This window comes from Humulus lupulus, chromosome X (genome assembly GCF_963169125.1).
Source record: "Humulus lupulus chromosome X, drHumLupu1.1, whole genome shotgun sequence".
NCBI lineage: Eukaryota > Viridiplantae > Streptophyta > Magnoliopsida > Rosales > Cannabaceae > Humulus > Humulus lupulus.
The window spans coordinates 40,737,941-40,810,029 of NC_084802.1; the positions used below are offsets into that span (position 1 = coordinate 40,737,941).

The 72,089-nt window shown below is 38.0% G+C and overlaps 1 protein-coding gene and 1 non-coding gene across 2 annotated transcripts; both read right to left on the reverse strand.

Annotated features, from left to right (window-relative positions):
- Nucleotides 1–29,127: 29,127 nt before the first annotated feature.
- Nucleotides 29,128–47,048, reverse strand: LOC133805744 (actin cytoskeleton-regulatory complex protein PAN1-like). The gene is made up of 3 exons (XM_062243905.1): nucleotides 46,380–47,048; nucleotides 29,788–29,998; nucleotides 29,128–29,588 (listed from the first exon to the last, which is right to left on the reverse strand). The coding sequence occupies exons 1-3, from the start codon at nucleotides 47,046–47,048 to the stop codon at nucleotides 29,128–29,130; spliced, it is 1,341 nt and encodes a 446-aa protein (XP_062099889.1).
- A 22,513-nt stretch (nucleotides 47,049–69,561) lies between these two features.
- LOC133807800 (small nucleolar RNA R71) lies at nucleotides 69,562–69,668 on the reverse strand. The gene has a single exon (XR_009879692.1). It is a non-coding gene; the product is annotated as a small nucleolar RNA R71 (small nucleolar RNA).
- Between the last annotated feature and the right edge of the window lie 2,421 nt (nucleotides 69,669–72,089).

Consider the following 72,089-nt stretch of genomic DNA (forward strand, 5'->3'; position numbering starts at 1 on the left):
CAAACCCCGTGGGAAAATCTCAAGAAGGGAAAAAAGTGCCTTTGGGAAAATATAAGCTTGGTTATAACTAAATAAACATCATTCCAAAATTTATTGTTAATATGGTCGTAGATGCTCAACGTTCCAAGCTCGTGGGACCCGTTCTCCTTTCAATTGAGCTAGTTTATAGACTCCAGGTCGAATGAAGGATTCAATTTTTAAAGTCCTTCCCAATTAGGTCTGAGCACGCCTGCACAAGGATCTCGTGTGGCCAAAAATACGCGCCTCAGCACCATGTATCCTAACCCAAAATGTCTTTCTTGAACCCTTTTATTGAAACATCTTGTAGCCCTTTGTTGGTATGCAACATTTTTAAGCTGGGCTTCATCTTGCTTTCCCTCAATTAGATCTAGGGATTCCTCGAGCTGGGATTGGTTTGAGTCTTGGTCATATGCTTCACGTCGTATAGTGGGAATTCCAACCTTAACTGGTAGCATTGTCTCAAAGCCATAGGCTAGGGAGAATGGTGTGTGTCTGGTTGATGTTCGATCGGTTGTCCTATAGGCCCATTTTTTCTTTAGCTTCTTCAAGCCTTTTCTTCATAGAACTCTTCAGAGTCTTGTTTAGGGCCTTGACCAGACTATTTGCTTGGGGATGGGCCACCAAGGAGAAGCTTTTAATAATCCTATTTTTCTCACAGAATTGTGTAAAAAGCTCGCTGTCGAATTAGGTTCCATAGTCTGAAACTATCTTCCTTGGCATCCCATATCTGGAAATGATGTTTTTTACCACAAAGTTTAGAACCTTCTTCGAGGTGATTGTGGCCAGAGGTTCAGCCTCGGTCCATTTGGTGAAGTAGTCCACGACGACTACTGCATATTTGACTCCACCTTTTCCCGTTGGTAGGGATCCAATGAGATCAATTCCCCACACCGCGAATGGACAAGGGGAACTCATTATGGTGAGCTTGGTTGGTGGAGCTCGCGACACCGAGGAAAACCGCTGACATTTATCGCAGCATTTTACGTATTCAAATGAGTCTGCCTTTAATGTTGGCCAAAAATATCCCTGTCTAATTACTTTCTTCGAGAGGTTGTGTCGCCTAGCGTGATCTGCACAAAATTCTTCATGGACTTCCTCTAGGATTTTCTTAGCTTCGGGAGGGGTTACACAGCGTAATAACGTCATGGAATATCCTTGTCTTTACAGTCTCCCCTCCGAGATAGTGTACCTTAGTACTTTGTACATTAGTTTCTGGGCCTCGTTTCTGTCCATGGGAAGGTTCCCATTTTTGAGATAGTTGATTATAGGTGTCATCCATGTAGGCTGCGAATCTATCATGTCAATTTCGACCTTGTCGGGCTCGGTTATGCTAGGTTCCGACAAGAACTCTACTGGTACCACGTTGACTATGCCAACCTCTCTGGTTGTGGCTAGTCGAGCTAGGGCATCTGCGTTCAAGTTCTGTTCTCGCAGAACCTGCTCGATCACGTAGAACTCGAATTGTTCGAATGCCTTTTTGACATTTTCCAGGTTTGCTGCCATCTTAATCCCCCAAGCCTGGTACTCTTCTAACACTTGGTTGAATACTAATTGAGAATCGATATAACAGTGTATGGCTTTAGCTTTTAGCTTGGTAGCTATTCGGAGTCCTACTAGCAGTGCCTCATATTCATCTTCCTTATTTGTAGCCTCGAAGCCGAACCTTAAGGTCGAGTGAAACTTGCTTAATGCGGGGGTTATGATCACAATGCATGCCCCCGATCCCGCCTCATTGGAAGATCCATCGACATTAAGTCTCCACACTCGTGGGCGGGGGTTGTGACTCATTCATCGGTGAGTCTACCAAGGCCTGACCTTTTATCGTCGTTCTCGGGTTGCCTGAGTTTGACTGCCCATTTTAATTGTCTCAAGATGCTTCAGGTTTCGCTAGTATCTGTCTTAGCAGCTGATTGATCAACACATGAATAAGGTGCACTTGAAAGTAAGGTCAACGCTTTCAAGATGCATGGACCAGACATAGTGCTAGTTTTTCCATCAAAATATATCTTGATTCGACTCCTAGCAGTGTAACGACCCAAATTTGCTAATAAGGCTTAGGGCCTTGATTAGCCTGCCTAGAGGGCAATAAGTGATTTATTGTTATTATATGTGAATTTTCATGAGTATATGATTAGAGATGCAGGTTTAGTTGAATTAAATATGCATGTGGGCCCTGTTTGGATATTAGGGGCATGTTTGTAATTTTAGCCCGATGAGGACATAAATGTGATAATTTTTATAGTTGTGATATATTGTGATATATATGTGTAGCATGATCCGAGACAGTCCCTGGGAGCTGTTAGCCAGAAAGTCACAACAGGGTTGAATATCTAACTCGGGACGAGTCGAGGGGTATTTCGGGTATTATATGTTTTATGGGGTTATCGGGTTATGGAAATAAATATTTGGAGATATACTTGAGGTTGGAATGTCCAGGAGGGAAAATTGGGGAAATTTACCATTTTGCCCTCGGGGACGTTTTTGGCACCCCGAGCTTTGAGGTAACCTTAGAAGCTTAAGTTGAATAAAACAAAGTTAAGGAAACATTTAAAACTTAGGAACCGACCCACCCACTCTATCTCTCTCTTATCCTCTTCCTTGGAAGCTTGGAAGTTCTGTTTGTGAAAACTAATTGGAAACTAAGAATCAAGTTAGAACTTTGGGGGCTAGGAGCTTGGAGCTTAGGAGATCAACTCAGAGACTCAATTAAGCAAGGGTAAGCTTTTAAATTAAATGAATTGTGCTTGAATTTTCGATGTTGTGTTAAGAGTTTTGCATGTTGGAGAGATGAAGATTCATCCTTGAGTTTGATGAGGCTTTGAGCTAGAATTCTTGTTAGGTTTTGTTGATGAATCCTTGGTATAACCTCTGGGATGATTAAACTAGGTCGTTAGGTTGATTTTGGAGTAAATTAGATGGGTTTTCATGGAAAAAATAGAGGATTTTTCTGGGTTCGAAGGGTCGGGCCACAACATTGTTCTTGCTGAGCTGCGACCCTCTGAAGCAGAATGGTGGCCTGGAAGAGGGGCGGGCCGCGACATACCCTAGCTAGGGGCGTGGCGCGCCTGCCCTGTTTTGGGGCTACTCTCGGGTTTGGGGGCGGGCCGCGGCATGGCCTCAAGGGGCTGCGGTTCTTTGTGCATTTTTAGGCTTTAAAGTGTGTTTAGACTTGGGAACTCAAAGGTTAAGGCTTGGGATGGATTTTATCACCTGGATTGATAGAATTCATGGTTATGGAGATTAGAATTATGGCTCGAAGTTATTTAATGGATTATAACTTGATGGATAAATATTGTTAATGCGTTGTGACTAGGGTGTTGACGAGGCTTGGATTAGGGATCTGTGCTCGGGACGTCGGTGCTTGGAAAGCTCGAGACACAGGTAAGAAAACTGTTGTAACTGTAGAACTTGTGTGCGGGGCATAACCCAATATGATTGTGTTGCAAGGTGTAGCCCTTTGATTTAGTTTATTCGTGTTAAGTATTTGCTTTATTATGCTATGTGTGCATATATGTGAATGAACGGCAAGAGCCGGGAATGGCGAGGGCCGGGAACAGCAAAGACCGAGAGCGGCAAGGCCGAGAGCGGCGAGGGGCCGAGAACGGCGTTATGCACATGGAGTGCAAGGATGAGTGCAGCAAAGGGCCGGGAGCAGCATTTAGCACACGGAGAGCAAGTTTCCAGGGCGTGACCCTAAAGGATACCTAGGATATCCTTACGGTGTGGACCACGAACCCAGGGCCTGGTAAAGCGCCTGGGACGGCATGGCTGTATGTGTATAGTCTGTTGATGGCTTGTTTATCTGCTAAGTGTTGATATACATATGTTATCTGCTTGTGAGGGTTTTCTTGCTGGGCTTTGGCTCACGGGTGCTATGTGGTGAAGGTGGGGCAAGGGAAAAGTTGACCAACCATGAGTACGAAGAGCGTGAAGCGGCGCGTACATGTTTGGCCTGCCTGGCTGCCACGGCCAGGGGTATTTTGGGAGATTGTTGTACTAAACCTAGAATTTTGTCGTTTAGCCAACCTTAGCTATATTTTTAAGTTGTAAATATTTCTAAACAATATTTTTGGGATCCCAAATGTCAAACGCTTTATAATTTTCAGTAAATGGTTTCTTTTCAAAGTTTATGACTCTGATTATGGTTCAATTACACTTTTTTTTTCTTAAAACCTCAATTAGCGAGTTAATTGCACATTTTAAACTCACTTAGTAATGGCTCTAAGGCAGTAGGGCATTACAACTTGGTATCAGAGCCTTGACCCAGCTTAAAGTGTGGCTGACGGGGACATCGGGCCCATAATGAAGGGTGATTGTGACAGTCAGAATCTCGTGATCCATAAGAGGAAGGACCGGATAAAGCTGTGTAATCCCACACCGCCTGGGGAAGGTCAAGTATGATGATTCTAAGAATGTGTAGGTATGGGACTACACAGTTGAAGATGACTTAAATGGATTGATGGGTACTACCTATATCAACAAGATGCATCTTCTTTTCAGTAGCCCATCACTTGAAAACTCCAAAGTTAAGCGTGCTTGACCTGGAGTAATCTCAAGATGGGTGACCTCCTGGGAAGTTTTCTTAGGAAGCGTGCGAGTGAGGACAAAGCACGTTGGAAAGATTCGTGTTGGTTTGTAGGGCCAGTCGTCATTCCAGGAAGCAGCCATAGTGACGTGGGGTGTTACAAATGGTATCAGAGCGAGCCAAGGTTTATGGTTTCTGGAGAATGACCAAAAATGTACGCTCGCTGTCAGTGACAAGCTCGACTCAGGGTTGGTTTGTAATGATTGACTTATATGTTTAATATGTGCTTAAATGCCATGTTTTCCTACTTATTTCATATTGAGCATGATGAATGAAGTAACATATGCATGATGTCAGGGCATGGCCCGTTGTGTGTTATATGCTATATGTATGTTATGTGGACTATTGTTTATGGTCTACTGGTTTGATTTGGGAGGTGGTTTTGGATGTTGTTATCATGCCTGATGAGCGGCGTCGTTGATTGCAAGCATATTTGTTGAGATGCCTCAACAATCCTCTAGACTCCTTGGCAGTATGGCCGAGGATGACAACCAGGGTCAAGACCCTCCACCTGCCTCATAGAATTGGCAACAGATATTTGTCGAAATGGAAGCAAGACTGCATCGAACAGAAGAAGAACTTCGATAGTTAAGGCAACAGGCCCCTCCACAGGTCATTGGGCTGCCAATTCAGCAGGTTGTGGCGCCAGTGCCGGTTCAACCTGTTGTGGAGAACAGGTGGGATCCTTTATATGAGAGGTTTAGAAAGCAGCATCCTCCCACCTTTGAGGGTAGATCAGACCCACTGCGGGTAGAGCAGTGGATGAATATGATTTCCTCAATTCTGGATTTAATGAGGGTTGAGGGGAACGAGAGGGTAGCATGTGCTAGCTACATGTTCAGAGAGGATGCCCGCATCTGGTGGGATGTGGTAGTTCAAAGAAGGAATGTGACCATTATGACTTCAGAAGAGTTCAGAAACATGTTCAACGAGAAGTATTATAGTGTTGCAGTCCGAGCTGCGAAGGTTGACGAGTTCATCAACCTGACTCAGAATCGATTGACCGTGATTGAGTATGCTTTGAGATTTGACCGATTGGCGAAGTTTGTACCAGATTTAGTGCCGTCGGATGCGACAAGAAGGGACAGATTTGTACGGGGATTGAATGTTATGATCGCCCGTGATGTGAAGATCACCTTGGATCCAGAGACTACTACCTATGCTCAGGTTGTAGACAAGGCCCTTACAAATGAGGGGGCCAAGGATCGTATTTGGAAAGAGAGCGTTGTTAGGCGCGATGCCAGGAGGACAGTGCCTCCTTTTCTTGGATCCAGTCAGGGTGGTGGCTCTAGTGAGCAAAAGAGGAAGGCTCCAGATTCCTTTGTTCCTCCCGGTTCAAATAGGAGGACACGGGGTGGTTCTAGTGGTCGTCAGGGCGGAAGTGACAACTGGAGGAGTTTTCCCGTGTGTCCTCGCTACAGACGACGACATCTGGGTGAGTGCCGGATTAGGGCCTGCTTTTTCTGAGGGAATTCCAATCATCTGAAGAAAGATTACCCACAAGCCAGGAAGGAGGAGTCGAAGCAGGGTGACAGTCTCACTCCTGCCAGGGTGTTTACTTTGACTCAGGCTGAGGCGGAAGCTAGCCCCTCGATTGTGACAGGTCAGATTTCTAGTGCTGGTTCTTCTTATACTGCATTGTTTGATTCGGGAGCTATTCATTCGTTTATGTTTGCTAGAGTGATAGATCAGCCGTGTAGGCCTAGTGTTTTGTATGCTAGGGGTTTCCAGACTTTGTTGCCAACTGGGGAATTGGTAGTCTCTAGGAGATGGATTAGAGCTTTACCAGTAGAGGTAGATGGTAGGGAATTATTTGCTGATCTAATTGAGTTTGCAATGGATGACTTTAACATGATCCTAGGGATGGATTCATTATCGAAGTATGGGGCAACGATTGACTGCAAGCGCAAGATGGTGACTTTTGAACCGGAAGGAGAGGTACCCTTTGTATTTCTGGAACAGCTAGTGGACTGCGAGTACCTATGATTTCAGCACTGAAGGCTAGAGACCTGATGTAGGGAGGTTGCATAGGATTCCTAGCAAATATTGTGGATACCTCTAGGGCTGTGTCTGTTGGACCGAGGGAGACCAATTGGTATGTGAGTTTCCAAATTTATTTCCAGCAGATCTGTTAGGGCTACCGCTGCAGCGGGGGATTGATTTTGTAATAGAGTTGGTACCAGGGGCAGAGCCAGTATCTAGGACACCATATAGAATGGCTTCGACAGAGTTGAAGGAGTTGAAGATTCAGTTGTAGGAGTTACTAGATTTGTGGTTCATCAGACCGAGTTTCTCTCCATGGGGTTCCCCAGTGTTGTTTGTAAAGAAGAAGGATGGATCACTTAGGATGTGTATTGACTAAAGGGAACTGAACAAGTTGGCCATTGAGAATAAGTATCCACTGCCTAGGATTGATGATTTGTTTGAACAGCTGCAAGGAAAGACAATGTTTTGTAAGATAGATCTCCGGTCACGTTACCATCAGTTAAGGATCAAAGAGGAGGACATACCAAAGACGGTTTTCCGCATGAGGTATGGACCCTATGAATTCCTAGTTATGTCCTTCGGATTAAACAATGCCCCAACAACTTTTATGGATATGATGAATAGGGTTTTCAAGGACTATTTGGACAAGTTTGTGATTGTATTTATCGACGACATTCTGGTGTACTCTCAGTCAGAGGCAGAATATGAGCAACATTTACGTTTGGTTTTGCAACGGTTATGTAAGCATAAGTTATATGCTAAGTATAGCAAGTACGAGTTCTGGTTACCGCAAGTTATATTTCTGGGCCATATTGTTAGTAAAGAGGGGATTCTGGTTGACCCAAGTAAGATTGAGGCAGTGAGAGATTGGCCTAGCTCGAGCAATGTTCCTGATGTAAGGAGTTTTCTGGGATTGGCAGGATATTGTCGGTAGTTTGTTGATGGATTCTCCAGGATAGCTATGCCATTGATAGAATTGACAAAGTACGTTTGGACAGACAGATGTGAGAACAGTTTCAAAGAGTTAAAGCGGCGACTGATCACCGCGCCAGTGTTGAGTCTTCCGACAGATAATGAAAAGTTTGTGGATTATTGTGATGCTTTCAGACAGGGTTTAGGGTGTGTGCAGAGGCAAGATGGTAAGGTGATAGCCTATGCATCAAGACAGTTAAAGGAGTATGAGTAGAGATATCCCACACATGATTTGAAGTTGGCAGCGGTGGTATTCGCAATTCAGATTTGGAGACATTATCTATATGGAGAAAAGTGTGAGATATACAATGACCGTAAGAGTTTGAAGTACTTCTTTACTCAGAAGGATCTGAATATGCACCAGAGACAGTGGTTGGAGTTGGTTAAGGATTATGATTGTGACATCCTATACCATCCTGGGAAGGCTAATGTAGCGGCTGATGCATTGAGTCGGAAAGGCCCAGGAGAGTTGTTCAGTTCGAGACAGATATCTGATAAGCTAGCTGAGGAGATGACTAGAGCAGGTATAGAGTTGGTGGTTGTTCGGTTAGCCAACATCACTATTCAGTCTATACTTCTTGAGAGGATCAAGGAAGCGCAGGGGAAGGATTCCCAGTTGAGAGGTCACAGAGAGAACGTCTTAGTCGGAGCAGCTAAGGACTTTTCTATCTCGCAGATGGGGTTATGAAGTACAAGGGTCGGATCTGTGTTCTGATGGATTCTGATGTCCAGCGGGAGATCTTAGATGAATCGCATACCACTCCCTATATCTTACATCCAGGTACGATGAAGATGTACCAGGATTTGAGAGCTTTGTATTGGTGGTCGGGCATGAAGAGGGATGTGGTGGATTATGTGGCCAAGTGCTTAACTTTTCAGTAGGTCTAGGCTCAACATCAAAGGCCAGTAGGGTTGCTGCAGCCTCTAGGGATTCCAGAGTGGAAGTGGGAAGACATTATCATGGACTTCATGGTTGGTTTGCCGAAGACCGTGGGACAGCATGATTCGATGTGGGTGATTGTGGATAAATATACCAAGTTTGCCCACTTTTTACCTGTCATGACGACTTATACTGTGGAGCAGTATGCTGAGTTATATGTGAAGGAAATCGTTCCACTTCATGGGGCTCCAAGGTCGATAGTATCCAACAGGGACCCCACCTTCACCTCCAAGTTTTGGGAGAGTCTGCAGAAGGCTATGGGCACGCAATTACAGTTTAGTACCGCTTATCATCTTCAGACAGATGGATGGTCAGAGAGGACGATTCAGATACTGGAGGACATGTTACGAGCCTGTGTGCTGGATTTTGGGGGATCTTGGAGTAAGTAACTCCCTTTGATTGAGTTCTCGTACAACAACAGTTATCAGGCGACTATCGGAGTGGCTCCGTATGAGATGCTATATGGGAGGAAGTGCATATCACTTATCCATTGGGATGAGACAGGTGAGAGGAGTACTTAGGTCCTAAGATGGTTCAGAGGACCAATGAGGTGGTTGAGAAAATTAGAGCTCGAATGCTCGCCTCCCAGAGTCGCCAGAAGAGTTACTCGGACCTGAAACGCAGGGACGTGGAATTTCAGGTTGGTGACCATGTGTTCCTTAGGGTTTCACCTTTGAGGGGAGTGCAACGATTTGGTGTTCGAGGCAAGCTGAGCCCTAGATTTGTTGGCCCCTTCGAGATTCTGGAGAGGGTTGGAGAGGTAGCTTATAGATTGGCGATGCCTCCAGCCTTATCAGGAGTTTATGATGTGTTTCACGTGTCCATGCTCTGGAAGTATGTGTCTAATTCAACGCATGTTCTGAGTTATGAGAATTTGGAGCTGGACTAGGATTTGTCATATGAAGAGAAGCCGGTTCAGATTCTTGATCGGAAGGAAAATGTCTTGCGGAGCAAGACCATCGCCTTGGTGAAAGTGCTGTGGAGGAACAATAAGGTCGAGGAGGCGACGTGGGAACTTGAATCTGAGATGCAGGAGCGGTATCCCGAGTTGTTCAGGTAATTTCGAGGACGAAATTTCTGTAAAGAGGGGATAGTTGTAACGACCCAAATTTACTAATAAGGCTTAGGGCCTTGATTAGCGTGGCTGGAGGGCAATAAGTGATTTATTGTTATTATATGTGAATTTTCATGAGTATGTGATTAGAGATGCAGGTTTAGTTGAATTAAATATGAATGTGGGCCCCGTTTGGATATTAGGGGCATGTTTGTAATTTTAGCCCGATGAGTGCATGAATGTGATAATTGTTATAATTGTGATATATATGTGTAGCATGATCCGAGACAGTCCCTGGGAGCTGTTAGCCAGAAAGTCACAACGGGGTTGAATATCTGACTCGGGACGAGTCGAGGGGTATTTCGGGTATTAGATGTTTTATGGGGTTATCGGGTTATGGAAATAAATATTTGGAGATATACTTAAGGTTGGAATGTCTAGGAGGGAAAATTAGGGAAATTTACCATTTTGCCCTCGAGACGTTTTTGGCACCCCGAGCTTTGAGGTAACCTTAGAAGCTTAAGTTGAATAAAACAAAGTTAAGGAAACAGTCAGAACTTAGGAACCGACCCACCCACTCTATCTCTCTCTTATCCTCTTCCTTGGAAGCTTGGAGGTTCTCTTTGTGAAAACTAATTGGAAACTAAGAATAAAGTTAGAAATTTGGAGGCTAGGAGCTTGGAGCTTAGGAGATCAACTCAGAGACTCAATTAAGCAAGGGTAAGCTTTTAAATTATTTGAATTGTGCTTGAATTTTTCCTGGTGTGTTAAGAGTTTTGCATGTTGGAGAGATGAAGATTCATCCTTGAGTTTGATGAGGCTTTGAGCTAGAATTCTTGTTAGGTTTTGTTGATGAATCCTTGGTATAACCTCTGGGATGATTAAACTAGGTAGTTAGGTTGATTTGGAGTAAATTGGATGGGTTTTCGTGGCAAAAAAGGAGGATTTTTCTGGGGTCGAAGGGTTGGGCCGCGGCATTGTTCTTTCTGAGCTGCGACCCTCTGAAGTAGAATGGTGGCATGGAAGAGGGGCGAGTCGCGGCGCGCCTGCCTTGTTTTGGGCTGCTCTCGGGTTTTGGGGGTGGGTCGTGGCATGACCTCATGGGGCCATAGCTCTTAGTTCATTTTTGGGCTTTAAAGTGTGTTTAGGCTTGGGAACTCAAAGGTTAAGGCTCGGGATGGATTTTATCACCTGGATTGATAGAATTTAAGGTCCTGGAGATTAGAATTATGGCTCGAAGTTATTTAGTGGATTATAACTTGATGGATAAATATTGTTAATGCGTTGTGACTAGGGTGTTGACGAGGCTCGGATTAGGGATCTGTGCTTGGGATGTCGGTGCTTGGAAAGCTCGGGGCAAAGGTAAGAAAACTGTAGTACCCGTAGAGCTTGTGTGCAGGGGACGACCCGATATGATCGTGTTGTAGGGCGTAGCCCTTTGATTTAGTTTATTCGTGTTAAGTATTTGCTTTATTATGCTATGTGTGCATATATGTGAATGAACGGAAAGAGCCGGGAATGGCAAGGGCCAGGAACGATGAAGGCCGGGAGCGGCGAGGGGCCAAGAACAGCGTTAAGCACATGGAGTGCAAGGTCGAGTGCAGCAAAGGGCCGGGAGCAGCGTTTAGCACGCAGAGTGCGAGTTGTCAGGGTGTGACCCTAAAGGATACCTGGGATATCCTTACGGTGTGGACTGCGAACCCAGGGCCTGGTAAAGCGCCTGGGACGGCATGGTCGTATTTGTATTTCCTGTTGATGGCTTGTTTATATGCTAAGTGTTGATATACATATGTTATCTGCTTGTGAGGGTTTTCTTGCTGGGCTTCGGCTCATGGGTGCTCTGTGGTGCAGGTAGGGGCAAGGGAAAAGTCGACCAACCTTGAGAACGGAGAGTGTGAATTGGCGCGTACATGTTTGGCCTACTTGGCTGCCACGACCAGGGGTATTTTTGGAGATGGTTGTACTAAACCTATAATTTTTTCGTTTAGCCGACCTTAGTTATATTTTTGAGTTGTAAATATTTCTAAACAGTATTTTTGGGATCCCAAATGTCAAACGCTTTATAATTTTCAGTAAATGATTTCTTTTCAAAGTTTATGACTCTGATTATGGTTTAATTACACTTTTGTCTTAAAACCTAGATTAGCGAGGTAATTGCACATTTTAAACTCACTTAGTAACGTCTCTAAGGCAGTAGGGTGTTACAAGCAGTCTTTTACTGATGTAATAGACTGGTCTTTGTACTTTTTTATCCTCCCTAGCGAGCACTGCACTGATTGCATGGTCGGCTGTAGTGAGGTACAAGTACAATGTTTCCCCCGTGACTGGTTTGGATAATATAGGTGGTTCAGCGAGATATTTTTTGAGAGCTTGGAAGGCGATATCGCACTCATCTGACCTCTCTAACTTCTTGCCTCCTCTCAAAAGATTAAAGAATGGCTGGCACTTGTCCGTAGATTTTGAAATGACCCTACTTAACGCCGCCATTTGTCCAATTAGGCTTTCAACATCTTTATGCTTTCGAGGTGAAGGCATATTAATTAAGGCTTTTATCTTATCTAGGTTAGCCTCAATTTCTCAAGCGTTTACTATAAATCCAAGAAACTTCCCCGAGGACAGTCGAATGGTCATTTTTGTGGGTTAAGTCTCATGTTGTATTTATGAAATATTTCAAAGCACTCCGCGAGGTCGTCAACATGGTTATTACAATGTTTGGACTTTACCAGCATGCCATCCACATACACTTCCACGTTAGTCCCTATCTGTGTAGCAAACATCTTATTCACCAGTCTCTGGTATGTGGCCCCAACATTTTTTGGCCCGAACGACATCACATTGTAACAATATAGCCCTTTATCTGTCATGAAGCTCGTGCGCTCTTGGTTGGGTGCATGCATGGCTATCTGGCTATATCCAGAATACGCATCCATGAATGATATGATGTCGTGTAGGTTGCATTGACTAGCTGATCGATTCAAAGCAACGAAAAAAAATCTTTCAGACATTCTTTGTTAAGATTCGAATAATCGATGCAAGTTTGCCACTTGTTTCTTAGTTTCGGGACCAATACTGGGTTGGCCACCGATTCTGGGTATAAGGCATCTCAGATAAACCTATTTGCTTTTAATTTGTTGACCTCCTCTTTCAAGGCTTTCTTCCTCTCGTCGTCGAGAAGTCTTCTCTTTTGCTATTTTGGAGGGAAATTTTTTATTGATGTTCAGTGTGTGGCTTACAACGTTTGGATTGATCCCAACCATATCTGTGTGTGACCAGGCACATACATCCTGATTTTTCCATAGGAAGCGAATTGATTGCTATTATGCTTCCTTTGCGAGGATATTCCCAATCTTTATTACCTTAGTGTTGTCCTTACCATCGAGCTGAATGTCTTCGAGCTCTTCATTGGGACTGAGATCGGCCCTGTCTTCTTCTATTCTGGGGTCAATTTCTTCTTCAACTTGGTAGATTCTTTCTTCAATTTCCTCTATGATTACCAGTGCCTGTGCACTGGTTTGGCCTTTCCCCTCGTGGAGATACTGTAGCATTCTCGAGTTGTTAATTGATCCCATTTCAACATCCCAATACCACTAGGCATTGGGAATTTTACAGCCAAATGCCTAAAAGATGTGACTGCCCCAACCCAATCAGGGCTAGTCTCCCGAGCAGGACATTGTAGGTTCGTAGGGTATCCACTAATATAAATTCCAACATCTTAGTTATCGAGATTGGATAGTCTCCTAAGGTGATTGGGAGCTCAATGGATCTTGTACTATCGATTACCTCCCCTAAGAATTTGTACAGAGTTGTTGCACATGCTTTTAAATCTTGAACAAACCACCCCATTTTTTCCAGCATCTCCTTATAAATGATATTGACCAAGCTTCAGTTATCAATGAGGACTCGGTGGACTCTCCTATTTGCGAGTTGGAACATTATGACCAAGGGGTCACTATGAGGAAATTGGACGTGGGAAGCGTCCTCTTCGGTAAAAGTGATTGGTTAGGTCTTGACGCTCTGTTGTTTTGGAGCTCACGGTTCAGGCACGTTGGGAGATCCATCTCTCATCTTCAGCTCTTCAACGTACCTCTTTTGAGCATTTCGGCTCACCCCTGAAATGTGAGGTCCCCTAGCGATGGTTATTATGTCTTCTCCACCAATTGGGGGAGGCAATTATCCTTCATTGCAGGTGGCGCCGCGGCTCGATGGGTAGGCTGGGCCGGAACTGCCTTTTGATTAGGCGGAGCCTGGGTTTGATTCTGGTTTCAAACATACTATTCAAGGTAGCCTCTCGAGATTAATACCTCGATCTCATCTTTGACTTATGTCCTATTGATTAAGCACAAGCTGGGCCGAAACTACCCTTTGGTTAGGCAAAGGCTGGGTCGGAGCTGCCCTTTGAATAGGCAGAGCTACATTCCTCAGTTGTATGACCTATGTCTCTGTGGAATCTGCAAAACTTATTCGAATCCCTCTTGCTACGTTGATGCCCTATTCCTTCAGGTCTTCTAAATAGGACATGAGTTTCATTTGCAACAAATATGTTCTCATGAGTGTCTGTGAGCTCGATATACATGGTTTATATGGAGATACTCTTATATCCTTTTTTTTTCTTTTTGCCCCCGTCTGCATCAGGGTTATATCCCTCATTCTTATTTCTTTTATAAGAATTGTCTCCTGAGGGTTGAACTGAGGATGTCGTAGCCAAGTTTGTAGCTAAGTTAATGTTGTTCGTTGTAGCTATTAAGGGGGGAGGAGTCAGTTTAAGTGCTAACCTCACCTCTTCTACATTGACAAACCTTTGACCTCGAATGTTGAACTGGGTTATCATTCTCACGGGCTTCCTTTGCATATGGCCCAGAGAGAAGTTCCTGGTAATACACCAGCTCGTACTGCCATGAGGTGACCATTGTCATAAAATCTATGAGCTCGGGCTACTTCAATGTTAAACCTCAACAAGTAACTTTTCAGCGACTCCCTTGGTTGTTGTCTTATGTTTGTCAAGGAGGAAGCCTCGGGCTTGATGCTTTTCACAGCTTGAAATTGCTTCCTGAATTCCTTGGAAAGTTGTTCCCAAATATGTTTATTAATACTTAGTTAAATACCGTTTCAAAATATTAATTAAATATATCAACTGATGATCATATACAAATATATCTTAATCTTGAAGTTACTATGAACTCCTGTTTATGTTATATGAGTTCTTTGATTCACTCGTTAGGGTCTGTCAGAATGGTCAGGCTAGAAACTTTTGATTTGGGAACTCATTAATGTCAATGACTGGGGACATAGTATACAAATATTGAATTTATACCTTCTCAAAAGAGATTGAATAATGGTTCTCTTAAGGGTTGACTTTTGGGACTGAAAGGTTATTGAGCACAAATTCATAATTTAGTTATGAATTAACTTTCACTAGTAAAGTCAATGGTACTTAAGGAAACAAGATATAATTAAAAAGGGTAAACCTGTAATTTTATTTCCAATTAATTATGAACCATTATCAGAGAGTTAATTTGTATGTAATGATTTTATCAATGGACGCTTTATTTTATAAAGTACTCAGTAAATGAAATGCCTATAATTACAAGAGTGCAATATCATATTTATAGTGGAGTAATCATGAGATTAATAAATTAAGATTATTTAATTAAAGAGTTTAATTAATAATCTCAAATTTATTGGAGCTTGGAATTATAGGTCCATAGGTCCCCACAACAGCTCTATAACACTATTCAAGGCAAGAGTTGATATAAAGAGAAAAATGATTGAAAGACATATTTAAGAAGAAATTTGTTCTTCAGGCCAAATATGCAATTATGCGATTGTTTACCCAAAAAAACAACTGCTGATGACGTGGAAAGGATTTCTCCCACATGGTTGACACGTGGCGGAAATGTTGTTCGACTATCGACCAGAAGCACAACACTTCATCAGGCTTAACTATTAGATACGACCAGGCTGGTCATATAACTTGATTTATTTACTTCTAAGATTGCAATCCTATAATAATTGCATTGAATATTTCCTCTTTATTACCTTGATACACGGTTATTAAGGAAAGTTAAGGCCCGTTGGCCCATGTAACCCTCCTTGAGCCTATAAATAAGCATGAAAAAGCTCAAGAAGGGGACTTTTTGATCTCGGAATCTTTTCACTAAGTATTGAGAGAAAGAGAGCTATAGTGTGATTATTAATTATTCCATTGTATTTCTTCCAAGGTTTGTAAAACTCAAGAACGCTAGTTCTTTGATCACGGCTTTGAGATTCAATATTGATAATAGCACTAAGGGACGTAGGTCATTACCATTCTTTGGGGCCGAACCACTATAAATCCTTGGTGTTTTCTTCTTTTCAATTAGATTAAATTCTTAATTGTCATTTTATCTTTTGTCGTACATTTGACTCCGTGTCGTTGGCCAAATCAAGGGTCAACATTCTGGTGCTTTCGTTGAGAGTTTGACGAAAAATTGTAAGAAAATCTAATGGGGAAAACATCCAAGAAGACTGGACAGGCCGCTGGCGCTGGACCATCCCAACCTCCTCCCTCAAATGTGGCTGAGAATGAACCACATTTGGAGTTTGAAGAGGAGGAGTTAGATTTCTAAACGCTGAGGGCAACGCTAGGGGTGTTGCAGGATAAGTTGGCTAATCTGAGGGCCAATCAAGAGAATGTTGTGGAGACAATGGCGCTGCAGCAAAGAGAAATAGAACACCAGTGCCAAGAGCTGAGTGAGCGGCAAGCGGAACTGGATCCTCAACAAAGGGATGCCATGGCCGCTCTTGAAGCAGCCATCCAATTGGCTTGGAGTCAGGCTACGCCAGACACCCAGCTAGATCAGCCATCGAATGTGCCACCTCAAAGAGGTCCCAATCCTAGCCCTCCGCTTCAGCTGGCATGCCCTCAAAGGCCGAAGCAGCCGCCTGTGGCTCAGGATGATGCCCCACCTAGGGATCCTAAGCAGCAGCCTCCATCTCAAGCTGGTCGAGGCAATCCCCAGCGCCCGAGGAAGAATAGGGCCGGGCAACCGCCCCGTAGACCTAGACGCCCAGGGGATGAAAAGCTGAATCTACCAAGCAGGGGACAATGTCCTTCCGCCAACAGAAGGAACATCGAATCAGGCTCTGCGGTCAGGGGTCCCCCATGGCATAGCAATGTCGGGGACCCAACGACCAGCGCAGACCTCCCCCTGACGCTCAGGAGATGCCAGCCCGAAAAGGAAATAACGTGAACAGTCGGTCACGCCGTAGTTAGCCAAAATTTAGAGATGGCCATTGTAACGCCCTGGCTACCCCAGAACAGTTACGGTGAACGGTGGACCGGAAATTTGACTCGTTACCTGAGTCCTTTGGTCAAAAACGTGCTCTAAGTGTAGTTAACAGGTTAAGGTATAAACCAATAAAAAGGAAATGGAGATTTTATTACAAACTGCTCTGCAGAGCTAAACAAAACATTTACAAGTGGTTCTCAGTACAAAATGGTCATTACAGTTTCAAATTTACAATCCCGCCGACCTAAGCGGCAAAAATAGGGTAAACCCCCTAGTTCCTCTGAGAACACCATGACCGTGGCGGTCAAGCGGCCGCATATGTACACACCACCACATCAGCTCTTATCTCAAGGCTAGGTGAGCTTTTCTTTCCCTTTACCTGCACCACATAGCACCCATGAGCCAAGGCCCAGCAAGAAAACATAAAAATTTTCAATAGCATTATCAAATGATTATCATTATAATCATACTAAACATAAAGCTTTCAACAAGAAAATGAACATCACATGATTTTAGCGGGAGAGTGGCTGTTAAGTAAGCCACTAGCCTCCAAGCTCTCTTTTCTAGCAGGAGAGTGGCTGTTGGGTAAGCCACTAGCCTCCAAGCTCTGTTTGTTCATCGACCCTCAGGTTCGGTCAGGCATTAATGCTCCTTGAGTCATTCAATGCTAATAATCGATTAGATCTAATCTCTATTGGCTTGCGTGAACCACGCTAAGTCCATCCTTGACTAATAAGTCAGCGCTAAGTGACCAGTGTCCAGTATCACCGCCGAACCTGACTAATAAGTCACAGCTTCACAGCTGACACTAACACCTTCGCCAATTCTGACTGGCAAGTCAGTGCATCATGACCAGTGCCCAGTACCACTGCCGAACCTGACTAATCAGTCACAACTTCACAGTTGATACTAGCACCTTTGCCAAACCTGACTAATTAGTCAGTGCTATGCACAAGCGAACAACGTACGCTAAGCATCCATATTCAATCCGTGTCCATATTACACAATCAACATGCCTTACAAATATTCATGCATGTCACACTTGGGGTGCAGTTTTCTTACCTCCGGTTCGAGCAAGAACAAATAAAAGAGTGACCCTGAGAACGATCGACTTTTTGGTCCTTTAGCGGTTACCTGGTCATAACCAAATTATGGGATTCCATCAATAAAATGAATAATAAAAGGTTCCCAAACCAAAACCTAACCTCTGGGACCTCAAACACTACCCAAACGGGTAGTAGGTTCAACCCCGAGGCCTTAAACTTGAATCCCCATGCTAAAACTCCTCTTTGGCCAAAAAATGCCTTAAGGGTCGCGGCCCTCCTTGGCCATGCCGCGGCCCGCCCCTCAGACAGAGGCGCCTAAACCCAGCAACCCCCAAGGGTCGCGGCTCACCCCTGCCATGCCGCGGCGCAACACCCAGTTCAGCCAAAAACCCTGTTTTTCTTCCTCTACGATTTCTCTTGGAACCAACCCTTCAAACCCAACTTAAACACCACCCAATCCTCTTTCAAACACCCATTTAAACCCCTAAACAACACTCAAAACTCTCCCTCATCATAACCCAAGACAACCCCCTAAAACCTCCATCAATTCCAACAATCCTCCATAAAAACTCAAGCTGAAACTTATCATTAAAACAGGGCAAAACCAGAAAAACAATTGATAAAACTCACCTCAAACCTGGAATTGAACCCTCTCCAATGGCTGAGCCAATTCTATAGCTTAAGCCCCTTGATTTCCTAGCTTAATTCCACCCCTTGAGCTCAAAATCTCCAAAGGAGAAGCAAAGAAAATGAAGAGAAGGGAAGGTACGGGAAGGATGAAGCAAACTCTGTTTTGGGTTCTGTTTTACAGCCTTCCATACATCATATATATCTATATACCAAAAGACCATAATACCCCTAGGTCTTTAAAAGTCTCTAAAGTCAACTCAAGGGCAATTTTGACATTTTCCACCTACACCGTTAATGATAATTAACGCTTCCCAATTCCCGCTAATCTCAATATTCTCAAACACCAATATTTCACATTCCGTTACCCTTTAATACCCGGTAACACTCTAAACATTAAAAGCACCCCGAGACTCACCCCGAGACTCACCCCGAGCCCCGAGCTTAAGCCCGTTATGACCAAACTGATAATTAACATTCCTTGACCGTCTCATGCCAAATGGCTCGAACAAACCCACATCATAATGTGGTCTCAAATTATATCACCAACATGTGAACAAATAATCAATTTACCCTCAACGGGTCAAATTACCATCACACCCCTGTATAAAGAAATATGGACACATATGCATGCATTTCACATCATATCATAATATAATCAACATATACATGCATTTAATCAATTAATAACATAATTAAGCAAGTACGGCCCTCCCGGCCTACTGTTCACGCCGCTAAATACATCGGAGAATTCGGGGCATTACAACCTCCTTACTGAAATTTCGTCCCCGAAATTTACCTGAACAGCTCGGGATACTGTCTCCGCATATCTGACTCCAGCTCCCAGGTCGCCTCTTCGACCTTGCTGTTCCTCCACAATACCTTAACCAAAGGTATTGTCTTATTCCTGAGTACCTTGTCCTTTCTATCAAGTATCTGAACTGGCTGCTCCTCAAAGGAGAGATCTGGCTCAAGCTCCAGATCTTCATAACTCAGAATATGGCCCACATCAGACACATATCTCCGAAGAGCTGATACATGAAACACATTATGCACGGCAGACAACGCCGGAGGCAAAGCCAATCTGTAAGCCACCTGACCAATCCTCTCCAGGATCTCAAATGGACCTACAAATCTAGGACTCAGCTTGCCTTTCTTCCCAAACCTTCTCACCCCTTTCCATGGCGAGACTCTGAGGAAAACATAGTCTCCTACCTGGAACTCCACGTTCCTGCGCTTGGGATCAGCATAGCTCTTCTGTCTACTCTGAGAAGCAAGCATTCTAGCTCTAATCTTCTCTATAGCCTCACTGGTCCTTTGAACTGCATCAGGACCTAAGTACCTCCTTTCTCCTGTCTCATCCCAATGGATGGGAGATCTGCACTTCCTACCATATAGCATCTCATAAGGTGCTACTCCAATGGTAGACTGGTAACTGTTGTTGTAGGAGAATTCTATCAAAGGCAGGTACTTACTCCAAGAACCACCAAAATCCAGTACGCATGCTCTCAGCATGTCCTCCAAAATCTGGATCGTCCTCTCAGATTGCCCATCTGTTTGAGGATGATAAGCTGTACTGAACTTCAATTTTGTCCCCATGGCTTTCTGCATACTCCCCCAAAACTTGGAAGTAAAAGTGGGGTCCCGATCTGACACGATCGACCTAGGTGCACCATGGAGCCGCACGATCTCTCTCACATAGAGATCTGCATACTGATCAACTGTATATGTAGTCCTCACTGGCAAGAAGTGAGCTGACTTGGTATAGCGATCCACTATCACCCAAACAGAATCATGCTGACCAGTAGTCCTGGGCAAGCCCACCACAAAATCCATCGTGATGTCTTCCCACTTCCACTCAGGAATATCCAGAGGCTGCAGTGACCCTGCCGGCCTCTGATGCTCAGCCTTGACTTGCTGACATGTCAAGCACTTAGCCACATACTCTACTACATCTCTCTTCATCCCCGGCCACCAATATAACGATCTCACATCCTGGTACATATTCGTGGTGCCTGGATGTAAAGAGTAAGGTGTAGTATGAGATTCATCCAGAATCTCTCGCCTCATTGCAGTGTCTAACGGAACACATATCCGCCCTTTGTATCTCAACAAGCCTACCTCAGACATTGTATAGTCCCTGGATGCTCCAGCCAGAACATCCTCTCTAATCCTGATCAGCTGTGGACCACTCAGCTGACCCTCTTTGATCCTCTCTAACAGTGTAGACTGTAGCGTAATGTTAGCCAACTGGCCCACCAGCAACTCTATACCAGCTCTGGTCATATCATCTACTAACTCTCTGGCTATCAGCCTCATACCATGAATCTGCCCCGGACCCTTCCGGCTCAAAGCATCAGCTACCACGTTGGCTTTTCCTGGATGATACAAAATCTCACAATCATAGTCCTTCACTAACTCCAGCCAACGCCTTTGCCTCATATTCAGGTCTTTCTGGGTGAAGAAATATTTCAGGCTCTTGTGGTCTGTAAAGATCTCACATTTCTCTCCATAGAGATAATGCCTCCATATCTTTAAAGCAAAAACCACCGCTGCCAACTCCAGATCATGAGTAGGATACCTCTTTTCATACTCCTTCAGCTGACGAGAAGCATAGGCAATAACCCTCTCTGATTGCATCAAAACACAACCCAAACCCTGATGAGAAGCGTCACAGTAAATCACAAACTTCTCCTGGTCTGTAGGAAGACTCTGAATCGGAGCTGTAATCAACCTCTGCTTTAGTTCCTGGAAGCTGTTCTCACACTTATCTGACCACACAAACTTCTGGCTCTTGCGTGTCAGCTCAGTCAAAGCACTAGCAATCTTTGAGAACCCTTCCACGAACCGTCTGTAATAACCTGCCAATCCAAGGAAACTTCTAACCTCAGAAGCATTCTTTGGCCTTGGCCAATCTCTGACCGCTTCGATCTTTGCTGGATCTACCTTTTCTCATACTCCTTCAGCTGACGAGAAGCATAGGCTATAACTCTCTCTGATTGCATCAAAACACAGCCCAAGCCCTGATGAGAAGCATCACAGTATATCACAAACTTCTCCTGGTCTGTAGGAAGACTCAGAACTGGAGCTGTAATCAATCTCTGTTTCAACTCTTGGAAGCTGTTCTCACATTTGTCTGACCACACAAACTTCTGACCCTTGCGTGTCAACTCAGTCAACGAAGTAGTAATCTTTGAGAACCCCTCCACAAAACGTCTGTAATACCCTGCCAATCCAAGGAAACTTCTAACCTCAGAAGCATTCTTTGGCCTTGGCCAATCTCTGACCGCTTCGATCTTTGCTGGATCTACCTTAATCCCCTCCTCACTGACAATGTGTCCAAGAAAGGATACCTGAGACAACCAGAACTCACACTTCTTAAACTTAGCAAACAATCTGTGTTCTCTTAGTCTCTACAGAACCAACCTCAGATGCTGCTCATGTTCCAATTCAGTCTGAGAATACACCAGAATATCATCGATGAAGACGATCACAAACTGGTCTAAGTAATCCTTGAACACTCTGTTCATCATATCCATGAAAGCGGAAGGAGCATTAGTCAACCCAAATGACATAACCAGAAACTCATAATGCCCATACCTGGTACGAAAAGCAGTCTTCGGTATATCTCCCTCCTTGACCCTCAACTGATGATAACCAGAACGAAGGTCGATCTTAGAGAATACCTTCATACTCTGCAACTGATCGAACAGGTCGTCTATCCTTGGCAAAGGATATCGATTCTTAATTGTCAACTTATTCAGTTCCCTGTAATCTATACACATTCTCAGAGAACCATCTTTCTTCTTTACAAACAGAACTGGCGCACCCCAGGGTGAGAAACTAGGTCTAATGAAACCCATATCTAGCAGCTCTTGCAATTGCACCTTTAACTCTTTCAACTCAGCTGGGGCCATTCTGTACGGTGCTCTAGACACTGGCTCCGTCCCTGGTGCCAGTTCTATAACGAACTCAATCTCTCTGTGTGGTGACAACCCTGGCAAATCCTCTGGAAACACATCCAGAAACTCACATACAAGTCTAGTATCCTCTGGTCTCACTGGCACGACCTGAGTGGTATCAACCACACTGGCTAAGAATCCAATGCATCCTCTCTGCAAAAGATCCCTGGCCCTCAACACAGAAATCATAGGAACACAGGGTCCATGCACAGTACCAACGAATACAAAAGGATCCTCACCTTCAAGCTCAAAGGTGACCATCTTCCTTCTGCAGTCAATAGTTGCCCCATACTTTGCCAACCAATCCATACCCAGTATCATATCAAAGTCAGTCATAACTAACTCTATCAAATCCACTGACAACTCTCTGCCCTCTACTGTCACTGGCAAAGATCTGACCCATCTCCTGGATACCACTATCTCCCCAGTGGGAGATGTTCGTAAAATCTGACCCATCTCCTGCTAGTATAGTATCTTGGGAGATGTTCGTAAAATAATTTTACAGATAATTCTACGCGAGTCGCGTACACCCCACAGAGGCAAACCAGCTGGTCAAGATACGCCAGAAGGAGGGAGAGCCCTTAAAGGAATGTGTCCAACGCTTCATGCGAGCAGCAGCTGGAGCCAAGACAGTTGACGATGAAGGTAAGATGATGGCTCTAATTGCTGGGGTTAGGCACCATTCACCCCTCTGGAGTAGCCTCAGAAATAATGGGGTAAGAAGTACCCAAGAGTTTTTGGATCGGGCTGATCGATATATCAAGCTTGAAGACGCGATTGCCAATGTAGGGAAATCGCCAACAAAAGACAAGGGGCCGAAGGAAGAACCCGCCAAAGCCACCAACGGGTCAGAAAAACCCAATGGCAACGGCAAGGGCAACGGGAATGGTGAAAACGGGCGAACAATGAACCCTCAGCTTCTGAGAGTAAACGCCCCAAAGGCAGTCGATACGAGCCAAGTTTCACTAACTACACGGCCCGTGTCGAAAGCCGAGCTGAAGTCTACCAGTCGACCAGCTCAAGCGTGCCTTACAAACGACCCGCAGCTATAAGGAAAGATATCTCCAAGAGAGATACGATGAAGTTCTGTCATTTTCACAATGACTACGGGCACGACACCAATGAATGTAACTAGTTGAAAGATGAGATTGAGTTCCTGATCAAGCAGGGACATTTAAGAAGATATGTGCGAGCCGCAGGAGGGTCTCAGCGATAGGCTCAAGGTGGCAATGAGCAGGCGCTTGCACGCCAACGCTCGCCACCTCTACAGCCAGCTCTTGTGGCAGGCACTTTACTCACCATCTGCGGAGGCCTACATATTGCAGGAGACAGTGGGAAAGTAAGGGAACGATATGCTCGAACCCTTCGCCACGACCAGGACATCGAGATGATGAGTGTAGAGGATCGAGCACCAAAAAAGGCTCGAACAAAGGAGGAATTGATAACCTTCTCTAAAGACGATGCCCAGCACGTGCGATTCCCACACTCCAATCAGCTGGTCGTAGGCGTACAAATTGCCAACATGATGGTGAAGAGGGTGTTGGTCGACACAGGAAGTTCAGTCAACATCCTATACAAGTCTTCGCTGGAAAGAATGAAGCTGTCCGTCAAGGACCTGGAGCCATGCAACCAAACCATCTATGGTTTTTCTGGTGAAGGGCTCGCCCCAACAGGGTCCATTAGGCTTCCAGTTACAACAGGTACTGCACCTGCTAATAGGACATTACTCACTACTTTCATAGTAGTTGATTGTCCTTCAGCATACAATGCTGTAATTGGGAGACCGATTCTGGTCGACCTACGTGCCGTCACTTCAATATGGCACCTTACCATGAAATTCCCAACAAATGCAGGGATAGGATGCGTATTAGGAAATCATCGAGAAGCAAGGGAGTGCTACAACGCCTCGATCACCAAGGAAAAAAAAGGTGTATCGAGAGATGTTCCCGGAAAAGAGTTGCAAATGGAAATTGATGCTCAGACCCAGTCAAGTGATAATGTCACCAAATAGGGCGTTGCCCAAAGGGAGGATAGAGACTTGGATCCTCGCTTTGGGGATTTTGAGGAAGAAATAGGGCCCATCGAGGACCTTGAAGAGGTCCAACTCGATGAAGAAAATCCAACCAGGGTTGTGAAAGTCGGTAAAAGCTTAAATACAACAACAAAACTAGCACTGGTGAAGTTTTTAAGAAGGAACCAGGAAGTCTTTGCCGGGTCACACAAAGACATGATCGGGATAAGCCCTACAGTCATCAGCCATGTCCTAAACATCGACAAGAGTTTTTCACCAGTGCAGCAGAAAAGAAGGCTGCTCGACAAGGATAGATCAAAGGCCTTAAAAGAAGAAGTCAAAAAGCTAAAGAAGAATGGGTTCATCAGGGTAGCATTTTATCCGTTGTGGGTCTCTAATCCCGTGCTAGTTCCCAAGCCGAATGGAAAATGACGAACATGCGTGGATTTCACAGACCTCAATAAAGCCTGCCCCAAGGATTGTTTCCCACTCCCTAGGATCGACCAACTGGTCGATGCCACTGCAGGGCATGAGATTCTCTCATTTATGGATGCATACTCCAGATATAATCAGATTAGTATGCATCCCCCTGATGAGGATCACACTAGCTTTCAGACTGATACAGGGATGTACTGTTACAAAGTTATGCCTTTCGGTTTGAAAAATACTGGTGCGACTTCCCAGCGACTAGTCAACCACATGTTTAAGGAGCTGATCGGCACAAACATGGAGGTCTACGTCGACGACATGCTGGTCAAGTCGAAGAAGGCAGAAGGGCATATAGAGGATTTGCAGGAGTGCTTCAACGTCTTGAACAAATATCAGATGAAGCTTAATCCCCTCAAATGCTCCTTTGGAGTAGGATCAGGGAAGTTCTTGGGATTCATAGTTAACTCAAGAGGAATTGAAGCCAATCCCAAAAACATCAAAGCCCTGATCGATATGAAATCTCCAGCAAAGATTATGGATGTTCAAAGTTTGACCGGAAGGATTGCCACTCTCAGTAGATTTATTTCGAAGTTGACAGATAAGTGCGTTCCATTTTTTAATCTACTTAGAGGCAACAAAAAATTTGAGTGGACGGAGGAGTGCGAGCAGGCTTTCCAAGTATTGAAGACTCACATGGTGCAACCACCCATCCTATCGAAGTCGGTCGATGAGGAGACTTTGTTTGTCTACCTGGCGATTACAGAGTACGCTGCTAGTGCTGTTTTAGTAAGAGAAGAAGAAGGTGTACAAAAGGTCGTTTACTATGTAAGCAAAAGGCTAATTGGAGCATAGCAGCGGTACCCTCCCATAGAGAAGCTAGCCTATTGCTTAATTTTGGCCTCAAGGAAACTGCGGCCTTACTTTCAAGCATACCCAATCTTCATTTTGACTGACCAGCCTCTACGGCAGGTGCTGCAAAAGCCAGAGGCTGCGAGAAGATTGTTGAAATGGGCAGTCGAACTTGGGCAGTACTTACCACGAGCAGCGATAAAAGGGCAAGTCCTGGCTGACTTCATTGCAGAGTTCATTGAGCTTACAAATAGCGAACAGACCAAAAAGCCCGATGAACCTGAATCTCAAAACCAACCTCCCTCGTGGAAGATGTTTACAGACGGCTCTTTTAATGAGCATCATTCAGGCACAGGGGTGATCCTGATTACACCTGAAGGGCATCGATTTCACTGCGCAATCAGGTTTGACTTCACTACTTCTAACAACGAAGCCGAGTATGAAGCATTACTCACTGGATTACGATTAGCCAGGGACATGAATATAAAGGTGCTCAACATCTACAGTGATTCTCAGCTAGTGGTGAATCAAATCATGGGAGAGTACCAAGCACGAGGTTTAAAGACGGTTGCCTATTTAAACAAAACAAAAGATTTATTGGCTCAGTTCGACAAGTACACCCTCCAGCAAGTACCTCGTGACCAGAATTCCAATGCTGATGCTTTGGCCAAGTTAGCAAGCGCGAAGGATGCTGATACTCTAAATATAGTACCAGTTGAGCGGTTGTCTGTTCCAAGCATCCGAACAAAGGAGACCACTATGGTGATCCAGATGGAAAATACATGGATGGCACCATATATGGAGTATCTGAGGCAAGGTGTATTACCAATGGACAGAAACAAAGCTAGGACCCTTCAGCGGCAGGCTGCCAGGTATATCCTGGTTGATGGAATCTTGCATCGAAGAGGATACTCAATGCAAATCCTCAGATGTATTTCAAAAGAGAAGGCCAAAGAATTGATGAAAGAGGTACACGAAGGCTTTTGTGGGGACCACGCTGGGGGGCAAAGCTTGTCAAAAAAGATCTTGAGGCAAGGGTATTTCTAGCCAACAATGAATGAAGACTCGATGGAATTCGTACGGAGGTGTGACAAGTGCTAGAGATTCTCCAAAATCCCACGAGCAGCCCCTAATGAGCTGAAACATATGCAAAGTCAATGGTCGTTTCTTGTGTGGGGGATAGACTTAATCGGATCTTTACCCACAGGAAAGGGTGGCGTCAAATATGATGCAGTTGCCGTCGATTACTTCACTAAATGGGTCGAAGCTGAGCCACTCGCAACCATAATGACCAAGAAGGTGCTGGATTTTGTGGTTAAAAACACCGTTTGTCGCTATGGATTGCCAAGGAAAATCGTCTCAGATCACGGCACACAATTTGATAGTGATTTATCCACGGACTTTTGCGACCGGCATGGGATTATCAAGAGCTTTTCTCAGTCGCTCATCCCCAAGCAAATGGACAAGTCCAAGCAGTCAATAAAACGCTAAAGGATACATTGAAAAAAAGACTGGAAGAAGCTAAGGGTGCATGGCCAGAGCAATTTCCTAAAGTCCTTTGGTCGTACAGAACTTTCCACCGAATAGCAATAGGCCATACTCCATTCTCTTTTGCTTATGGGTATGAGGCTATGTTGCCTGTTGAGTTAGATCCACCTTCGCATCGCATGATAACGTAATATCATGGCTCTAACAACCAACTATTGATGGAATCCCTGGACTTGATCAATGAGAAACGTGAACAAGCCCAACTCCGAGTAGCTGCGTCCCAGCAAAAAGTCGCTTGGTATTTCAACTCTAAAGTACGTGAAAGAAAGTTCAACGTCGGAGATTTAGTACTGCGAAGAGTTTTTTTAAATACCCGCGATTAGGCTACTGGAGTACTCTGACCTAATTGGGAAGGGCCATACTAGATTGAAGAAGTCCTCCATCCAGGCACCTACAAACTTTCTTGCTTAAATGGAGATCTCATTCCTCGCTATTGGAATGGAGAACACCTGCGCAAGTACTATCAATAAACAATTCTTATTAAAGAGTTGGCTTGTATTAATTTTACTTTTTACAAGTTATGAAAAAGGGTTGTTCATTTTATGTGACTAATCGCTTATAAGTGTAAGATTCTATTGATCACTCGTACAGACACATTTTGTCCATTTATTACGAGAAATATAAAGGACTGTGCGCAACCAGTCATTCTTGCCAATTATTGTATTTATTACAAGTATTTGCTCATTACGGGTGTTGTTTTGCTGTATTATCATTTTAAATATTTGCTCCGAGCAGTAATGTTCAAACAGGTTTTGGTCAAGGCAAGTGACTAAGGACCTAAAGCTCCTCAATCACTTGGGGGGGGGGGGGGGGGGATATAAGGCATCTAGTAAGCAAGGCATATCGAGAGGTATGTAAACACATGAGAAAAATAAGTGAAAGCATGCTAGGGTACTTAGAGTATTTTTCAAAATTTTGTATTTTGTTAAATCAAACCAAAGTACTATGCTAAGTTCGGTCATGCGAATAGATGTTATAATAAAAGGAAAATATTATAATATCAAAAGGAATCCCTTTACACCGTGAGAAGTAACTGCTCGGATGTAATTGTTTGTTAAAAGAAAAAAGTAGCTGCCCGCGCAGCAATAAAAATTATATTGTCTTTACATCATGACCCATAGGTCGTGTATTTAAAAGATAAAAGGATAAAAGAAAAATAATAGACTACGAAGCAGGAGGATCTTGAGGGGTGTCCTGGTAGACAACAGTTGTAGCTTCATTGTCCGCCCCATCCACGCCAGTTGCCAAAGAGATTTCGGGCGAGGCAGGTATCCTTGCTCTTTCTTCTTCCGCCAAGCGAGCAGCGCAGCGGGAAATCTCAACATGCCTTGTGTGCTTGGGAAGATAGCTGAAGTTGGCCTCCTGGTTGTGTTTCCAGAAGTCATAGAAACACTTAACCGTGGCATTCCTGTACCTCTCCAAATTGCAGGCGTTGGCTCTTTTAAGCTCCTCGATCCGGCCTTCTAGCTTTGTAGTCTCCTGTCTGCTCGCAATCAGGTCCTTCTCAAGTTTTTTAGCCTCGCAGTAGTTGACGCAGTTAGACTCCTTGAACTGGTCTCTTTGCTCGACGGCCTTGTCCAGCGCAGTCTGCTTCTCCCTTAATTCCTCAGCCAGCTTGTCCTTCTTGTCGAGTAGTGCTGTGTTTGTCTTCTGGGCCGCCTCAAGCTGTTCAGCATATTTTGCTTCGGCAGCTTTGAGTTCTTCAACGTGCCGTTGCTCGGAGGTTTTGGACTGTTCGATGATAACTCCCGAGCGAACATGGCTGGCAGTCACGGTTAGCATTGCTTGCGATTAGCACGAAAGTTAAATTGACTGATAAATAAAAGAACTTAGTCTCTACAGAAAAAACACAATTTACACTGCGCGAGCTTGTTTAAAGCACGAGTTAAGATATGATCGACGTCCATCGTCTCTGTCCCAGCCATCGCTTCTGGGCAACGTTCATGCTTCAAAATCGTTGCCATCCTGTCCTTGGCTGATCTTAGGGCACGACTCGATATGTTGCCCCCTGTGGAAGCAGGGGCAGCATGCTGTGTCTGGGCAGCTGGGGCTAGTGGGGAAGGTGTCGACCCGACTGGAGCAGGTGGAGATTGCCGCTCGAGGGGAGAAGTAGGTGGTGTGGCATTTGTTGAGGGTACGTTTGCTGGAGGGTCTGCGGTACATGATTTCTTGGCCGAAGGCGCTTTACTGCTTTCCCCTTGATGCCACCTGCTCGCTTTCTTCTTGCTCGCAGAAGGTTCAGGAATCTCGAGAGCACAATACATGTCTAACACGTTTTCAGAATCCATGTCTGCAAGAAAGCAAATACACGAACAGTGAGATAGTACAAATGACTGAGTTTGTTGTGTCAGGAAAAGAAACAAAGAAAATTGTAAGTAAATTACCCGAGCTATCATTACTGGTTGCTACATTATATACTTTACTAGTGTTACACTCACTCTCTGGCATGAAGAAGTCTGAATCTAAAGCAGGAGGATATCTAAAATTGCCATCCCCGTTGAAGAGGTGACAGAGAATAGGCAGGCTATCTAAAAGCGTAAAATCAGTACCCTTTTCGTCCAACGACTCAAGAATAGGCTCTGTGGCCTTCTTTTTTCCCTTCCCTAGAGGGACTGGTGCAGCAGCAGGTCGAGGGGCACCAGTTGGCTCATTGATGGTCACCCCAGTTGCTCTCGGAGGAGGAGGTTGTGGCACATCTGGCTGTTGTTCGGGGACTTTAGTGTCAGTAGCACTCCCCGCAGTAGATTCCCTCACATCCTGGTGAGGAGCCAAAAAGCCGACCAGTCTCAGATTGGCCTCTGTGACCAGTTGTTTGATACTTTTCTCTATGTCGGTCATGCTGGTCAGGAGGGCTGATCGGATCACCATGCCGGAGTAGGGTCTGGTCGCAACCATGGGCTTGAAACGCACTAAATTTCTAAGGGAAATGCAGCAAAAAATTAAAGAAAAATAAACGATCAGTGGTACAAAGACTTTACCTCCTTGTGTGAAGGCCAAGTTGTTCGTGACCATGTCAGTCATCAGAAAGTACTCCAAATGGTACTTCCCCACGTTCGAGATAAAAGTGGTATCAGTCAGGAAAGTGCGACCTGTTTCCTGGTGACAGAAGTGGAAGAACCCCATGTTTTCCTGGTTGAGGTTGGATTTTAGATCGAACAAGTAGGTGACCTCATGTGGTGTGGGTGTAACGCCCTGGATAGCCAGGACCACTACACTGTGTACTTATAAAGGTGCAAGACTTGCTAATCAAGTCATTAATTTAAAAATGTGTCACTAAACATGTATGAACTAGGGTTAGAAAGGTTTTGGTCTCAAAAGTTTCATTTTATATAATTAAGCAGTTATATACATGGGATCCCAAAAGAAACAGAGTTCAAAAGTTGGATTATAGACTTCCAAGATAATACAAACAACTGTCAGCCATACTAAGACAAAATGGACAATTTATGGGTCTCGCATCCCTGCCTAAACCTCAACCGTGGCGGCTGAGCAACCGGCCATGTACATTCCGCTCGTAGAGCTCTCTAATCAAGGCTGATCAAGCTTGCCCTTGCCTTTACCTGCACCACATAGCACCCGTGAGCCAAGGCCCAACAAGAAAACATGTGCAACACAAACAGTGATAACAGATAACAAACTCACTAGGCATGAACTCTCATCATATAACCCACATTAATCATTCAGCATAAATTCATAATCATGGATGCAATCAAACACTTATAACATTCATATCACATAATAATCAGGGCCGACAACTTAGGCCGCACCCTCTGTTTACCCCACTGACTCCGACTCGCTTAAACCGAGCTCAGTGCACATTTAGCTGTCCTCGGCTACCAGTGGCCGAGCCGCGCCCTGTGCGCTAGTGTAACCCTTGGCACCCTTAGGCCGTTGGTTCACTAATTAGCTTGCATGGCATAATACCATCTTTTCAAGCATACATAATAGGGAACCCTTAGTCCCGTCACATATATTCAACCAGGTGTAGTTTTCTTACCTTTAATCTTTGCGGTTACTGATTACGAGCAACGCTCCTCAAGCACGATCCGTTCCCCAGCCTAAGCTTTTATCACCTAGTCACAACCAAGGTATAGGGTTCCATTAATATTCAAATAAGGGTTTCCGGATACAAAACTAACTTTCGGGAATCCGAATTCCACCAAGCACGGTGGTGAAATCGATCCCGAGCATTCTAGACCACATTCCCATGCCTAAGATCCCCAAATGTTCAAGTGTGCACACAAGGGCTGCGGCCCTTGAAGCTTAGCCGCGGCCCTTGCCCTTGGGTGCCACGGCGCTCACCCTTGGCCGAGCCCTCCTGGCTCATCTTCATCCTAGGGCCGCAGTGCTCTAGAACAAAGTCGCGGCCCTTCCCTTCGAGCCCAGAAATCCCACCATTTCCAACATCTAAACCTCATCCAAAGCCATCCCAAAGCTCCCCAATTCAAAACCCTTTAATCACAACACCTTTATCATGATTCTAACAACACATCCTAACAGAAATACAGCCCAAAAACCCACTAGAATCCCATTTCCAATTCCTGAAACTCAAGCACTTCAAACACTCAAACCAACCATTAAAACTCAAATTGAAACCTCTAAATCATGAATTGAGACTTACCTCTTCTGCCAAACCACTTCTCCAAGCCAAAACCAAGCTAATTCCCAAGCTTTCCTCCTTAATTCTGCCCTTACACATCAAAACCACAATTACCTCAATACCCAGCCAAAGCCCAGAATTTCTAACCACAGAAAAGGAAATTCAATGGTTACCTTAGGCCTGATTAAGTTCTTGATTGATTCTTCAGCTAAGCCTCTAAATCACTCCTGAATTCCTCTGAGTTCCCAACTGAATTCCCCTAAGATTTCAGTGTTTTCTTCCTTGTGTTCTCCTTGAGAGAGAATAGAGAGGAAAGGCTGAAAGTAAAGGTCGGTTTAATTCTGTCTACTATTTTCTATTTCTCTAGTCTAATCTTATCCCATTAAGTCAATCCCGAGGCTCGGGGTGCCGGAAATGTCCCCGAGGGCAAAATAGTAAATTTCCCCAATATTCCCGCCTAGACTTCCTAACCTCAAATATATCTCCATATATTTATTTTCATAACCCGATAGTCTAAATAACTACCTGATACCTAAAATACCCTTGACTTATCCAAAGTCAACTGTTAAGCCCCGTTGTGACTTTTCCCCGCTATCTAGTCCAAAGATCGCCTCGAGTCGTGCTCTGCAGACCTACCCACATAATAATGTGGTTCTCATAATGCCATATATATATCACATTAATACAACTATAGTCATACAAGCATTCTAATCATACAATTATGCATTTAAATCAATAAAATCATTCAAATCACATTTAACCCAATAATGCCCTCCCGACACACTAATCAAGGCCATTAAGCCTCATTAGCGAATTTTGGGTCGTTACAACTATCCCTTCCTAATGAGAATTTCGTCCTCGAAATTTACCTGAATAGCTCGGGATACTGATCCCGCATCACTGTCTCTAACTCCCAGGTCGCTTCCTCGACCTTACTATTTCTCCACAACACTTTCATTAATGGAATTGTCTTATTCCGTAAGACTTTGTCCTTCCGATCCAAAATCTGAACTGGTCGCTCTTCATAGGACAAGTCTGTCTGCAACTCTAAGTCCTCATACTTCAGCACATGTGTTGTATCAGAAACATACTTCCGCAACATGGAGACATGGAAAAATTATGAACTCCTGATAGCGACGGTGGTAATGCCAGCCTATAAGCCACCTGTCCAATCCTCTCTAGGATCTCAAAAGGTCCAACAAACTGAGGGCTCAGCTTGCCCTTCACTCCAAACCTCCTCACCCATCTCAGTGGTGAAACTCGTAGAAACACGTGGTCCCCAACCTGGAACTCCACGTTCCTACGCTTAGGATCAGTGTAGCTTTTCTGTCTACTCTGCGAAGCAAGCATTCTGGCTCGAATCTTCTCAATAGCTTCATTGGTCTTCTAAACCATGTCTAGTCCTAAGTACCTCCTCTCACCCATCTCATCCCAATGTATGGGTGATCTACATTTTCTCCCATATAACATCTCATAAGGGGCGACCCCAATCGTGGACTGATAGTTGTTGTTATACGAGAATTCAATCAACGGTAAGTACTTACTCCAAGATCCCTCGAAATCAATCACACACACCCTAAGCATGTCCTCTAACATCTGAATCATCCTCTCAGACTGTCCGTCAGTCTAAGGATGAAAAGCTGTGCTAAACTTCAGCTGAGTCTCCATGGCTCTCTGCAGAGCTCCCCAAAACTTAGAGGTAAAGATAGGGTCTCGATCAGATACAATAGACTTTGGAACCCCATGGAGATGAACTATCTCCCTCACATACAACTCTGCATACTGTTCCATTGTATAGGTCGACCTCACTAGTAGAAAATGTGTTGAGTTAGTGTATCTGTCCACTATCACCCACACCGAGTCATGAAGTCCAACTATCCTGGGTAATCAACCCACGAAATCCATCGTAATATCCTCCCACTTCCATTCTGGGATACCTAAAGGCTGAAGCAATCCCGCTGGTCGCTGATGCTTAGCCTTAACCTGCCGGCATGTCAAACATCTAGCCACATACTCTACCACATCCTTCTTAGTCTCAGGCCACCAATATAATGTCCGTAGATCCTGATATATCTTTGTAGTACCCGGATGAAGTGAGTATGGCGTAGTGTGAGACTCATCCAATATCTCTCGCCTGATCCCCTCATCTGTCGGAACACAAATCTGTCCCTGATATCGAAGCAAACCTGTCTCAGAAACAATATAATCCTTAGCTTCCCCCACTAAGACGTGCTGCCTAACTTCCTGCAACTATGCATCCACCAACTGACCCTCCTTGACCCGCTCTAACAGGGTCGACTGCAAGGTAATATTAGCTAACTGGCCTACCACCAGTTCTATCTTCGCCTTGGTGATCTCATCAGTTAATTCCCTCGAGATCTGGGTGAAACTATACAACTGTTCTGGGCCCCTCCGGCTCAACGCATCTGCCACCACGTTGGCTTTCCCAAGGTGGTAAAGGATATCACAGTCATAATCCTTAACCAACTCCAACTAACGTCTCTGCCTCATGTTCAGATCCTTCTGAGTAAAGAAATACTTCAAACTCTTATGGTCAGTGTATATCTCGCACTTCTCCCCATACAAATAATGACGCCACACTTTCAGTGCGAATACCACTGCTGCTAATTTTAAATTATGAGTCGGATACCGCTGCTCATACTCCTTCAGCTGTCGAGATGCATAGGCTATAACTTTCTCATTCTGCATCAACACGCAGCCTAAACCCATCCTCGATGCATCACAATAGACCACAAACTTTCCTTCCTCCGAAGGAAGACTCAACACAGGTGCAGAAATAAGTCGCTTCAACTCTTGAAAATTATTCTCACACTTCTCTAACCAAACAAACTTCTGATTCTTTCTTGTCAACTCTGTCATCGGTGAAGAAATCTTTGAGAACCCCTCTACGAACTGTCTGTAATAACCAGCCAGTCCAAGGAAACCTCGCACCTTCGAGGCGTTCCTTGGCCTCGACCAATCCCTTACTGCTTCTACCTTGGACGGATCCACCTTAATCTCTTCTGCACCAACTATATGTCCAAGAAAAGTCACCTCTGGCAACAAAAATTCACACTTCTTAAACTTGGCGTACAATTGATGCTCCCTCAACCTCTGCAAAACCTGTCGGAGATGCTGCTCATGCTCTGCTTCTGAACTGGAATGAACCAAGATGTCGTCGATGAAGACAATGACGAACTGATCCAAGAAGTCCCTGAACACCCTGTTCATCAAATCCATAAAATTTGTCGGGGCATTGGTCAGACCAAAAGACATGACTAAGAACTCATAATGCCCATACCGTGTCTGAAAGGCTGTCTTCGGTATATCCTCATCTTTGATCCTCAGTTGGTGATAACCAAATCGAAGATCAATCTTTGAGAACACCGTCTTTCTCTGCAGCTGATCGAACAAGTCATCGATCCTTGGTAGAGGGTACTTATTCTTGATAGTTAACTTGTTTAATTCTCTATAATCTATGCACATCCTCAAAGTCCCATCCTTCTTCTTAACAAACAACACTGGAGCGCCCCATGGAGAATAACTAGGCCTGATGAATCCCAAATCCAGAAGTTCTTGCAACTGTATCTTCAACTCTTTCAGTTCTGTTGGTGCCATTCTGTGCGGTTTCCTAGATACTGGTTTTGTCCCCGGTGCTAACTCAATCTCAAATTGAATCTCCCTCCGCGGCGGCAACCCAAAAAAACAATTGCTGATGACGTGGCAAGGATTTCTCCCACGTGGTTGACACGTGGTGGAAGTGTTGTTCGACTATCGACCAGAAGCACATCACTTCGTCAGGCTTAACTATTAGATACGACTAGGCTGGTCGTATAACTTGATTTATTTACTTCTAAGGTTGTAATCTTATACTAATTGCATTGAATATTTCCTCTTTATTACCTTGATACGCAATTATTAAGGAAAGTTAAGGCCCGTTGGCCCATGTAACCCTCCTTGAGCCTATAAATATGCATGAAATAGCTTAAGGAGGGGACTTTTTGATCTCGGAATCTTTTCGCTAAGTATTGAGAGAAAGAGAGCTATAGTGTGATTATTCATTATTCCATTGTATTTCTTCCAAGGTTTGTGAAACTCAAGAACGCTAGTTCTTTGATCACGACTTTGAGATTCAATATTAATAATAGCACTAAGTGGACGTAGGTCATTACCATTCTTTGGGGCCAAACCACTATAAATCCTTGGTGTTTTCTTCTTTTCCATTAGATTAAATTCTTAATTGTCGTTTTATCTTTTGTCGTACATTTGACTCCGTGTCGTTAGCCAAATTAAGGGTCAACAGTGATAATAGTGATTAATTAATTAATTACAAATTAGTTGTAATTAACAAAATTAATTAATATTTAATTATTATGTCATTTTTGAAATTATATTAAATAATTAAATTTATTTTCAAAATTATATTAAATAATTAATTAAATATTTAATTTAAATTGGTTTTAATTAATTGGTAGAATTAATTAAGTATCTTTATTTGAGTGAGAGATAATAATCTGATAAGTTCAAATTAGATTTGAATTTAAAAGATTGATATTTATTCAAATAATTAATTATATTTGATAATTAGTTAAAAAGATAATTAATTCAAATTTGAATTAATTAACAAGTTGTTAGATGTTTATCTGACAAGGTAGTTTGAATAAATAATTAATAATTATGGAAAAATCAAATATCCTTAAAATATAGGGTGGACTATGTGTGGCGTGTACTGCACAGATTTTCAGGGATAGATTTTTCAATTTTATTTATTTATTTATTTAATTAATAGAAAATTCAAAAGTTAGTTCTTTGATATTGTGTACCCTAATTTCAGCACAAGTCTTTCACTCAGCTCGTGTGCAGCTGGCAAATAAACACATGGAAGAAATAGCCAAGAAGTCCATTTATTATCCACGTAGACAGCACAGTTTTCATGATGTTTATACGAGTTAGGGATGCATAAGTTGAGAAGTGCGAGCTTATAATATTCATAAGGCACGACCTCCATAGTACGAGCTCGGAGGCATATCTGCGGATCCCCGAAGACCCGGATATTTTATACGATCATTTATGGATAGCCTGTGATATTTAATGTCCCAGATATTAGGAGACCATTTATTTCGTGATCAGATCACATCCTAGTATAAATGGGAATATTTCTTAATAAATGTAATAAATATGTAAACCTGTGATTGACTTACGCGGTTACCCAAACCTGTCCAAGGAATTTCTCTATAAATACCTGAGAATATTGGACATGAAGGGGGACGATTATTCTGTAATACTGAAACTCTGCCAAAATAGAGAGAGAAAAGCAGTAATAATATAGACTCGTGGACTAGGTGGATTTCAACCACTGAACCACGTAAAAAGATCAGTGTTCTTGAGAGTTAATTTCTTATTTCGGTTTATCATCAAGCATTAATTCAGCCTTGTTATTTTCTTAATTCACTGTTGGCGAAAAACCACGTCAACAGTTTGGTGCTTTCATTGAGAGTTGAGATTAGTGCTTTCATCAAAATCCCAATCAAATCTAATCATGATGGTCACTCGCTCGATGCACGACAATGAGATGTTTCAAATGAGCATGGCCCTGAAGTTCAGCAACCGGTGGGCCACGATGATACTGGGAGTTCGGCGTCATTGCCGCCGAAGCCAAACCCAGAGTACTTAACTGTAGTAGAAATGGAAAACATGCAGTTAAGAAGCCATCTTGCTAAGGAAAACTGGAAAATTGAGGAGGGTTTGGCTCGGTTACCCCCTCTTGCAACCGACATTAATGTCGGAAAGAGGCAAAGTGGGTCTCATAAGTCCCACAGGAATAACCAATCCAAACCAAGTCGGTCAGTCAGAACTACCACCCCAAGTTCTCTGCCCACAACGCGAGATCGTCGGAATGCTCAACCTAGTGGCCCTCCCAGGGGTCATCGGCATGTTAGTTGATCGGTTAGAACCGCGACCCCAAGTTCGGTACCTCCGTCGCACACGCCTGGAAATACCCACGGCAACCCACGAGGAGTGGCCGGAGCAGGCTCACAGAGACAAAAATGTTCCAGCCAACCCTCCTACGTAACGATCGGATCACCAGACGCAAAGAGCTAGAAATGGTGGGGTGAAGCGAGCGTGGGCTAATTTAGTGCACCCTGATGGGACAAGAATTGCATCGCCAGTTAGGCATCACCCATAAGACATCCGACACTGCCTCATTCTGTACGGGACATTCCTGCTTATGGGGACAGCAGGAGGAATCCTCCTCCGTCTGCCCCTACTTTTTTCCCGCGGACACGTGTCAATAATCCAGATCCTCAGCCTCAACCGCAAGCAGTGAGCTTTGCTAATGGAAGTTATTGGACTAAAAGTCATCAAAGTGGTAGGTCCGAGGGCGATCTGAGAAATCACCTAAGTTCGACACAGAGTCCTCGATACGATCCACAACCTGATCTGCGAGATCGCCTAAATTCACAGAGGATAAATTTGGCCCAAAATGAAGGAGTTAGTTACACTCGTCAAGGGGAAGGTCCTTCCGAAGTATGTGATAACGGGAATGCCCCACAAAACCAAGCCCGAACTTGGAGGGACAACAACCCGCCGAACGCGTACGATAGGACGGGAGCTGTTGAACAACCCCAGAATAACCAAGGAACCAGAGACCAAACCCTCGAAAGGCTAGCCCAGATGGAGGAGCTAATGAAGAGGCTCCTATCGGAAAAAGAGAAAGATGAGTGTGATTCAGAGGATGAGCTCGAGCTTTTCGCCTCGAATATTGCAGTGACTGCATATCCACTGGGTTTTAGAATGCCACATTTGTCAAAGTTATTCAGGGCTTCTCAAGCACCTCAGAAAGCAGTAATAATCTAGACTCGTGGAATAGGTGGATTTTAACCACTGAACCATGTAAAAATATTAGTGTTCTTGAGAGTTAAATTTCTTATTTCGGTTTATCATCAAGCACTAATTCAACATTGTTATTTTCTTAATTCAGTGTTGGCAAAAAACTGCGTCAACATATATTTTCATTAATAAGATAATTAATTATTTAAAAGATAAATTGTAAATTGGTTACAGATTTAGTTTTTAAAATTTGAATATTTTCTTTTTAAGTTGGACTTATCAGAAAATAAACAGAATACTCAAAATAGACAATTATTCGCTCTAAAGAAAAGAACGAAACTTTTGTATCTCTCCCAGAAAAAGATACAGGATCAATCTCAGGCCTATTCTCTTGATCTTATGTGCCGAGTACATCAAGTAGAATCAGAAATTAACCATCCTTTATTCTCTAAGTGCCCACACACTTCTTGAGGTGTAGAGAACGTTGTGCAAGATCTTGGTGTGAGTACTTGGGAGTAGCTTGGATAGGAAGTTTGTTCAAATTATGAAAAGATAGCAAGGACACTTGATAGGCATCAAGAGGTATGTTTTCTATTATTTTCTTGCTTATGATTAATGTATGTATCTTAATGGATTCGCATATTTAAAGGTAGTTTAAATATGTTACAAAAGAATTTTGTTGTACACTGGGCCACCACCATTCCGTTGCATATTATGAAACTCGTTCCTAACAAGTTGCATGATTAATAATATTGTATATAAATGTTTCTATCTGGATGTTTTTCTTGAACATATAAACTGTTTATATGAGAGATGGAAAATATTTTGTGTTATAAACATTAAGCTCACCACGCCCATTTCGCTGCACACTCTAATTGTTTTTCCAATAGGAGGATGCCTGATTGGAGAGGGAGGTGGTCTCTTGCTATTCACGGTCGGCCTTGGTGGTTCTGGGTTATGATTCTTGGTTTCTTGAGGGGCAGCTTGGTTGTTTCCAGTGGGGACCAAAACTTCTCTCGGCTGGTTGGTTCGCGAGGCATTTTGAGATGGCACCCCGAACTGGTTAATTCTAGCACTCTCTCTAGCTCTTGGTATTTGATTATGTTCAGCTGCCCTCTGCTCGCCTGCCCTTGCTGCAGTGCTACCTTAAGGGCGTCCGTGCTTCTGCGACCCTCCTCATCATCTCTTCATTCTGTCGCATTGCGTCAGCTAAACTTTCTTGAAGCCTTTGACTCTCCAACTCCACCATTGGCACGCATCTCTTGAGATTATAGTAATCTTCGTTAGGTGGCCTAGACCTTTGGCTAGGTTCTCATGGAGTCGATGACGCACTCCCTTTGACATGACTTTCCTCATTCATTGGTTGTTTGCCAGGCCGTTGGGGAGTTGCCTCTATTTGGGGAGTGTTCTCTTTGGGAATTCTGGGCAATGGTGGACCATTCCCAGTCCCAGGAATGTTTCCAGCGGGATCAGACATTGGCTCAACAAGACTACATCTTAAGATTCAAGATCAAGTTGCTCTTCATCAGGCCTTAGTTAGTCTAGGATACATTTTCATGTATGTTTTGAAAGTGTTGTAATTTCTCTAGAAATACTCAAAATTTACCGACCCGCTTTTTTTATGTTTGACTGTGATTAAAGTGTTTAATATTTTATCATGCATTATAAGATGTCATTCATATACCCACACAGTATGCGATTAGCATGCATTATATTCATGTAGAAACATGCTATTAGAAATGTCTCATATTTTATTATATGTTTATATATGATCATTCATATAATAATATATTTAGTCTTATATAGTTAAGATAGTAAATCAAAATTAAAGTTTTTAATTTGTTATTTTAATGAAAAATGTTTCATTAAAATAAAATTGATACTCTCTTAGTTAAAGCAAAATTAAAATTAGAATTAAGGGCACACTATTTTTTTTTTATATATTTTGCTTAATTGGATTACTAATTATTAGAATATCATTTGGTAAAAATAATTAAATTTATTTTTACAACTAAATTAAAAAAAAAAAACGGATTTTGTGAAAAACACATTTTTTTCTAAATAGTGAGTGGGAGAGGGAGTTATGACAATAAGTCTCATGGTCTCCATTATTGGTTGAACACAGAGATACATAAGAAGGGACTCGTGTCGCCTCCGTTTGCGGCCTCCCTAAGGAAAGACTTCCGAATATGTTTATTTTATCTCAAGGTTGACTTCTCTTATGATAATATAATTAATGATATATTTCAATTTTGATTGACCCTAAGGCACACTCTTGAGTTAAGTCATTGATTGAAAATAATGGGTTACACTCCGAAGGTGTATATAGGCTTTCGAGCACGACTAGTGCATCTTGACCAAACTAACGGTAGTTCATAAGTCGAAAAAGAAAAATGTGTTTTTAAGTTTTCACTTCTTCAATCTTGATGATTGGTACAGAAACATACACATAGTTCTGAGTAAACTAAAAGTGTATGATGCAATCATTGATGTGCCTCCAGATAAGCCATCAACTTTATCTGATTATGATAGTCATAAAAAATATGCGGATTGGATGAAATCTGATTATTTGGCTCATCATTGCATGCTAAAGACTATGCTTGATGATATTAAATCGAGATATATGAACCTTAGATCTACATACGAGATATGGGAAAGGATCAAAAGAGATTCTTTTGATCACTTGAGAAGTTTGCAAGAAGAAAGAGTAAATATGATTTGCTTATCTCCTTTAAATATATTTGAATAGTTTATTCAAATTTTTATGTCACAAACCATATTTTTGTCTTATTTTCAGGAACACATTATTCAAGAAAAGAAATAAATGCGAAAGAGAAACAAGAAAATGATTGCAGATTGGTTGACCACGAAATAACTGACATGGAATTTAGTTTTTTATTTTCAACTTTGTATTAAGTTTCTTTCTTTAAATTAGTTCTAGAATTCTTTCTAGAAACTATATTTTAAATTCCTTTATTTGATGAGTGAACAAGTTTAACATTTCTTTTGAATAATAAATTCAAATGTTATTTTAAAAATATATCTGTTCCACCTGTTTCATCAATGAGTATAAATGATAATTATGAATTATTTATTATTGTGCAAATCATAGATTTAATAAATAAGACATATTATTCCAACCATAATTAAGTGAAACATATATGTTAATTATTTTTTAGATTGGTTTATAATTAATTAGACACATAAAACAAATAAAAGACAGTCTTTTATTAGAACCATTCATTAGTTCTCTCCCTGTTTATATAGTCTTTTAATTAAAGTTAACCAAAAGACCTTTCTAATAAAGGCTCAAAAATCACATAATCATTTAGCTAATATATAGATATATATGTTGAATCTTTTAATGTTCAAAGCTAAAAGAGATAATAAATAGTACGTCAATATTGATTTACATTTATTTAAGATGTGTTTATTTTTTGTTGAAAGCAAAGAAAATTTCTAGAAATTTTCGTGCAACATTCAAAGTAAAGTCACTTAAGGACTTGTTTGATCTGATAAAAAGAAGTCTAAACTCGAATTTGGAATTCAAGTAATTTGCATGTGAACTTGGAATTCAAACTCAACTCACATACAGCTAGAATGCTAAAGCAACATTAGTATTTTGGAAATGGAATATAATCATATTATATAAGATTAAATAGATAACAAGTAATCATTATCATCTTTATTATTTCTATAATTTTAATACTTGTTATACTCAATACATGTTTGATTGTACAACATCAAAGACTTAAAAGTTGGGATTCACAAGTGGTTATGTGAATAAATTGAAAATTTTCCATGAAGTCATTTAGTGAAACAATTTAATAATCATAATAGATTATAAAAGAGTTTGTATCTCTTAAATGCTACTTCAATGAAGCATGATTATTATAATAACTATATTTTTCTAGTTAACTTGTACTAGAAATAATGACTACAAGTCAAGTAAGCAAGTTATTGATAATTAACAATGATAAAACCAACGAATATCACAAATTTTGTAAAGCATTATCGTAGTGGGAGCGTTATTTAATAACTACTCCGTTACAAACATAAAGTTTAGTTAATTGTGTGTAACACAATTTAACTATATTTCATTCACATGCTAGTATGAAATGAAAAGGATTTTACAGAAAAAATGGTTGAAACGCCATGAATGTAGTAATGGAATTTGGAATTCTATGACATCTGGATTCTTGAACATCCAACTAAAGTTCATTAAACTTCAATTTGAAACATGATATTCAAGATGAAGAGGAGAACAGAGGAAAATACATAATTGTCAAAGTAAGGTTAATAGCCTAAGGCTATAAATAGAAAGAAGAATTTATTACTTGAATAAATACCTTATTGTAACCAAGCTTAAATATGTTTACATACTCTTATCCATTGCTTTATGCATGGATTATGAGATTAATTTAAATGGATGTCTAAGAAGTCTTTACTGAATGACTAACATGACAAAACCATTTGAAGATCTCAACCAGAAAGATTCTATTGTGATTCTTGTTCTTAATATTGATAACATTCTGATCATTGGGAATGATGTAGAGAAATTATCAATAGAAAATAAATGGTTAGCTAAACATTTCTAAATATTAGATTTAGAAAAGCCAAGAATGTTCTATACATTCAAGTCTATAGAGATTGAAAGAACAAATTTTTGGCACTGTCTCAAGCGACTTATATAGATAAGAAGTTTAAATACTTTAGTTTAAAAAAATCCAAGAAATAATTTTTTGCCTTCCCGGTCAGGAGGATGTATTATCTAAATAATAATGTCCATTTATTCCTTTACTAGAAAAGAAGGACATGAGATAATATTCCTACAACTCAGTGATGGACTGTTTAGTGTATCGAATGTTATGACTACGAATTAACATTTGGGAATAGTCAACAGTTGTCAATCCAATGATGGATTGAGTCATTGAATTGTTATAAGGACTTAATTTTGAGTATCATGAATATAATGGAGATTATATGTTTGTGTATTTAGGAAGTGACCTAAATTCGAAAAGATGAACTAATTCTAAACCAGATAGAAATCTTCAATGATTGACATCAGAATCAGTTTCCATAACTGTGGAGGAAACACATTAACCTGGAAATGTATTGGACATTTCAGATTTATATGTTTCACCATAGAAGCCGAAATGTAACAGCTTCAGGCAGTTAAATAGACTATTTGATTTACTTGAGTTCTTTGCCATTCTAGAAAGTGTTTCACATTAGAATAAACTACTAGTATCTTATTGTGAAAGCAATGGAGATACAACTATTCTAGAAGAACTAAACATCATGAGAGGGGATATCACATGAAATGAAGTATCATTTAATTCAAGATAATTTTACATAATTGATGTAATGATTTTGAAGATAACTTCAAAACAGTTTCTTACACAACTGTTAACAAAGACTTTGTTAGGAAAATTCGTTCAGAAGAATGTGATTGCCACATTGAAAGAGATGCCTCAATTTGATTTAGGGCAAGTGGGAGATTGTTGGGAATAATGCTCTAAAAGAAATTGTAATTGACAAATGTTTTACTTGAAATAAATAATTGAATTGAATTATTATATATATAGACTATGTCTGATAATATGTTGATAATATTAAGTAAATATTAGAAAATTCTAAAGTTTATCTATGTGATCTTAATCTCATATTAGTATGAGATGATCGAGATTAAGATAATAAACTTACAACAGATCGCAGTAAAATAAAGTTATTGAATCTTTAGATTAATTACTGCTAGTAGGGTTCACTAGCATTATGAATACAAATGACCTAGATCCAGGTCACTAGTGTAGTAGGAGACTTTAGTGAAGGTACTTTATATATAGTGATATATAAAACTAGATCATATGTGATTTGTTAAAACTAGTTTAAACATCATTTCATAGTATTAATCAAACACATCCAACGATGATCATATACACGATGATCTTAATCCTGAGGTTACTATGAACTCCTATATATGTCATCTAATCCTTTAATTCATGCGTTAAGGTTTATCAAAATGATTAGGTTAAGAACAATTATTTTGGGGACTCAATGATATATATGGCTGGGGACATAGTTTAACAAATATGGAATCTATACCTTCTTATAGATTGAATAACGGTTCTCTATTAGGTTGACTTTTGGAATTGAAAAGGTTATGAGCGCTGACGTCGCAAACTTGTTGTGACACAACCTTCACTAATAAAGTCAATGGTACTCTAGGAACAAGATATAGTTAAAAAGGGAAAAACGATAATTTTGTTCCCTTTTAATTATGAACCATTAATAGAGGATTAACGTTGTATGTAATGATTATGTCAATGGACACTTTATTCTTTAATAAAGTACTCTGTAAATATATGTCTATAATTATCAAGAGTTCATTCTCATATTTATAGTGGAGTAATCATGAGATTAATAAATATGATTATTTAATCAAAGAGTTTTGATTAATAATCTAATATTTATTGGAGCTTGATATTATGGGTCCATAAGTCCCGAGGGTGGCTCTAGGAACACCATATCAATGTAAGAGTTAAGACAAGAGTAAAACTATAATTTGGAAATTTGAGAAGAATTTTATTCTTTAGGTCAAGTATACAATTATATGATAATTGAGATTGAATAATTAATTTGGAATAAATTATTAAATTTTTGAAAATATGTTTATTACTTTAACTATATAATTTCGAAATATATAAATAAATTAATTAATTTTCAAAAAATAGTTTTTGATTTATTGAATTTTAAAAGATGATGATAATAATGATCATCAATTTGAATTTTGAATTTTAAATTTTAAATTTTAAATATGGTTGTAATCTTTTCCTTAAAAAGATAATATCATATTTTGTGGAATGATTGATTTTAGTTAAATAAATAAAAGAAAAATGCAATATCCCTGAAAAAGGGACTGTGGCATGTGTGTAGCAGTATACAGATAATGTATCTGTGATGTTTTTATTTTATTTTTTTATTTAATTAAAATTTTGAAAATAGATATATTCAAATTTGGTAAGTTAGATATTTACCTAAATCAATTCCTATATTCATTATGATATTATTATTGTTATTATATTACTATTATTATTAGGAATAATAAGGTAATACATAATCTCTCTCTCTCTCACTCTATATATATATTATAGAAATAACAAGAAGGAAAATATACAAGTCAGGGAGAATTCAGAAAAGTTTCAGAATTTGTTAGACAAGAAATTGTCTTTTTTTTCTTCTTCTTTTGTTCTAACATTTCAAGCCATAATCCAAGTTCTCATGTGTTGAGATATACTTGTGATTTCTAAATTACAAACCCATGTTCTTTATGTGCCCACACACATATTTTGAGGTGTAGAGAACACTCTGGAAGATCGTGGTTTGAGTACTCAAAATGTTGGATAGGAAGATCGATATATATATACGAAAAGACTCAAGGACACTTGATAGGCTTCAAGAGGTAAATATTTGTGTTCTTGAATATTTGTGTATGTGATGATATTATATATATGTGTGTGTATATTTATATATTTGTTGCATGATTAATAATATTGTATATTAATGTTTCTGTCTGGATATTTTTCTTGAGCATATAAACTGTTTATATGAGAGATGGAAAGTTTTTTGTGTTATAAACATTGGACCCACCACTCCCATTTCGTTGTGCACTCTGATTTTTTTTCCAATAGGAGGATGCCTGATTGGAGAGGGAGGTTGTCTCTCGTTGTTCACAGTCGACCTTGGTGGTTCTGGGTTATGATTCCGGGCTTCTTGAGGGAGAACTTGGTTGTTCCTAGTGGGGACCGGAACTTCTCTCGGCTGGTTGGTTCGCGAGGGATTTCGAGATGGCACCTCGGAATGATTAATTCTAGCACTCGCTCTAGTTCCTGGTATTTGATTTTGTTTGGCTACCCTTGTCACAATGCTATCTCGTGGGTGTCCCCTAGCCCGGCGTAGCGGGGTCTGCGCTTCTATGGCTCTCCTCATCATCTCTTCATTTTGCCGCATTGCCTTAGCCAAACTTTCTCGCAACCTTCGATTATCCAACTCCACCATTGGCACATATCTCTCGGGATTATAGTAATCTTCGTTAGGTGGCCTTGACCCCTGGCCAAGTTCTCGTGGAGTCAATGACACACTCCCTTCGACATGACTTTCCTCATTCGTTGGTTGTTTGTCAGGCTGTTTGGGAGTTGCCTCCATTTGGGGAGTGTTTTCTTCGAGAATTCTGGGCAATGGTGGACCATTCCCAGTCCCAGGAACGTTTCCAGTGGGTGCAGACATTGCTTGTTCAATTGGAAGGCATGGGAAGAACATAGTTGCTTAATGCTCTCAACAAAAGCACGAAATTGTTGACAACGCTTTTCTTCAACTAAAAATAAGAGCAACTAAGCAATATATACGATTCAATAAGAAAAGAAGAACAAAGATTTTAATGTGGTTCAACAATTAAAATCTGCATACGTCCATGAGTTTCTTTTATTGAACTCTACATGAAAGCTTCAAGGAAGAGAAATTTCATAAAGTTTTTCTCAATGCAAAATGGCCTTTGTTTACAAGTGACTACTCCCATACTATTTATAGGTATGGTTACCATAATTCTCCCTTAATCTTAGGGATATTATAAGATACTTTTATGGTCAAATCGAGATAATAGATCCTGTAGTATAAACACATTCAATCACATTTATTGCGAATAAATATCCCTAAACAATAGGGTTGATTACATAGTTTGGACTAAATCCCCTGATTATAGGGATTTCCAAATAGCATCCTTAGGCATTAACTTAACACGTCTTCGAGCTTTAATATTACTCCAACGTGCTTTCGAGATCACACATAACTTCGAGCTCACCGTTCCAGTTGTTGCTACCTCCCTACTTGATTGGTCTTTCGGACTTTCGGACTCATCTTTTGGGGAAGACCATTGCTGCCTTCGAGCCTGTTACTCATGCTCAAGCACTGACCACATAGCTTTGGAATTGTGACAAATTGTACAAATATGATTTTAACAATTGTTAATTCCGAGCTTATATTTTACGAGCCTACATTTCGAGGCTATTTATTTATTATCAAAATTTGGGTGTAACATGTAAATTACAAGAGTGACTAAAATAGTCTATTAAAAGTCAATAGTCTATTAAAAGTCTTCATTTAAAAATTACCGTATAGTATACTAAATTAATTTTTATTAATAATCTATATGGTAAGGATGGTGTAATTATTAGCACAAAGAAAATGGAATTAGGAAAATAATATATAAAATTTCTAGGATAAATAAATAGAGACGAACCACCAAAAAATAATAAAATTGAAACTCACATAGATAGCGAGTAAAACAGATTACAAAATTAAAAATTGAGGAAAACGTGGTAATAAACTTAAAAGTCTAGATAATCAGTTTAATAATTTATCATATGACATAGTAAATGCTCTTAACAAACATCATGTCTAATTATTAAACGAGGAATATAATATTAGTTATAAGTTTATATCTAGTCAAATAACTTTATTAGAAAGTATTAAAAGTGACATTTCCAAAAATAGAAATCAAACAGTCATAAATATTACTGATTATTAGTTGTCACCATTTTTCAAGCTTATAACATTATTAGACTATAATTGTAACGCCCTGGATAGCCAAGACCGTTACACTGTGTGTTTATAAAAGTGCCAGACTTGCTAATCAAGTCATTTAATTAAAAAAGTGTTACTAAAACTAAAATGGAGCTAGGGTTAAAAGATTTTGGTCGCAAAAACTCCACTTCTTACAAATAAACATTTTCTGTTTACACGGGATCCCAAAAATAATGAAATTAAACCATTTACAAAGATTCAAGATTTAAATACAGTAATTAGCCATTCTAAGGCAAAATAGACTGTTAGGCATTCCTTGTCCTGATCCACTCCTCGGCCATGGCGACCGAACAACTGACTATGTACATTCAGCCCCGCAGCTCTCCATCTCAGGATTGGTCCAACTTGCCCTTGCCTTTACCTGCACCACGTAGCACCCGTGAGCCAAGGCCCAGCAAGAAAACACAATAACATAGCATAAACAATCAACAGACAATCCAATATTTCATATCACATAAACATGTTCTCAACAGTTTAAGCATCCATGATAACCAAGTATTCAGCATACCAAACATATCATCTCATATCAACAATCAGTTCACAAATGATAACTAGGGTTAGCGCCCTTAGGTCGCACCCTCTGTCTATCCCACTGACTTCGGCCCGCTTAAATCGAGCTCAATGAATATTATGCTGTCCTCGGCTACCAGTGGCCAAGCCGCGCCCTGTGCGCAAATATTGTATGCGGCACCCTTAGGTCGTTTATCACATGTCCCATGGCATAATACCATCTTTGACATTATACAAATATCGGGAGCACTTAGTCCCATCACAAACACATAACCGGGTGCAGTTTTCTTACCTTTAAATTCGCTAGCTTCGTTCACTTTGATCCTTGAGCACAATCCCTCTTGAGCCCTAGTGCACACCTAGTCACAACCATAGGTTAGAATCATCACCAAACCTCAAGTCCAAAACCTAGTCTCGGGACCAATCCCGAGCCCTCGGGAAGCTCTAATTACACCAAACGGGATGGTGGAATCAAACCCCGAACCCCCGGGCAAAAACCCTTGAAAATAACCCAAAACCCTTTTCAGGAAATAGGGTAGCGCTACAGCGCTCTTTGGAGGGCACTACAGCGCTACAAGCAGAACCCAAAAACCCCCAGACAACCTGGCCTAGCGCTACAGCGCCCAAAGGCCAGAATCAGCAACCCTGCATTTTTCCTTCCTACGATTTTCCCGAGCCTAACCCTTCCAAACTTTTCCAATCTTCAACCAAACTTAAAAACAAGCTTATCAACATGCTCCACTCATTTCAAGCATCCCAAATACACATAACCCAATCACATCCATCCCTAAACATAGAATTCACCATAGTTGAACCTAGAGTTCAAAAACTCAACCAAACAACAAAACTTCAGAATTCAAGTGTCCAAGTTCAAAGTTTCTTACCTTTGCTGGATAAATTTAGTCTAGGTTGTCCTCCTCACAAGCTTGGCTTTCAATTCCTCAAAGCTCAGCTCCAATTTCCCTAGAATTCCCCCACCAAGTACAGCTTAGAAATCTTAGTTCAATCATCAAAACCAAAAACCAAAGTAAACCTCAAAGTCTTACCTCTACTGGATAGTTTGTTCTTGCTAAATCCCTGCCAATTCCTCCAGCCAGATCAAAGACCTTAACCTCAAGGTCCTGCTCTGATTCTCCCTAAGTTTCTGCCCAAAAAATCCTCAAGAGATGGTGAAAAAAGCTTGAACCGAGAGAGAGAAAAGAGTAGACTTCCAATCCCCTTTCTTTCCTTCTTTTTCTTTCTTTTTCCTTCCTTCAGACTTCTATTTCTTTCTACAAGTTCCACAAAATAAAGCCTCAGTTATGCCTATCCTTTATAAGCCCAAATGACCACAATACCCTCCCCTTTAATTCTAACTCTTTTAATCCACCTAGGGGTATTTTGGTCATTTCACCCAATTCCCGCTGATTCTTCGAGTGTTCTTAATATTTACCGCTTACTTCCCGACACTTAACTAATCACCAATTACATTCTTCAATGTCAAAATTAATCCCAATATATTCTCTAATTTCCCATTTATACCCCTAAGCTCGCCCCGAGCCGGGTATAAATCCCCGCCGTGACTTTTTCGCTAAACCGCTCACTAGGATCGTCTCGAATCACAGATCGCAAATATATCCACATAATAGTGTGGTCTCAACAATTTATCACATTTATATACAATTATGCCCTCAACGGGCCAAAGTTACAATTATGCCCTTTCTAACCTAATCAGGGCCTACATGCATACTAATACACATAGTCATGCATCTCAAATATTCAAATAGCCATATAACATAGTTTTAGTCATTAAATCACATATATTCCAATTATGCCCTCCTGACACACTAATCAAGGCCCTTAAGCCCTATTAGTAAATTTGGGTCGTTACAATAATAGTTGAATATGTTATTATATGGATCGTATTTATTATACCATTAATTTTTAAGCTTACAATATAGTTGAATGTATTATTATATAGATCGTATTTATTATATTATTAATTTTTAAGCATACAATATAGTTGAATGTATTATTATATAGATCGTATTTATTATACCACCAATTTTCAAGCTTAAAATTCATTATTAGCCTACAGTAGTTGAATGTATTATTATATAGATAATTAATTTTCAAGCTTACAATTTTAAAAAGAAAGAAGTCAAGCTTTTATTAATTTTTAATAATATAAAATTAATTTATGAAAATATATAAAAATAATATAATTAAAAAATATTTCTTATTAGATAAAAACAATAAAGAATCTTCTAATCATTGTCATACTTATCATATTTCTAGTTAAGATTGTGAAATAAATAAGTTAGCTACATCACAAAATCTTATACAAGATAAGATCTATTATATTATAAGAATATTAAAATGAAAATTTATAAAGATTAATAAAACTTTTAAACCTAGTCTTAAAGATCAAGGTCTCTATTTATTTTTTCACTTATTTTATCTATTTTTTCATGTAATTTTATTAATAATTCAATTATAGTATTAAGTTGATGGTTTCTAGCCTTATCTTGACCGGATGTAGCAGAAGAAATTGGATTATTTGTAAATTTTGATAGTTGTTATTATTTACTATTATTGGTATTTCTCTTTGATGACTGAAAAGCACGAAACTGTTGACGACGTTTTTCTTCAACTAAAAATAAGAGCAATTAAGCAATATATACGAATCAGTAAGAAAAGAAAAACAAAGATTTTAACGTGGTTCAACAATTAAAATCTGCATACGTCCACGGGTTGCTTTTATTGAACTCTACATGAAAGCTTCAAGGAAGAGAAATTTTAGAAAGTTTTTCTCAATGCAAAATGGCCTTTGTTTACAAGTGATTATTCCCATACTATTTATAGGTCTTGTTACCATAATTCTCCCTTAATCTTAGGGATATTATAAGATACTTATCAGGTCAAAATCGGGATAACAAATCCTCCAGTATAAACTCAATCAATCACATTTATTGTGAATAAATATCCCTAAACAATAGGGTTGATTACACGGTTTGGACTAAATCCCCTGATTATAGGGATTTCCCAATAGCGTGCATTAACTTAACGTGTCTTCGAGCTTGAATATTACTCCAACATGCTTTCGAGATCACACACGGCTTCGAGCTCACTGTTCCAGTTGTTGCTACCTCCCTACTTGATTGATCTTTCAGACTCATCTTTTGGGGAAGACCATTACTGCCTTCGAGCCTGCTACTCATGCTCGAGCGCTGATGACGTAGTTCTAGAATTTTGTGACAAATTGTACAAGTATGATGTTAACACATGTTAATCCCGAGCTTATATTTTACAAGCCTACATTTTGAGGCTATTTATTTTTATTGAAATTTGGGTGTAACAACATGTAGATTACATGAGTGACTAAAAAAGTCTATTAAAAGTTTTCATTTAAAAACTACCGTGTAGTACACTAAATTAATTTTTATTAATAATCTATATGGTAACTCATTAGCTTCTGAAATAAGCTTGAAGGTTATCAAAATGTATCTTAAATAATAATATGTCATATTATAATATAAAAATAACTAATTGATATATTAAAATGTCTACAAATGAGTTTTGGAGATAACTAAAATGTACTGAAATAATATATTCTAAAGATAAAGTTTTTAATAAAAAAAAAGATCAGTTGGTATCTTATTAGTATCGTAAGTAACCAAAATGTAACTTTTTACAACCCAGATAAAAAAAAAAAATTGGGAAGCGAAATTTTCTATATATATTTTTTCAAAATCTAGTATGGTATGCTGAAGTGACAGTGGTATTTGTATAAATATTTTGGTTAAATATATTTTTGTAAATATTTTAGGATATGATTGGTTCGCGATTAAAAAACTGTATTTTTTAAAAGTGAGATTCTGAAATGAAAATCTGAATTTAGTGACTAAAAACATGTTTCTGAAAATGTAATTGGTTCAATGTCAGTAAACTGTTTTTGAGTTTTAAAAAACTGAATCTGTGATTGATATTAAATTTAAAAATATAACAGAAACTGAATACATAGGATTTTGGAAAAGAATTTCATAAAACTGAGAAAACGAGCTTTACTCGTTTTCAATTTTTCTTAACAAATTTTGGATACAGATTTGAATTTAATTTTTAAAAGCAATTTATCAATCAAAGATTATGATAGATCATACCAATTTCAAGTATTCAAAATCATAAAATTGTATCCTACTTGAATACCAATCAAACCCTAAAATTCTAGGTATATAATAGTAAAATGTACCATACCAAATCAAATTTCGAGGCCACATCACATACAACATGCTATATAGTCTTGTCTTTATTCAGAAGACAAAAAATAGCACATATATACACATATTAAATACTGAAAATCATAATATAAAATAAGAAAAAATTATCCAACCACCGAAAAAAGAATAATTTGTCTTGCGAAACAAAACAAGATATCGATTTAGGTGTAAATCGGTGGCAGACAACTTATTATTCATCAGCAGAAAGTTCACTCTCATCTCATCCCATCCATTCCATACTATATATACTTGTTTTCTTATTTCATACCCTAAATATATATATATATATATATATACATATAAGATGGGTTTTTATTGTCAAAAAGAATAATACCAAGGACAGAGTCTTTGTTAATTCATAACACACGTACCCAGCCTTATCTTTCATGTAATATATATTTTTATACATTTATATAAATATATATATATCTGTTACGTAGTTGGGTTGGCAGTTTTTTTTGTCTCTATACTTGGTAATATTTGTATTAATCCAAATGGCATGCCTCTATACAAATCCAAATAAGTTATATATAGTCGGTGCTCGATATATATTTCATGCAAATGAAAGTATAGTAATAATGTATTGTATTGAGATGTGACAAACAAGTACATTAATTTTCAGAGAAAAAAGAGGCTGATTTTTGTTGAAGAAATCGTGATACGTTAGAAGAATGGTTGGGAATTTTGCCTTTCGGCTTTTGGCTTTTTGTAATATCATTATTATTCCAAAATTGGTAGCACATGTAGTGAATGTATGTATATCTCTTTACGGGTCTTGAATACAGTGATTAGAACCATTACCAATTAATCAATACAAATTTCCAATATAAAAAAGGAAAAAGAAATTTTATTATCTCTTGTAAATAAATAGACGCTGTCTGTTCTGCCTGAGTCATTTTTATAATTTAAAAAAAATAGTTTTGAAAATAAAAATGAGTGAATGATGGAAAGAAATGAGTTATCTATCAGATTAGATTAGGCGCATTGGGTTGGGTTGTAGAGATGGCGTAGTAGTGTGTGTGACAGGTTTTGATAGATGGGTGGGATGGGGGCCCTAACCTAATCTTAGTGTTAGGAGTGAACGGTCATGATTGATTGGACGGTTTGGATTTTATTTTCATTCTGAAAATGAGATATCAATCAAATCAAATCAAATCAGAAAATTTAAAAAAATGGAGTTAGGGAGAAGAGAAGTGCTCAATTCCAATTCCAGTAACTTAAGTGCTGTCGTTTGTGCCTCCAGGATCTTCTGTCAGACTACGAAATCTCTGCTAAACCCTAAAATTGTCCAAAACCAAGCACCAAATTTTCGGTATAATAACATAGACATCTAACTGCATTTCATAATTGACAGAATATAATCAACCAAATTTTTTTTTTTCATTAAGCAAAGCCAAAAATATATCATGAGTAATGATATTTACATTTATTTTATACGCTCAAATATTATATATAAAGTAATTTAACACAATATTTTTTATGAGAGTAAATTCAATCAGACTAAATTATTATATTATTATGTATAATATTTAAGTACACATCTTGAATACACAAATCATTCCTCATATGATATTGAAGAAATTACATTTTATATGAGATTTGTAATAGTGTGTAAAAAAATGGTTTTTTTTCAAAAAAAAAAGTTAATCTATGACTTTTTTTAAGAATTTTCATTTTTATGAGTTTATTTTCTCATATTTTTCTATAAAAGTTGGTTTATGTCATAGTTTTACTCTTAATCAAGTTTTATTAATTTGGAATGGTATGTTTGTAAATTGATTATTTTTTTAGCTTATTTATTTTCTTATATTGTTTTTATATTAAAATTTTCTTTGATTGTTTTGCAATTTTTTTTTTGTAATATGAATTGTTTTTAAAATTATTTTTTTATTTATTATAAACATTTTTTTTCCTTTTTTTTAGATTGTACGTTTTTTTTTTTAAATCCGGGGTAAGGTAACCAGTTACTTGATTGATCTTTAACAATTATATAAAAATAAATCCTAGAGATAGGTTAAATAACATGTACCAGGAGGGATAACCAGTTATCTTAAGATGAGTAACTTTCTGCCATAAAAGGGGTAACCAGTTACTATAAGATGGGTGACGGGTTACTCATATTAAATATGAAAATAAAGATCAAATTTGAAGGAAAAAGAGGAAGAATACTTTCATTAAAAAAATGAGAAGAAGTAACTATGATTTTAGTAACATATGTAACCAGTTACCATAAAAAATCCAGAAATATACACACATCAGAACGTGAAGGTAACCAGTTACACCTAGAAATATGCACACAAAAAACGTGAATGTAACCAGTTACTCATTCACGTCTTCATATTTTTATTAGTTTTCTTTCCAAATTTTGGTATTCCTATAAGTGTTACATTTAAAAAAAATGCTGAAAAAATTGATTTGAATTTTTTATATATAGAGGACAAAATTACAATAATAAAAGATAATAAATAAATAAAACAGTAAAATAATTATGTAATTTTAAAATATATGTGTGAAAAAAAAGAAAAAAAAATATGAAAAAAAAACAAAAAAAATGATGAAGGAAAAAAACTAATGAATAAAAAAAATAAAAAGAATAAGAAGAAAAAAAATAATGGAAAAATGAAAAGAAAAAAAATATGAATAAACAAATTGGTAGAAAAAAATGAAAAGAAAAAAAGAAAAAATGGAAGAAGAAAAAGAGAGAAAAAAAAGCTCATATGTGTGAAAAAAGAAAAAAAATGGTAGGAAAAAATAATAAATACAAAAATGAAGAAAAAATATAATGAAAAAATTAAGAAAAAAAAAAGAAAGAAAAGTGAAAAAATATGAACAAAAAATAAAACAAAACAATACAAATGAAAGAAAAAAATAGATAAATGAATAAAAATGAGAAGAAGAAGAAGAATGGAAAAATTGAAAGAAAAAAAGAATGAAAGAAAAAATTGGTAGAAAAAAAATAGAAAAAAATAAGTAATGAAAAAAAGAAAGAAAAAAAAACTGAAAAAATAATAAAAAAATGAAGGAAAAAATTAAAAATAAATAGAATAAAATTACTTTCAAAATCAAAGAAAACATAACTATAATAAAAAAAATGTGGCATTTCTATATTTTAATTAGCTATTAATTGTGTTTCTCATACTTTAACTTTTTTTTTAATAAATTTTCCCATACAAATTAAGAAAAGTATAATTCCCATATTTTTGCACATTGATGGTATAAAAACCATAGGCCTGTTTGACATTGTTTTCAATTTTTTGTTTTCAAAATTGTATTCTCAGAATTGAGAACAAAAAACTGTTTTTGTAGTTTTCAACAAACAAGAGGTGTTTGGTTAATGTTTTCTAAAAACAATTTTTTAGTTTTTTTTTTTTAATTTTAAATAAAAAATTAACAAATATATTTACAAAGAGAAAAATATTTTAAAAGTTTGTAATAAATAATGAGATAAAATAATTTGAAAAAAAAATAATGAAAAATAAGAAGTGAGAAAGTAAGGAGATAAAATTTGAAGAAATAGAAATTGAGAGAGAGAAATTGATCCAAGAAAAAATGAGAGAAAATGTGATGAGAAAGAAAGTGGAGAGAGAGAAGTAAGTAGAGAGAAAGTGATGAGAGAGGAAATGGGGAGAGAGAAAAAATGATGAGAGAGAAAATGAGGAGAGAGAAAGTGATGTGAGAGAAAGTGAAGAGAGAGAAACTAACGACTGAGAAAATGATGTGACAATAAATGATGTTAGATAATAATAATTAAAAAAGTGATGTGATAAAAAAAAAATAGACAAAAAAAAATTTGAGAACAACAAAAAACAATTTTTTGATGTTCTCAAAATTTTCTGTTTTTTTATAACTTTGTTTTTAAAAACTATTTTTTTAAAACAACGCCAAACATCGTGTTTGGCACCTTAACTAAAAACTGCTTTTTAAAAACAAGCTGGGTGTTTGACATTGTTTTCAAAAAACAATTTTTAAAAACAAAGTTACAAAAAACAAAAAATTTTGAGAACAACAAAAAGTTGTTTTCTATTGTTCTCAAATTTTCTTAACTTTCTCACTTCTTATTTTTCATCATTTTTTCTTTCAAATTATTTTATCTCATTATTTATTACAAACTTTTAAAATATTTCTCTTTGTAAATATATTTGTTAATTTTTTATTTAAGATTTTAAAAAAATAAAACTAAAAAAATTGTTTTTAGAAAACATTAACCAAACACCTCTTATTTTTTGAAACTACAAAAACAGTTTTCTGTTCTCATTTCTGAGAACAAAATTTTGAAAACAAAAAACAGAAAACAATGCCAAACAGGCTCTTGTTTTCAAAAAACGGATTTTAGCTTTTAAAAACAAAAAACAATTTTTTAGTTAAGGTGCCAAACACACTCATATTTTTTAAAAATTCTCCATAATATTAGCCCAAAATATTGAATCCATGTCAATTTCGGGTGTCTAAAGATTAGTAGCATCTCCAATTTTTTTTTTCAAGCAAGAACATAATCTGGAATGATTATGCCTCCATCTACCAGAACACTTGGAAATGTCTAAAAAAGTTAATTATACATTATACGGCTTAAATGTTCTTTGTCTTTGAAGATAGGGTGTCTTAATCAATTCATCTAATTGGTCATAAAGATAATCCAACTTTTACAAGATAATTCTAGGAGTACTTCCAATGACTTGCAAAATATATTTTTCTTAAAAAAAATTCTTGAAAAGGAATTCCAATGTCTTGTTATAGTATTTTTTTTCTAGATTCATTTGCCTGTATAATAAAATTAAAAGAAAATTTTGAGATATATTTTAATTACAGAAAAAGAAACTATTAGTGCTTTAGTAACCATAAAATATGATAATTTTGTATGGAGATTCTCAATTTTTAAACTCTCTTTAACTCCCCACAAAAAAAAAAAAAAAAAACTCTCTTTAACTTAATTTGAAAAACATTTTAGTAATTATCATGGTTTCAGTACATAAGTAAAGTTTGTATTGAAATTTATTGAGATATTGGCGGCCATAATAGCCAAAAAAAATTTTCAAAAGTTGTATTTTCATTCTCAAAATTTTTTGTGTGGTAATAATACATAAATCTATAATTTTTGTGCATCTGTTTGTACTCGATGTTAACTGTCCGTTAAATATCTACATGACACATTTTTATTAGTCTAATCAGCAGCGATAATACCCAAATCTTTTCAAAAGTTATACTTTAATACTTTTTTTTTGTAATACCTAAATCTACAATTTCAGTGCAACTGTTGGTACTCATTGTTAGCTGCGCGTGAAGTATGTGGCACATATGGATTTTTGGATGATTTTAGACTAAATTATTTAAATTCTTTAAATATTATAAAAAATAATTTTAAATTTTAAAAAATCTAAAACATTATTAAAAGCTGGATTTTGGAATGATTTTGAGTTTCAATTTTAATTTGGGTTGTTTCAAATTTGTAAATTTTATTTTTATTAATTAGTTTTTAATAATCTTTTAAATTTTTTTAAATTTAAAATGATTAATATAGTATTTAAATAATTTAAGGATATTAGCGGCGATAATACTCAAATCATTTATAAAGTTACACTTTAACACCTAAATTTACGAGTATAAAAATGTGTCACGTGGATACTGAACAACAGCTAATGACAAGTACTAACAGTTGCACCAAAATTTTAGATTTATGTATTATTACTACAAAAAAAATATAGGTATTAAAATGTAACTTTTAAAAAAAATTGGGTATTATCACAGCCAATATTCCAAATTTATTTAATTGAAGAAGTTCTTTACTAATTACAATATAATTATAAATATATATAGGACAATTCTCATATAGGGGCTTCTTTTTATGCGCGTTGAAAGCAACATGTTTGAATTTAGTTTTCGGAACTGTAAACTATTCATAATTTTCTGAAAATTTGCAAAATGCTCTAAATAAATACAATATATACCGTCATAAAAAAAATCACGCTGAAAACTGTTCAAGGGTCAAGAAAACTGAGAATCCCACCAATAAAGCTTAAAGTGAAACCCCTAGAAGAATTTTCATATATATATATGGGGAATTCTTCCATCCCTCGGTTTGTTTTGAAGGACTTAGTCCTATGTTGATTTTGAGCCTTTGGATTTATTGTTTTAGAAAATGGATGGTCAGATTTAGTTGCTGAGTTTATTGGGTGTCAAAGTACCGTTATGCTCTTAGTCACCCCTTAGTAATCGGTCACCTTTTTTTTTTATTCGTGTTTTCGTCCGTTTAGGCCATTCTTCTCCTTTCAAAAGGAAAAGTCCCTCCGAACCCAAACAATAACTGTTTGGAAGGAAAATTCCCTCCCATTTAGTCCATTCTTCTCCCTGACGAATTTGGGGTAGATTTTTTTGTTTGGAGTAGTGGGGATTTCGATTGAGCTTGGTAATTTTTTCCGGCATGGTTTGGAGGTGTTTGATTCTACATGCGATGTTGTTTGCCGTGAGTTTGAAGGACCGAGTGCCCACTTTTCTGATGTAAAGCATAAATCCCTACATCTTTGTGTCGAGTTCTTCGGGTAAGTTATTATAGCACATTTACTCAATATGTTTTGGGCATTAGCTATTTAGGCAACAAATTTTGTTTGGCTTCATTTTTTTTTGTAATGGTGCACTCGAGTATTTAGTGCCCGATCATATATAATGGCGACCACCTCATGTTTGAATTTTTGTTTGAGAGAAATTATAATAGCAATTTCGTCAAAATGGAAGTCAAAATACATTAAAAAAAACGTCAAAATGGAAGTCAATTCCGTCTCCATTCTTATTTTTCTCAGGTACTGTGCTCCCAAAGGTCCTCCCACGTAATACCACTCACAACTCAATTGACCATGACGTGCTGAAACGCAAATTCTAATTCTTCCCACGTAATACGTGACTGCTTCCTTATGTTTATAATAATAACATACTTTATGTAATTTTGACTGATGTGCAACCCTATTTTTTATAAGTGACAGTGCATTAACAACTCCACCATTTACAAGAAGACCTCACCTTACACTTACTTAATCTACTCCTCCATGCTCGTGTTTTCTATATGTATATATATGTGTGTAGGGATCGTGTTGACCTTAATTCAATCTCCACCATCCTACATGTATACTTGTCTATCATCTTTTTCTCTCTAAAATGGACTCCACACTTTTCCTAATGAATAGCATCATTAACTTCCCGTCATTTGATGACAATCATCTTGAGCAAATGCAATACATTAACTGAATTGTGCATGACAACGTCAGGCTGGCCAATGAGCAGAATGAATGGGAGAGGAGATACAATGCGTCCAACATCCAAAACACTCTCCTTTAGTCTGACCCATAGTCCATCAAGATGTTTCATTTATTCCCGAACAATCAAGCAAGAAAGCAAGTACCGACTCTTCTAATTAATCAACCATCTAAATAAAAAATTTCCATACCTAATTGAGTTAGTGATTTATTCATCGCAATATTGAATAAATGAAACTTCCCCATGGAATTTTTTTAAAAAAATCTTATAAAACAACTACAAAATATATATCATTTTTACTTACTTGGTTATTGTTGCGTCTCACTCAACATAACATATAAATCACTTGGCGGAAACACAATGCTTACGTTACCAAAATCGTAAATATCTCTCAAATTCATATTAAGTTCACGATCAAGTCCTCAACTGTACATATTTTTGGACAGGGAATTACTTTTTTGCCCCTACTTTTTATACTCACATCACCAACAACTTTCCAACTGATTTACACAACCGGTCATTGCAAGTCAAAAACAAATGTGAAAAAAAGACTTACTCCAATAAAATTTGGACAATTGGCAAAAAACTGGACCTCACACTGAAGAACTGAGTCCTGTGAGGGATCGAAGAATTCGCCAATATGTATATAAATATATATATCTTTTTAGAATATTTTCCTTGGATATATATGGTTTTTCGGTAAATCATTATGATATCATAATAAATTTTTATTATAGATAATTATTTATAAATATATTTTATTCATAAGTAATAAGTTCATCATTATATTCTGAGTAGCTCATTGAGTCAAGATCTCAATCATATAAAGGACACTTAATGTGTGCGCATGTGAGATATGACACATTTATTGTTTTTTTTTAAAGACACATTTATGGTTTAATATACTAAAGGTGGAGAAAAATGAGGGTTCATCTCCATCGTGTTCTTGCCTTATTTGGGTAATATGAAGAATGCATAAGAAATAATTGAAAGTCTCAAACTTAGATTACATTTTGAATATAATTTCTAACTTTATACTATTTGATATGCCTCAAAATTTTACAAGTTATTTGTAGATAATTTATGAGCTGACTTTATTGGATACTTAATGTTAATTAATTTAACATGGGTAAATATCATTTTGAATTTTATGTTTTGCAAAAATGACTGATCGAGCCCCGCATTTTGTTAAATGACAACTCAGATCCTGCGTTTTACAAAATGGAACAAAATAATACCATGGGCATGATTTTAGTCAAATAGTTTTTCAATATGACCAAAATGCCCTCACATTTTTTGTTTAATGCATTTTGAATTATATTAAATTAATTTTAAATATTAAAAAAATCATTTAAAATTTATACAATGAAATATTATTAAAATAATAAAATTTGATATAAAATAAAAAATTATAAACGACTAACATTATTAACAAAAAATTAAAACAAATTCTTAATTTAAAATACATCAAAAATAAAATATGAATCAATCTAAATCTTTGAACTTTATCTTTATCCTTCTCCTCTTCTTCTTCTTCAAAACCCAGAAACAAGTTTTAAGAAAAATAAATTTCAGTTACAAAATCAAACCAAACTAACAATATGCATACACATTTGGTCATCACATTTCAAACCCAAAATTCACACTCAAAATTAAAAATCAATCACAAATTTCAACATTACACTTGACAATCAACATCAAAACTCAATTTTGTTGTTGTTGTTGTTGTTGTTGTTCTTCTTCTTCTTCTTCTTCAAACATAAAACCTGCTATACCCAGTCGGTAATCACCTTGCTCGAGTCACCATCCGATCAACACCCAAGAACCTCAGCCTTGAACTCGGACTCAACCCAGATTTACCCAGGTCAGGCGTCACCCCGTTGCACCAGGCGTCACCTCGTCGTACCAGATGGAGATATGGCCTCCCCATTGCACCAGACATCCCTCGTCGCACCATCTCTGCCAAGATTAGGTAGTAGAAAAAGAAGAAGAAGAAGAGTCGAAGCACAACAGCAAGAAGAAGAAGATCGAGATGGGAAGAAGATAGAAGTCGCTACTTTGTACCGGTATCCACTCGAAGAAGGAGTCAAAGCGGAATATGAGGTTGCCAAAGACGTTTTCTTTCTGCGACGGTCAGGGGTGGGCTGGGTGGCGCGGGGTCTGCGATGACCAGGGGTGGATTGGGTGGCACGGGGTCTAGGCTAGGGATGGGGTTGGTGGCTGGGGGCTAGTGGGAGAGGTGGATCTGAACGTGGAAGAGAGAGGAGAGAGGAAAGATGAGAGAGAATTCAACTTTTAATTATTTTTAATTTATAAATATATTTTGAAGTATTTAATTAATTCATTAATTAATAAAATTTGAGGGAATTTTGGTCATATTTTAAAAAAGTTTGACAAAAATTGGGCTAAGGGTATTATTTTGTTCTATTTTGCAAAATACAGGGTCCGATCGGTAACTTTTGCAAAACGCAGGTTCCAAATGGTATTTACCTATTTAACAATTTGTATTGTTATATTATTTATATAATATGATATTTAGATTAAATAATGTGACAATGAGTGTCACATATAAAAAGAGAGTTACAAATTAAGTTATAAGTTTGTAACCCTAAAATATTACTCAATAATGTATAGATTTGATGTTACACATTTTGATTTGAATTTTTCAAAGCCATAAGTAATATGGTTGTTGGAGACACAATTTTAACCCCCATAATGTGTTTGGATGTTACAAAGTCATGTGGGAAGAGTATAGAGGTGTTTGGAAAATTACACAAAAGAGTTGTGCTGAAATTGGGTTGTGGCTGCGGCCACAAGTGTTCCTAGCCGCAACATGGTGAACAGAGACTAGCTCTGGCCGTGAACGGTTCTAACATGGTAGCCGCAACACGGCTACAGTCAGGGTTAGCTCTGGCTGTGGTCAAAAATGCTGACAGCCAAACCAAATTCCTTTTTCCACTTTGAACGGTTCTAACTACTCGTGTAACTTTCAAAACTCATTTTTAATTTCATAAACATATAATTAAACATTAGTAACAACTATGGGGGTTGGTGGAATTTGAAATTCAAAGGGTGTCTCAATACTCTATAAATGGAAGCATATTGCTCACTTGTAAGTGATAGAGTTGTTTTCATGTGTTTTAGAGAGTTGTTTTAGGAAATCTTCAAGCTTATTTAGTTATGTTTGTTTAGTATGACGCTTTTGTTGCCTTTGTTTGTTAATATTTTAGGATTTATGGAAGAATTGTTGAAAAGACCGTCTTTGGCCCCGAAAAGAAGTAAATTGGCGAAAATCGGACATTAGAGTCGCAATGCTGCAATGAAACAAAGAGCTGAAGGTTATGGGCCCATGAGGGCCGTAGCACAACCTTTTGGAGCCGCGACTCTATTAGCTGAGTATTAGAGCCGTGGCGTAGGCATAGTAGGGCTGCGACGTTGGTTAATTCAGAGATAAGACAATTTTGAATCGTGGACATGGGTCGCGGCGCACACTTATGGGGTCGCGCCGCCTGAGGCAGTCAATGTGTAGATTAGGGAATTTTAAGCAGGGGCAAAAGTGGAATTTCACGTTTAAAGCACAAAATACTATTTAAGCAACATTATGACAAATTCTGAGAAAGAACCCTAAGGAGAGACTCAAGGAAACACTCTGTGGAGGCAAAAGCTTGGAGATCAACTAATTTCTAGCATTCTTTTTCTTCTTCTTCTTCTTTTACTTTCCCTTGTAGTGATGTTTATATTTATTTTATGGATTTGATTATGTTTAGCATGAACTAATTTCTTATTTAGGGTGTTAATGAATTCTTCTTGAAACCTTATGATTATCTAATGAAGTTTTTATGAATTCTCTATCAATATTGTGAATTATTTGTCTTGTGTTTAATGCTTGATCACCATTTACATGATTTATATGATTTTAACTTGAGATTTGAGAAGTGAAGGATAAATATGTTATAGTCAAATAATCATAAATTTACATTGGACGAGAGTACCTACACTACACCAAATACCCCTTTCTATAATACATGATTATAAGCTAATTGGAAAAGTATTATAATAGGTAAGCTAAAAAGTTAGAAAGCGGTAAAGTAGGAAATTTTAAAATGGAGGGAAACAAGAAAAATGAAAGGCAGGGTACTTTTGGGTAGCCCACTCAATTAATGTAAAAGGCCTTTTTTTAGCAAATGTAAAAGGCAAAGGCATTTCCAACTAATTTGGGGGTAGTGACGAGAGGAAGAAGAAATAAGCAAGCAGCTGCTCTGTTAGGGTTTCTGCCTCCCTTCTCCACCCATCTTTTTTTCTACTTTTGTCTTTCCTCATCCATGCTCTTCACCCCTCTGTTCTTTTCCATTTCGTTTTTTTTTTCTATTAAGATATGGTGTATATTTTTGTTCTCAACTTTTGTAGTTTTTTTGTGTGATTAGTTTGGGTTTGTCTCTACTAGCCTGTTGTGCATATTTTTGTACAAAAGACAAAGATGTTGATCCTGGGCTATGTTTTTCTAATGATTTTGTTATGTTGTTGATTTTTTTTTTTGTATCTATATTTTTGCTTCAAATGGTTGACTTTGGCTTACCTTGGGGTAACTTGTTTTCTTGTTGAATGTTTGCTAGGTATTGAGACTCATCTTGTTTTTTGGATTCAGAGTCATTGGCCCTACTGGAAAGACTAGGGAAGACTAGGGTGAGTCTTTCCCCATTCGTTGAGTTATTGTGTTTGAATGGACATGAAGATATAGATGTTCCCAGTCTTATCATATTTGTCTTTGACAAAAGGTTTTGCTCTTTATTTTTAATTGATTTTAGGTTCCTTATCAATTTGTTTGGGATGACTTGGCTGCAATAATCTTATATTTATACAAGTCTTTTGATCCTCTAGTGCTATCGTGAGTCCCTATAAAATACTTCTTGAGCTATTTTATTTGTTGCTACCTAGATTGCTCTCATTGCTTGTATATTTTAGGGGCTTTCAAAATTTTCAAAGTTTCTTATTCCCAGATTTTGTTTCTTAATATTTGAGTTGTTCTTTTTTGGGCAAGTGTTTTTTCTCATTAGTTTTTGTTTTAGTGTGTTTTTGTCTCATCCCCATTACACTCAGTTTAGCTCTTCTTTCTATGTCCTGTACTGGTTACATTTGCTGAGTTCATGCAAAAAAAAATTCAAATTTGATGGCTTCAACTATTCTATGAAAAAGCGTTTGTTTGTTAATCAAAATATCCAAATTGTAATGTTATGCTCTATATTTCTGTTTTTGAAACAAAGGTTTAACTAGTGACTGAAAATATTTTATAGTATTTGATAAGATTTGAGAGTTTTCATTTTTTAAAGAAGCATGTTGATTGTTTGCCGACGAGGAGAATTTACATATTTATTTTGATGCATAAATTTTACATTTATCACTCTTTATTATTTTCAAATTAATATCTAGTTTTGTATTTTGATTCGTGAAGCAAAACATATAGAGTACTAAATGATAATTTATTTATAGCCATGATAATGACAATTGTAAAACAAAGTATAGTTTAAAAAAAATTGTATGATCTGGTACTTTAATCATTATTTGGTTTTAGTTTAATTTATACGAATAAAAATATACTTCCTGGATTTCATTTTTTTCCTCTTAAATAATCAACTATTTTGCTATCGATTTCATGTTTTCAGGCTATTAATTATTAAAAGGGTTCTACATAGATATAGAGAGTATCACTGATAACTCTACAAAATAGAGTTATTTTACCACATTTTTTATGCTAATTGTTGCTTAGTCTTTGAATTTTTAATTGATTTATTAAGTTTTTAAGTAATTTTGAATTTATTAGGTTTATTTTGATTTTATATATTTTTGTGTGTTTTTATAGTTATTTTGTTGTTAAATGTTGTAGTTATTTATTTAAATTATTGTGTCTAGTTAGAAGTAAAAAAATGATGTATTATTGAACTTACATGTGAAATATAAATTAAGTTATAACTAATATTTTCAAAGAATTAAATTGATTTATTTTATAGTTGAAAATATTTTATTATGATTTATTTTATATTTATTTTGTAGGGAATTTATGGCACTTTTGCTCTTGAAAAGAAGAGAAAAGAAAAGAAAGGTGGTAGTTTTGAAAGAAAATAACAAGAAAAATGACATTTTTCTTAGGCCCAAGGAGGCTGCCTAGCCGGCCCACTAGAAGCCCCTACCAGGCCCATGCCTTCAGTCCCCTTCCCAGGCCCACGCCTGCCACCCAGCACCTCCTGAAGTCGTACGGGCCCAAGCCTCTCCTTCACAAGACCAGTTGCCCTCCTTCAGGCCCGCCTACACCAACAGCCTGCCTTCCTTAAGCCCAGGCCCACGCCTGCTTCTCCTTCCCAGCATCAACCTCCAGTCCCCAGATGCCTCAACGCACACCAAACCGCCTCTAGCATCCCTGCCCATCGAAGATCTCTGCAGCAACATGCATCTCACCAGGGCCATTCGGCCCACCACCGAATCCACTCCATTCAGCACCCATTCGGCCACCCCAATCTGCCTGGCCCAATTCCCACCAAAAGCCACAACAACCTTCAGATGCCAACACAGCCACCAAAAGGCCAAAAAAAATCATGTTTTTATTCCCAATGTTTTTTTTTTCTTTTCACTCAGATATCAATTCACTCTTCCCTATTTTTTCTTACCTAAATAAGCATTCCTAATTCATTTTTTACCCTAGTTTTTCACTAATCTTCCATCCAACCAAACATTTCATCTTTCCAATACCTTTACACTTACTCTATTTATCCCGCCACTTCCCAACACAATTAAATTAATCAATTTATTTATTTTAATTTGATTAATTTAATCTCCATATTTTTCCTATAAATAGAGTCTTGTAAGACCATTTTGAGGGCTTTTCTTCATCTTTTCAACCTCTTCTACACTTCATATTTTTCTCTCTTCTTTTCACTATTTTCTCTCTACCATTTTCATCTTTTGAAGAGCATGTCAAGTATGTTATGTTGTAATTTTTATTTCAATCTAGTTATGAGCTTCTAATCTTTTTCAAGATTATTAAGATGATGATGAAGCAAAATGTAACTAGATAGTATTTTTTTATTGTATGTTGATTTCCCATTTGTGCAACATTGTTTATGGATTTTTCTATCAAAGATATGCATTTTTCATCTATTATTGATTGTTAAAGCATATTACACTTAGTTCTTCATTATGCAAAAATATGATATTCTTTGATTAAATGTTTTTCATTAAATTGTTCACATCTAATTCTTAGAGCATAAGTATCATATTTTGCCTAAACATAATCTCTTTGATTTTTTGTAGTTTCATTAGGTTGTAACACAGCTAATGCTTAGAAATTATATCTTATATAAGTGAAGAAAAATCCTACCTTTTTTAAAGAAACTTGTGCTTGAATAGAAAATGTATTTTGAAAAAAATATAGTGTGATTTATTTCAACTATATCTAAACTTGGGAATCAATATACTTATAAATATTATTGAACTTGCATTTTGTGGATTCTAATATCTTAATAATCGTATTTTACATATCTCATTTGAAAACTATTTTTCTATTTAATCTTAAATCTTTTTATTACTTGTCTTTTATTTTTCTAAAACAAAATATCATCAAATATTTGGAACTAGGTTAGAATCTTCTTGCTTTGTTTGAAATAGTTTCTTTTGATGTTAGTTGACTCCCATGGGTTCGACCTCGTACTTACATGAACATTATATTGTGAAACTATTCGTGAACTTGCGAGCATAAATATTAAAACACCCTCTTTTGGGTTCAACAAGTTTTTGACGTCGTTGCCGAGGAGTTGCAATAAAGAAACTATCTTTCTACAAGGTAAGTAACATTCTTCTACTAGTTATTTTATTTTTATTTCCACTATCTTCTAAAAAAAAAGAGTAAAATATATATATATCTATAAAAAAAAATTGAAAAAAAAGAGTAAAAATCGAAAAAGAAAAAAAAGAAAGTTATACATATATTTATTTATATTGTTATACATTATATTATATATATTTCTTGGTAGTTGATGGCATTTAGTGCATCCTACATACTTATTAGTCGAGTGCATTTGTGCCTCCTAACCCTTTTTCTTTTTCTTTTTATGTTTTTTTTTAGTTGAGTGCATTTGTGCCTCCTACATACTTGATAGTTGAGTGCATTTTTTTCCTCCTAGCTTTTAGTTTTTGTTTATTATCTTAGTTGATGGCATTAGTGCCTCCTAAGTTTTATTATTATTATTATCATTATTATTATTAGTGTTAGTTGATGACATTAGTGCCTCCTAATTTTTATATAACTATTTACTATTGCTATTGTCATTTTTTTTCTTAATTATCGAATTTAGTTAATTGTAATTTTATTGTTTAAGAAAATACTTGAAAAAAAAAACTAAAAAAACAAAGCTTGTTCTTTCAACATAAGCAATTTTTGCTTAAAGGAAATTTGGCAAAGTTCTCATCCACGCTTATTAATTAACCTCGGGGAGTTGTTATTAAGTAGTGAGTAAGTGGAATCAAATAGGCCTGGGAACAAGTTAAACCAAAAAAAAAAAAATCATAAAAATCATAACAAAAAAAAATATATATAAATATTATAATCTCTTCTTGTTATAAGTATGCTCTGTGGTTGCGGTTCTAATTGATCTTCCACATTATAAATTTGTTTTCTTGTGATTGTTTGTGTTACTTGGTGAAATTTGTGACATTGTATGCATCATTGGCAACGTAATTCAAAAAATCGTTTGGTGAAAAAATTAGTGTCTTTACGTGAAATTGAAAGTGTTTTTGAAAGTTTAAGCATAATGGAACAAGAACCTAATGTTGTGCAAGAAATAACTCTTCTTGAATACTTTTCACCTATTTCATCTAATGCTCCATCATGCTTTGTTTTGCCCAGTACTAATGCCACTCATTTTGAACTTAAACCATCAATCATTCAATTGTTACCATTATTTTATGGTTTAGAAAGAGAGGATCCATACATGCATGTAAAAGACTTTTTGGAAATTTTCTCAACCTTTCGTTTTCAAAAAATTTCAGATGAGTCGGTTAAACTTAGGTTGTTTCCTTTTTCTTTAAAAGATAGAGCCAAAGCTTGGTTAAACTCACTTCCAACTGGAACCATCATTACTTGGGATCAACTTTTTAATAAATTCCTTGCTAAATTTTTCCCCATGTCCAAAACTGATAATTTAAGAAGAGAAATCTCCGAATTTTATCAAAAAGATAATGAAGAATTTTATGAATGTTGGGAAAGATTTAAAGATTTATTATTAAAATGTCCCCACCATGTTTTTGAAAAATGGAGACTTGTAAAATATTTTTATGATGGTTTAACCCCTTAAAACTGACAAATGATTCAATCTATGCATACCGGAAAATTTTTAAAATTGCAAGGGCAAGAGGCTTGGGACGCTCTTGAAGAATTGTCTGTTAATTCACAACAATGGAATTATTCTGAGCCCAGGTCTAGAGCCAACCCTGCACCAAAAAGAGAAGGAAAATATGAAATAAAAGAAGAAAGTGATTTAAGAACATCATTTGAAAAATTAGCAAGAAAAGTAGAAGCCTTAGTAATAAGTCAATCTATGAATTCTCATGTGCAACCTAAAAAAGATGTTTGTTCTTTATGTGCTAGTTCATGTCATAATGCTCAATCATGTCCTTCTTTTATTGAAACATTTTCTGAACAGGCTAATGCTTTACATTCATATGGAAAACCTTCTTCTGATAGCCCATTTTCCAACACATACAATCCAAATTGGAGAAACCATCCTAATTTTTCATGGAGACAAAACCAACCACAAATGAATCAAGGAAACCAATTCAACATGCCCAACCAAGTCAACCTTACCCTCCACAAAGAAAACCTTCCTTAGAAGACACCTTACAACAATTAATGCAATCCACCCAACAAATCTTACAAAATCAGTCTCAATCCATTGCCAAACTTGAGACACAATTGGGTCAACTTGCTAATGCTGTAACCGAGAGAGAAAAAGGAAGATTTCCTAGCCAACCTATCCCAAATCCTAAAGGCCAATATGAAATAGGAGCTCCTAGTCATAAAGAAGAAGCTAAGTCTATTTCAACTCTTAGGTTCGGAAAACAAATTGTCAAACCTGATTACATATCTCAAGTTGGAAAAGACCAAAGCCAACGTCAAAGTTCCAACACAAATGACCTTTCAAAAGATGATGCTCAAATCCTTCCTTCCATCCCAAAAGCTCCTTTTCTACAAAGATTAATTCCACTCAAGAAAGGCAACCAATATAGTGACATCTTAGAAGTTTTCAAACAAGCATCAACATTCCTTTCTTAGATGCCATTAAACAAATTCCTGCCTATTCTAAATTCTTAAAAGACCTTTGCACTGTTAACAGAAACACAAATGTTCCAAAAAAGGAATTTTTAACTGAACAAGGTAGCTCCATAATTCAATATAAAAGCCTTGTGAAATATAAAGATCCCGGTTGTCCAACAATTTCATGCATCATTGGCGATCATTTTATTAACAAAGCTTTACTTGATTTAGGAGCTAGTGTGAATTTACTGCCTTATTCTGTGTATAAGCAACTTGGTCTAGGAGAATTAAAACCAACTTCTATAACACTTCAATTAGCCGATCGTTTAGTGAAAATCCCTAGAGGTATTGTAGAAGATGTTTTAATTAAAGTGGATAAATTCTATTTCCCTGTAGACTTTATTGTTCTTGACACTCAACCTGTTGAAAATTCTCATGCTTAAATACCCATCATTCTGGGTAGACCATTTTTAGCTACATCTAATGCAATTATCAACTGTTGTAATGGTGTATTGAAATTATCTTTTGGAAACATGACTGTTGAATTAAATGTTTTTAATGTTGCTAAATCTGTTGAGTGTGAGGAAGTGCATGGAGTTAACATGATAGAGAGTATGTGTGAAGATGATGGAAATGACTTACTTGATTTTTGTGAAAAATACTTTGGTATGAATTTGCATATTGATGATTTTAATGATGATGTGAATTCTTTGTTAGAGTCTATACCCTTAAATGAAACCAAAGTTGAACCCTTTTCACCCTTAGATCATGTTCAATCAATTTCCGAGTCTCCAAAGTTAGACCTTAAACCTTTGCCAGAAAATTTAAAATATGCTTTTTTAGGAGAGTCTGAAACCTTACCTGTTATCATAGCATCTGCTTTAGATAAAGAACAAGAAGATAAATTGTTAAATTTCCTGAGAAAACATAAGGAAGCCATAGGTTGGACTATTGGAGACATCAAGGGAATTAGCCCATCCATATGCATGCATATAATCCATCTAGAAGAAAATGCTAAAACCTCTCGGGAATGTCAAAGAAGGTTAAATCCAAATATGAAAGAGGTCGTTAGGGAAGAAGTACTTAAACTGTTAGATGTAGGTATCATTTACCCTATTTCTGATAGTCAATGGGGGTTAGTCCAGTCCAAGTAGTGCCTAAAAAGTCTGGGATCACAGTTATTGAAAATGAGAAAAATGAATTAATCCTTACTCGAGTACAAACGGGGTGGAGAGTGTGTATAGACTATAGAAAGATAAATAATGTTACTAGAAAAGACCACTTTCCTTTACCCTTTATTGATCAAATGCTTGAATGTTTAGCTGGCCATGCATATTATTGTTTTTTTGATGGCTATTCGGGATATAACCAAATCCCCATTGCCCCTGAAGATCAAGAAAAGACTACCTTCAC

Bases quoted from the DNA above. Each gene is read 5' to 3' on its own strand.
- LOC133805744 (XM_062243905.1), bottom strand. From the start codon at position 47,048: ATGTTCTTCCCATGCCTTCCAATTGAACAAGCAATGTCTGCACCCACT. The intron at 29,999-46,379 runs GTGGGTCCAATG...CCCGAACAACAG, and splicing joins TGCACAACGAAATGGGAGTG to CCAGATGTGCCACAACCTCC. The intron at 29,589-29,787 runs GCAATTTTAGAT...GCTTTCTTGCAG, and splicing joins TCACCTCTTCAACGGGGATG to ACATGGATTCTGAAAACGTG.